Raw genomic sequence first — 71,574 nt, 5'->3', positions numbered from 1 at the left:
ACCTAGAGATGAACTATTTAACAGTTAATTGTTTTACTATTATTGTTATTACTATTATTATTAGTATTTAAAGTTTGTGTACAAAGGTATAGATGGAACAAAGTAATGAATTCACCAAAAAATTCAACTTGACTTTGCATTTAATTGGTTGTCATCACCTAAATATTTTTCCACACATATAGTTGGACGAGTTATTCAGGTAGTCCAGTCCATCTTTATTTATTTTACCGTATTGAATGAAATAGCCAGAAATTAAATTCGAGTTTGCATTAAATTGCCTGTCCCTTGTTGTCAACAATTTACTGTTCTCTGTTCAAATTGAAAACACGTTTTCATATCGTCATTCGAAAGCCCATTTTAATTGCTCTCTCTCTCTGAAAATCATTTGAAAACCCATTTTCATTGCTCTCTCTCTCTCTCTCTCTCTCTCTCTCTCAAAACCATTTGAAAAGCCATTTTCACACCTCTCTCTCTTGCACGCACCATTTTGATCAAAATCATCTCTCCACATGGTTGTTGTGGTAGGGCAAATGTGCTTGGCCTGTGCCCTAACCACTGAGCCAAGAGCCCAATCCCACTGTATACTTATTAGTTGACAACTCTCTCTCTCTCTCTCTAGTTGAAAATCATGTCTAGTTGACAATTCTCCCTCTCTCTCTCTCTCTCTCTCTCTCTTTGAAAATCATGCCAAGTTGACAATTCTCTCTGTGCAGTTGGAAATAGATACATGTAGTTAACAACTCTCCATCTCTCTACAGTTGAAAATCTCTCTCTCATGTATCCACAAATTTGACCCTCTCTCTTAGATCCACACATTTGGCCATCTCTCTCTATGAAAGGAGCTTGGCATAGGGAAGCTTTTGTCCATTGAGTTTTGAGAGAGGATTTTCTCAAACTTGACACTCTTCCCCGTGAATGTAGAGGTGGCAATGGACCCATCAGATCCGGGACCCAACAACCGATCTCAGGTCCGGATATGGGTCCAAATTTTGGATCCGAAAGGTCAGGTCTGGGTTTGGGTCCAGCCGAACCTGACCCGAATAATGTGGGTACTATAGGGTATTCATATACGTTGCCAATTCGTTTATTTCTCAAGAATTCTCAGTTATTACATACAACAAAAAAAAGAAAGAAAAAGGAGGGGGAGGTGGAGGTGGAGGGGGAGGTGGAGGTGGAGGGGGATGGCAATGGATCCGACCAGACCCGGGATCCGATGGGTAGATCCCACCTCTGGTCCGAATATGGACCCGATTGGTTGCCACCCCTACATGAATGGGGCCTTATGTTTCCATGAAAAGCCGTGCACTTTTCAAAAAATTGCATGCTACTCAGTACATCACGTGAATCTACTTCACTTCCACTAGCGAGTAGCAAACATCTTCCTTTTTCTTCACCTCCTCATCCATCACCTCTGCCTAGAACCTGTTCTCATCTTTGGCAACTCCTGACTAACTCTGCTTAAACCCTGTCCTCAAATTTAATATTTTTATCAATATAATGTACTTGGCCTTCACAAGTTACCAAAAAGTGAAGTTCAAAAAATGGTGACAGAGGAACGGAATTGCGATGGCCCATTCTTGTTTACGATGGTAACGGGCGCTATAAACGAAAAAATGATGGGTGGGGTTAAATAGAAAAATGGGTTTAAGATTCATGAAATAAACGTGAAAAAATTTTATTTTAGCTGCCAATCTATTCCAACCCTCCTTTTAAAAAATAAAAAATAAAACAATAGGAAAAAAGCCTTATAACAATGGCAAGATGTTGCCAAAATTATATTCTTTTTTCTTAGTTTTTCTAAAAAATCTGTATTCCTGATAAAGGCCTTTCTCTTTGTTATTTCCACTACAAATGCCCCACCATGATAAATTTTTCAAAACACACCAAAAATATCAACTATTGAACACTACTAACAAATATTCCAACTCATGATCATCCATATTCTTACGGAATTTTTTAAATAAATAAAAATTAGTAAAATGTTAAATATATCTTTAAGGTGTATTTTGATCAATTTTCTTATTTTATTATAAAAAATAAAAACCCATTATAAGAGCATTTTAGCATTTACAGAAGGATGTGGTTTGCATAAGGATGCAACCTTAAACAATCACATTAAAGTGCACCTCAAACTCTATCGTGAGATGGAATTGTGATGTCAAAATTCTTTGGATGGTTTTAGAATCTATTTTTATCTCTAATTATAAAATTCTAAACTCTAGAAGTGGCTCAAATCATGCATATGTATAAATACATGAAAATCTTGAAAATGAACAGTCAAGATAATAACATATAAAAGTAATACTATTTTAGGATGATCATCTCGAAATCTATCAATGTCTATATATCTTGATTTCGAGATGATCAATTTGATGTTTCTCCAACATGAAAACAAACTTTTTCATAGATTTTAGAGGTCCACCTTAATTCTACATTTTAAGGTGTCAACCTTATATAAACTCTTTCCTTTACATAATGGGATTATAATAGCGGCTGTTATTTTGTGCACAGACCGTTCTTTATTCCCCTACGCATTCAACAACAGCCAGGGACCAGTTCCTCTATAACGGCCGTCATTTTAGGTATAGATATCATTTTTTGACCGAAATGACCATTTCCCGCTTTTCAGGTGGACTTACTAAGTCGACTGCAATCACCGTACCTGGTTCAGTTGATCGGATATTGTGCTGACGCCAACCACCGAATTCTGGTTTTTGAATTGATGTCCAACGGTAATTTGAGAGAGCACTTGAATTCCAACGGTCAAGAAGGGAGTCCTGCTTATTTAGATTGGGGCACTAGGCTAAGGATAGCCCTTGATGGGGCCAAGGGCCTTGAATACTTGCATGAGAAGTCCACCCCTGTTATACATAGGGATTTCAAGACCACCAATATCCTTTTGGACCATGACTATAGGGGGAAGATCTCTGATTTTGGCTTGGCAAAGTTTGGGTCCCAGAAGCCCAATGGCCTCGTCTCGACTCGTGTGCTCGGCACCACCGGATATGTTGCCCCAGAGTGAGTTGCTAAGTGCTTGATTTTGGGGCATGCACACACACAAAAGTGATGCTTTGATTTGAATGGTGCATGTGCCATGCAACATGGACATAGTTTTCCATTGATTTTGGGGTATCCATACTGCATCCAAATCTAACACTTTGAAAACTTACGCACTTCCTTTTGACATTTCTAGATGAAATATCACTATAAAAGTGCTCAATTATCACTTAAAATCGCACTTCTCCCTTATCTATGATGTTCAAACATGTTGTGTCACAAAGGCTAATTTTGAGATCGGTGTTTTCGGTCCTCACATCAGTGTTAACCGCTGATGCCATTGCACCACAATGTCTGTATGTTCATGAATGAGCAGAACCAAAGTCTCTTTAAGGGTACCAGTTTCCTTTCGAGTTATAGGGGTATTTTCGTTATTTTGGATATTGTCAAGCATTGCTTGTTTATTTTAGAGATTGGGATGTCTTATTTATTTGAACATAGCATAAAGGGCCACATACTATAACCTAACAAACTCCAAGAAACCATAATCCATGGGTTAACATCATTCAATAAAACAGGGGAACAGCAATCGAGAGAGTGGGGTCCACCTCCCAAACTGTGAACTGCAGTTCTCCATTGCTACGTTAGTTTATGGAATGCTCTTCCCATATTTCACACCTTAAGTGTATGAGACACAGCTAAGCATGGGGTTTGATTGGTTAAGGTGCTGACTATTGCAATATTATGTCTCAGGTCCAAAGCCTACTGTCGAACTATGAGATATAGCTAACAAAAATTGAGTGCTGTAGGTATGCGATGACTGGAAAATTGACGACAAAATCAGATGTTTATAGCTTTGGAGTGGTTCTTTTGGAGCTCATAACTGGGAGGGTCCCAGTTGATATGAAGAGGCCAGCTGATGAGAGTGTGTTGGTTTCATGGGTATGCAAATTACAATTACTTCTAATTTTACAATGTAATATAACATGTCAATTATAGATCTTCAAAAGCAAAAAAAAATATCTTCCTAACTCAAAAGTGATCAGTAGACTCACAGGATCAATCATGTGCTGTTGTAACAGGCTCTCCCTAAGCTGACCAACAGAGAGAAGGTGCAGGAAATGGTGGACCCTGTTCTTGAAGGACAGTATTCATACAAAGAGCTAATACAGGTGACTACCCTTACTCCAACAAACTGAAAATAAGGAGAATAGAACATAAATGTCAAAAATATATCTACATATGCGAGCATTTGTCAATGGAAATACCCCTGGTTCTTTCTCGAGTACTTTATTTTACATCTATTTTTCTTACCGAACAGTATACAACAAGACCCTTCGTCACTAAAAGGTAATAGTTTCACTATATATGACTTTTCTTATTCTTGCTATGTCACTGTGCCCCATAATATGTTTTAAATGAAGGCATGAATGTAGACATGCATACATTTAGGCATATGTGGAGGTAATTAGGCATTCTCGTGGTATTTGTAAATGTATGTACAGATGTATGTATGTGTGTGTATCCATATAGCGATATATGTTGGAAGTGTGGATGGAGCCACTCGCCATACTCATGAGTATACATACATGCATGGGTGGAGTTGCAGATAGCAGCCATTGCAGCCATGTGTGTGCAATCGGAAGCTGATTACCGACCATTGATGACCGATGTGGTGCAATCCCTCATTCCTCTTGTCAAGCAGAAAGCTTCTGCCCTCATTGCCACCACTCCAAAACTTGGGCACCAAATAGTCACCCTCAAGTCCTCTTCCATTGATAGCGAGAGCAGTGGCACTAATAGCCCCCACTTCTAGGGCTTTTTTTTTTCCCTTTGAGAGAGAGAGGAGAGATTGTACAGATCTTGTTCCTGAAAAGAGTGCTGTAATTCTTATTTTCCATGTTATATGAAACTTATGGTGCTTCAATCATCTCTTTTTTTAGTTGGTCTTACTATCCTGATGTCCTCAACCGAAATTTATCATTTGATTTGTAAGAATTTTCATGGTTTATTTATGTACAAAATCTTTTCCTTCGCAGCAAATATCTACAAATTTCAGTGGTTCTGTGTATGCATCGCAAGACTTGGGCCATGGCATGGACCATTGATAAGCCTAAGAAGCACTGGTTCACGGCATGAGAATTTTGCCACTAAGAAAAGGTAAGAATGACAAGTTTAGGAGATGACGCACTTCTTAACATGGAAGAAAACTGTTAAGAGATGAACGAGTGAGACAAAGCAAAACCAGCAAGCTATAAATAAAATAGAAATGATGAATGTACTACAAACCCATTTTGACTGGTATAGGCAAAGAATGGTTCAACACCTCGCTCTCAAACAGCTGAACTCTGTCTGGCCAACTCATCCGATGCCATGCTTATGCCTTCGATTTCTTGATGCATTCTATCACCGGCCATAAATTCACGAACCGTTCCATTGACTTCGATCAAACTACACCCTGGTGTTGTCCTAATTCGTCTCTTTCTCATGAATTTTCTCACTCCTCTTGCATCTTCAGCCATACTAGACGCGGCATAGAGGTTAGAGAGGAGCACATAACGCCCCCCACCATGATCATTAAACTCCATGAGCTTTTTTCCCACTCTCTCTCCCATCTCAAAATTCCCATGAATCCTACATGCCCCTAAAAGGGCACCATACATGACATGATCTGGTTCCATAGGCATCGAATCCATGAGCCTCTTGGCCTCCTCTAACAAACCAGCTCGACCTAAGAGATGTACCATACATGTATAATGATCAAGCTCAGGCTCAATCTGATACTCACTAATCATGGAATCAAAGCATTCCCATCCCTTCTCAACCCAACCCATATGGCTGCATGCACATAGAACAGCAACAAAGGTCACACTATCAGGGGTGATTCCATCTCTCTTCATCTGCTCGAAGGTTTTGAGGGCATCTGTGCCATGACCATGCATGGCCATGCCAAGCACCATTGAAGTGTATGAAAAGACAGTCTTTTGGGGCATTTGGCGGAAGATTTGAATCGCGTTTTCGACGTCGCCACATTTTGAATACATATCAATGAGAGCTGTTTCGAGAATTGGATCGAGCTTGAGATTGTGTTTGTGAATATAAGAGTGAGCCCATCTACCTTCATCAAGAGCTCCTAGCTGAGCACAAGAAGAGAGCACACTAACCATAGTTGCATGGTTAGGCTTCAATTTTGATACTTGCATTTCTTGAAACAAGGATAAGGCCTCTTTGGGCCTTCCACTATGAGAATATGCAGACATCATGGTGGCCCAAGATATAGAGTTTCTCTCATTACATTCATCGAAAAGCTTCCTCGCCTTCTCTATCTGATCAAAACTAGCATACCCTTTAATCATACAATTCCAAGATACAACATTTTTTTCAGGCATTTGATCAAATAACTGGCCTGCAATAATAATTTTGCCATTTCGAATGTACCCATCTATCATCGAATTCCATGAAACAACATCTAAAAATTCAGGAAATTCATTGAACAAGCAACTTGAACTTTCTAATTCACCATTAATGGAATACATAGATATTAAAGAATTGCGAATATAAATATCAGTTTGGAACCCAAACTTGAAGGTTTGACAGTGAGCTTGCCTACCCAAATTCAAAACCAATTCAGAATTCACTGCACAAGCTTGTACTAGAAATGTGAAGGTGAAATTATTGGGAGAAAACCCAGTGTGTAGAAGTTGGATATAGAAGATGAAGGCCTTTTGCGTGGTTTTACCTTGAGCAAAGCCTCTGATCATGGAGTTGCAGAGAAAGAGATTTTCTTTGTTGTTGGATTTGCATAATTTGGAGAAAGCCATCGATGCATAGTCCATATCGCCTGGTTCTTGGCGAGAAGAGATTAAGATTATGGGGCGAGCTATTGCAGGGTGATGGGCTAGGCCATGGGTTATGAGGTGGGCGTGGGCTTGCTTGAGCTGGGCTGAGGTTAAACATTTTTGGAGGAGTGATATGGCGATGTGCTTTGGGTTTCCACCGATCATTAGAGAGACAGATTCATGGGATGCGTCTTTATAGAAGCAGGGACTCAAATTTGCAGAGAGAAGGTTGTTAATATGGGATGGCACTGAGCATCATACTGTACTTGGAAGATGACAAGGGTAGTTTAGTCATATAAAAATTAAAGGAAACCAATTCGTTTACTTCACGCATCACAGAACGGATCTTTGCTAGACGGTTTCAAATGTATGACTAAAATACCCCTTGTTTTCTCCCCAACTCTCATCTCTCTCTCTCGAAATTCAACTGAAATACTCCCTCCCATCTCTCTGAAGAAATCGTGTACTCATGAAAAATGCCACAAGACGCATTTCTCTCCTCAGAGCCTTCACACTATTTCACCAAAAAACCAGACTAATTTCATCGATTTCTCACATTGAGACCACCATGAAACTCTGCAAAAACAAGGCCCAAATCACCCAAACCCATGCCCAATTCATCACAAATGGTCTTGCAAATGATCCTTTTGCACTGAGCAAGTTCATAGAACACTGTGCTTTCTCCATTTGTAACGCACTCCAATACGCCTTTCTGATTTTCTCTCACATCCCACAACCTGACACTTACACCTTCAACACCATCATCAAAGCCTATCTTCACCATAACCTCCCCTCTTCCTCTCTCTACCTTTTCTCTGACATACCCAAGAAAACCCCAATTAAATTCGATAAGTTCACGTTTGTGTACCCCATTAAAGCTTGTTCAATTCTCCAAGCAATCCAAGAAGGTAAACAAATGCATTCAGTTGTTATTAAATCAAACTTTGATTCAAACCCATTTGTTTATAACGGTCTAATTCATATGTATGCTAAATTCAGTGATATTGAGGGTTCTCGTAGGCTTTTTGATTTGGGTTTTGCTCTTAATTTTGTTTCATGGAATATAATGATTGTTGCGTATGTGAGATTGGGCCTTTCTGAGGAGGCACGAGAATTGTTTCATGAAATGCCTGAAAGAGATTGTGTTTCTTGGACAACCATGATCATGGGTTGTGTACAAACTGATCGTTACAGTGATGCATTGGCCTTGTTCAACCAAATGAGGGTTGTTTGTGTCACACCGAATGAGGTCACTCTCTCTAGCATAGTCTCAGCTTTCTCTCACCTCCAAAAAGCCAGAGAAGGCAGGGGAATTCACGCTCTCTCCCTTAAAAGTGGGTTCGAAGGGCGTGTCCTCATCTCCACTAACTTGGTTCACATGTATGCCTTGTCTGAGCATTTGGAAGAAGCTTGTCGGTTATTCGAGGAGATCCTGGAACCAAATATTGTTACGTGGAATGTGATTCTTAATGGGTTTGCAAAATTGGGTTTTCTCAACGAAGCGAAACAAGTGTTCGATAGAATCCCTGAAAGAGATGTGGTCTCTTGGGGTGTAATGATAGATGGGTATTTGTTATCGGGCCAGTTCAATGAAGCCCTGGAGGTCTTTCATGAAATGGGGAGGGCTGGAATGAGGCCCAATGAAGTCCTCTTTTCGAATTTGCTCTCTAGTTGTGGGAATTTAGCAAGGCTCATTGAAGCGAAGCAACTCCATGCTATGCTCACAAAAATTGGACTTGATTCCTTTGTATTTTTGCACACGACGATTATCCATATGTATGCATCTCAACGGCAGATGGCCCTTGCTCGCCTTCAATTTGAGTTGGGTCCAAAGCAAAGCATCTCATCTTGGAATGCTCTTTTAGCAGGATATGTGAAAAATGAAATGCTAGACTATGCTCATCAGATTTTTTATATGATGCCCGAGAGAGATGTGTTCACATGGAGCTCTTTGATTGCAGGTTATTCTCAATTTGGTCCTTTTGAAATGGCACTGAAACTCTTCGAGGATATGAAATCAGAGGGCATTCAACCAAATGAAGTAACAATGGTGAGCGTCCTATCTGCGATAGCTAATTTGGGTGATCTTGAGAGAGGTAGATTGGCTCATGAATACATAAACAAAAATTCAATCTCATTTAATGAGAATCTTGCTGCCGGGCTTATCGACATGTACGCAAAGTGTGGGGACATTATGCATGCATTGGAAGTTTTCTATCAAATTAAAGGCATAAGTCATGATGTCTCACCATGGAATGCTATGATAATGGGATTGGCTATGCATGGCCATGCAGATAGATCCTTAAGCATCTTTTCGGACTTAGAGAAAACTCATCTTAGACCCAACTCAATAACCTTTATCGGGGTCTTGAGTGCATGCAGCCATGCCGGGTTTGTCGATTTGGGGCGTCAAATTTTCTCTCGAATGAGAAGTAAATATGAAATTGAGCCTAATATAAAGCATTACGGGTGCATGGTGGACATCTTTGGTCGAGCAGGGCTCTTGGAGGAGGCCGAAGAGCTCATCAATGGCATGCCTATGGATGCTGATGTTGTGATATGGGGGACCATGTTGGCTTCATGCAGGACTCGTGGAAATGTCAAGATAGGAGAGCGAGTGGCCCAACACTTGGTTGACTTGGAGCCTAACCATGGTGGTGGCCATGTATTGTTGTCAAATATTTATGCAGAGGCAGGAAGATGGTGTGATGCATCCAATATAAGGGAAGCTATGCGGGCAAAGGGCGTGAGGAAATTGACAGGATGTAGCGGTGTGCTGTGATGGGTGCGATTGCATAAATGGGTTGCTTCAATACGGCTCATCTTGTGGCTTGAGCCTTTTGGCCGACCCATTGACTTATTTCTGATCATGGGTCACTTGAATTGGACAAATAAGCTCAGATGAGCTCATTTGTCCATCTGATGCTTACATTCAGTCATGAAATCATTGAAATAACGTGGACCACATAAGCTATCTTGCCATTCCTTAGGCTGAATATATTGGCTTCTTTCGATTGCCTATCTTATGGATATGTGGCTGGCTGATCGGAAGTGGTTAGCTTAGAGTTTTTGTGTAGATTGGTTCAACTTGGCCCAAGCATGTTCCTTTTGGCTTTGATGTGGATGTGGCATGAATAGGCATTTCAGAGCAAGGACTTGTGCTCGGACTAACCAGGGTCCTAAGCCCAAGTGAGCCACAGAATCAGCTGAGCTTGAACCTATCGGCAAAGTTACACAGAGATAAAGACGGGGGAGGGAGATCTTGGAAGATTTCTCGCTATTTTTGGGGCTTTTAATCCGGAACCATACCGAATCCAAATGACCCCCTATTCCGCAACCAAGTCATCAAATTTTGTATCACTTTTGAATCATATGAACTTGGTTGGTCGTTAGCTCATGCTTTGAGCTGTTCGGAATTGGTGAGGCAGATGGGAGTAGCTAGAGCCTCTTATGGGTTCATATACTTGGCTCAGCCTCCAACTTTGAAACAGGCAACCATAGGGAGCCCTACAAAGCAACACGGCCTTCCCATTAGGAGGCACCATTTTCTTGAGCTCATACTGTAAAAAGTCATAATCAGCCCTAAGCTGCGCACCACCTTTCATTGGCAAACCATCAATACTCAAAGAAAGCTTCATTTTTTCCTCACCCTGCAACCGTAAATCAAATTCTATGGATTCCTTTAGTCCCCTGCAATCCGGTTTTCTGCATTTTCGAGAATGACACCGGTGGCACAATTGGGAGAGACCGAGCATAGCGTGAGAAAGGAGAGAGAATAAGCAGTGGGGCATTTTTGGTGAGGAAGGGCAATGTGAGGGAGATGATTTGGAGGAAGAGAGAGAAACATATATAATGAAAAAGTTTAGGTGCACCTCAAAAATCAACTTGAAAAAGTTATTCTACATTTGATGGAGATGTATGAATATGAAAACGGAAAACAAGATTTCTAGTTCTTAAAATAGCATGTATCATTTTCAGAATTTTTGAATTATATATAGATATGTTCAACATCATTTTCGGAGATTTGAGTCTTTTAATTAAGAGTGAAAATATATTTTCATGCCATCAAAATTAAAAGTGAAAATAGATTTTTATGCCATCATAAGATTTTTCGCACCAAAACTGCATCTTTTGGAAAGATTTAGAGATGCGCTCATGCTTATTCAAACTTCACCCAATATAAAACATAGGAACGGAAAGATTTAGAGATGCGCTCTTACTTATTCAAACTTCACCCAATATAAAACATAGGAACCTCAACAAGAAACCTGGAAGTGTTTCATCTATTAGGCCTTGCGGTTAAAACAGCGAGGACAGATAATCGAAACCCTCCCATTTTCTTTTAATGTTTAAAATAAAAAATACAGCCTATATTTTTCTTTTGAAGTTTAAAATAAAAAATAAAACCATTCATTATTAATTCAATGTATTATATATGGGAAAAATTTATATAGAGCTCTAAACAATCAAATTAGAGCTCATCTCAAAAATTTCATTAGAAGAGGTTATTTCAATACCCAAGTATCTTCAAATTGATCATCTCGACATCAACAAGTATCTTCAAATTGATCATCTCAACATCAAGATGCATGTGCATGAGAAAAAAAATGGATTTCAAGTTTTGAAAATAGTACATCTTGTACTGCATTTTTAGAACCATCAATTTTCAAGATTTTGAAGTTTTAAATTTTATAATTGAATATAAAAATATATTTTAAAGCTATCACAAAGATTTTCAGTATTGAAACTATATTTCTCTACACTATTTGAAAGCGACTTTACTTTGATTGTTTAGAACCTCGGCTCTATACAAACCGCAGCGATTACATAATAACTAAATAAATAACCAATTCAGTCATTAATTTATGTAGTATATATTACCGACATGAATAATCTATTCATCTCAAGGACCAAAATGTTCTTGGGCATTCCCAATCCGGATTGGTGATTTTTAAACATGGATGGAAATGTTGATTACTGTGAAGCGTTACAAAGGTAATAGCAACTCCAATATCCTTGATTTTCAAAAATCACGAATACAAACTTCACGCTTTCGAATGCAAAAGATTCAATTAAAAACCAAGATTTTCTAGAGCATAACTCATTATGTAATTCTATGGCAACCCAAATTCACATAAATTACAACTCTTTTCAATAATCGTCGCCCCAGAGACAATGCGTGGCATGAAAACTGCAAAAGAAAATGGAAATAATAAGTAATGGAAAGAAGAGTTAAAAGAGGGAACATCTGACAGCGCAAAAACAATTGGAACTGAACATAAAAGAGGAAACATCAGATGCAGCAAAAAACAATTGGGACTGAACATAAAAAAACATGCAATTATCGGTCTTGTGCTACACTCACAGAGAGAGAGAGTAGTTTCAACATTCAGATAAGTACAGTTCCCAGACAAGTACATGTAAAAATTACATTCATAAACTTATAATGAAACCCAACCATACTGCAAACATGACCATGACAGCTAAAAGGGAGTAGACAGGTGACTTGCTTTAAAGGACTTACAAAATTAACATTACTTTCGAGCAAAACTACAAGCCCCAATTAACACATCTCCGACACCAACACCCGTATGAGAGGGCTTGTCACCCGGGCAATTCTAAGCAATGTGTACCAGAGGTTGTGTTACATAGACACAAATACATGTGCCGATGACTGACACGGGTGTACGAATCCAAAATGCCAATATTGAAATTCACCTTTCAAACAAGGGACGTCTTCACACCATTTGAAAAAGCGGAAGGTGGCATTTCATGTGACATTAAGAACTTCTATCAAAAGAGTTCAAGAAGAAAGGTCAAGAAGTGTCTGGGTTTTGAAATTTGTCAGACACAGATGTCATGACCTCATGACCTTGATGTGTTGAAACGTGCAAAAAAACCAAGGACGTACTAGTCCATGTCACGTAAAATTGTCAAAGTCACTCCACTGCATTCTAACTGGTGGCAGTACCAAAAAACTTTTGCTTTTGTTAATAGCTGCAGCTTTGAAACTAAGTTCAAAAGCAATAAAGATTAATCAAAGAAATGGCAAAACCACCAACTATAAAAATGTCAAGTGGAAACACGCATTTGGAAGTTAAGCCAAAGCCTAGGAAAATCTCTACCTGCATATATGATACAAGAAGCCATTGCTATTTGAATCAGAGGTCGCACTTGGTAATGCACAACTACTTTGGCAAGTCATGTGTCCTTGCAAGTGTAAAGCATGTTAGCGCACCTACTGTACACATTAACAGGTATTCCATCTGAACTAGATCACATCCGATGACCTCTTTTCATAATGTTTCAGGGAACGCAAAAGGTTGCCGATTCCACACACACACACACAGATTTTCAACTGCAATTCAGAATTAATATCTACTTGCTTGATACCCATTCCGAGATGTCCAACTTTCAGAAATGATCTCCACTTGCTTGATACCCATTCCACACGTATCCATCTAATTTTAATGCAGAATGATCAGTATGGGCTTGTTCCCGATAATCGAAACAAAAGTCACACCTGATACCCCATAATCAATTCCGCAGCTGCACCCATGGCCCTGAATCCCCCTCTCTCCAATAGGGCAAGAGCAAGCTCGTTCTCATTCCATAGTCTAAGCCCTCGGCTCAATCTCTTCAAGGTTTCAAGCTCCACTTCAACCACCCATTTTGGCACACAACTTACAACCAAACCCACAAAAGCAGATACATAAGCTCTCGAAGTGGCCCTATCACATCCAACAGAGATCTTTCCATCAAGAATGCCAGCCAAAAACTCCATGTGGCTCCCAATTACTCTCTTTCGCCTCATCAAAACCGATCGAGAATCAATCCCCCAAGTGAAAGCCCCACACAACACAACAAAGTAAGCAAGAGCATAACCCATCAAGAGTCCAGCCTTTCCCTCGCTCTTCTTTTGAACTGAAGGCTCTCCCGACAAGAACCAAGTGGGTAGAGTCTCTTGGAAAAGCATTTGAACCAAACCTGAGCCCCCTGATAGGGAGAGCAATGAAGCCCCCAATGCGGCAGCTTGCTTCACTCTCACCATTGCCATTCCAAAAGAGAGTTGTCCATATCTCATCCCGTACTTGGCCTTGCTCAGCTTAGCCATTCCCTCCCTATCCATACCATTAGTTGCTATATCCTCAACAGAGGATATCACAAGGGATAGTATCTCTTGGGTCACAAACATGATGTCATGGATGGATCGATAAATTCGAAGGTAGAGGATACCGGGAGCCACAGGTGAGAGGCCATTAGGAGAGTGGGATCCAAAGCCATGGCCAAGAAGGCTTCCGACCCCACCGTTGGTTGATAATGGGGCATTAGAGGGGCCTATAGTGGCATAAAAGCAGCTCTTGAGGAGCTGAGAGACAGCATTGTTGCATTGTTGGAAGACTGTTCGTGATGCCGAGAAAGTGAGGAAATCATTCCATCGCTTGACTTTTTGAGTCCAGAGGGCAGCAACAATGGGCATGCTCGGCCATGGGCAGCCAGCGGCAAGGTTCTCGAGTGCAGGACCTGCGAGGTTGAGGAAGCATTCGGAGGCTTTGTCAAGCTTGAAGGTTATGGTGAGGCTCACAAAGGCAGCTAGAGGCAAGGGAAGTGTGGATGAAGAATTGCTACCTGAAATCAAAATCATATTTGTTAATATTAAGCAAATCATGTCAATCCCTATCGGAGCAACCATGGATAAAGAAGACAGTCCCTTGTTGTAGGTTAAACATTTGCATAAGGGAACAAGTTTACCTCAATTAGAAAGAATCTTAAGTTGAGCTAAGAACCAGTAAGAAAAGATTCGGTAAGGAACAAACAGTGAGAAGAGAAGATGTGCTGAAATCAGTGTGCCAGAGTGTGTCTAGGTGCATGCATAATGTTGAGAAAAATGTGTGAGACAGAACAGTTTCAATACAAACAAAATAAAAACATCCATGGAAACCATTCAAGGTTATCTCATTTTGGTGTCAGTCCAATTTACAAGAGAAAAAAACAATGAAACAAAATAAAAGGTTTCCATCATATTCCTTAAAAGATTTTCATTAGTGGATATTCATTATAAAAACATAAAGATGATAACCTGTGAGAGCATACCAGCGACAGGACTTGGAACATCAACACCAGTGGTACCAACAATCTTCTTCAGCTCAGCTTCAACAGTGGACAGGTTCGCAGCAGGGCTAGGCCAATCAGTTCCATTCATAGAAGCAGGCTTCCAAACACCACGCGTCACCTCCGAACAAAAGTAGATCACCATAGTTGCTACGGAAGCTGGAAGGAAGTCAACAATGTCTTTAAGGCCTGCAAATCCAATTAAGCATTAGAGGCTAGAGACCAGTCATATTTGAAATACGTCTCACAAGTATTTTTATATATGGTGGGAAAATTACAAGAACCATCATAATAACCCAATCTTGGAATCAGGACCAGTCATTTTGAAACCAAGGAAAATTGTAATCACTAACCTGTAGCCAATTCACGCGGTGACAAACGTCCATGAGAACAAGCAGTCAGAGCTGCATCGACGACAAACGGAACAGCTTCTAAGATCTCCCAAGCGGGAAGCATTGGCTTTTGTGAGAGATCTTCACCTCCAGGACCCGAAGAACTACTAATACTACTGCTACCAGATGTTACAGGGGTTATAGACTGATTCCCTCCTTTATTTAGTTTTCTGAACACCATGTTTAGAAGTGCATCTACTATCTGATGAACTGGTGTACCACGCACAAGACCAGAAAGAGTTGAAGCTATACAAGCCTGATGCTGCCTATACCAAATCTTCAACTTAGGAAATGAATCCACAAAAATTGGTTGCGTGTTTGGTGGATTTCCTGTAGTTGAGAGCCTTCGAATCCGGAATTGCTCACGTGGATTATTGTTTCTATCTTTGCCAGAGGAAGCCAATTGAGAATTTCGAACAAGGAGGAGATACTCCGGGGTGAGTTGGGATCCAACAGGAGCACCCTTACCCAATGCAGTATGCTCAAGAGGTGGGCGATTGAACCTCCAAAGCCTCAAGAGCAAAATAAATGCAGTTGAGAACACCATATGAACAGAAATTTGTTCACCAGTGCTTAGTCTCCATGTTATAGAAGGCGCACAAGAACCAAAGGCCTCGCATATTGGCATCAATGTACCAGCCAGTTCAGGAACCTAGCAAAAGATGGTCATGAATATGATTAAGCAAGAAGTCCACAACAGTGAATGAGAGAGAGAGAGATTTTAGAAATATCGAATAATTTTGTTAACAAACTAACCGAGAGTTAAGTAATGTATCTAACCAGAGAAGTTTACCCCACGGTGAGAGAGAGAGAGGGAGGGAGGGAGATGTTCAACGGTCTAGAAATATCGAATAACTTTTAAACAAACTATCACAAAATTTTAATGTATTTAACCAGAGAAGCTGAACCCACCATGCCATGTAGTGAGAAAACATGAACACTGTCCACAGAGGCAATTCCAGTAAGCACACAGTACAGCAAAGGACCAGAGGCAATGAGATGACTCTCATTTCCACAGTAATCTGCTGGGGCAGGGGGTGAGAGCAATCTAACAACTAAACGAACAGCATGTTCCTGCAAAAAGTATATAAAGTCACTAAGAGAACTTTTGAACACTAAATACAGAAGGAATGAGGATGAAAGAGGTGAGAAATGCAACAGCCCCATATGACATAACAAAATGTACATTATAATCCAATGGACTATCCATAAAAGAATCAGAGTAACACAGTTCAGAGAAATCATGGACAGAGATGGAAGAGGGACAAACGAGGACTGGACGTGAACCCAATCGCTAGTCTCGGTTTTTATCCATTATCGTCCATGATTGAAATGGAAGGTGACAACCTAATAGACTATGGATTTTTACAAAGTATTTTTCAGAAACATATTCATAGATAAGCTGATCTTCAGTGTAAGATATATTGAATAATTTTCTGTTTCCGAAAAATAGTCATAAAGTACTAATGCTGGTAATTTTATTCCCCATCCCAAACTGTACTAAAATTTTAAGTTTTGAACATTATCTTCAAAAGTTTAAAATATGCAAACCAAATCAAAACCAGTATAATTAGTTTATGACTTTCTGTGTGCCAGAAGAACTCTCCTATTACCTGAATGTTCCAACCACGAATTAAGGAAGCTCCACAAAGAATCATTGCAGCAGATATCCTATCATCGTCCGACCCGCTGATTGCAATGTCAGATATTTTCTCGAGCTCTGCTAAACTTCCATAAAATCCATGAGCAATTCAGTGGGTTTCCCCTGAGTAAATTTGAGAGGAACATCTAAACATATATGAACTTAGAAAAGAACTAAGATATGCACCAAGATGAGAACACTAGGAAGGACATTGCTGTCTTAAGAAAGTAAGTATTCAGTCACTTAAAGAGACACTACATCTCCCCACTTATACTGAAAGATGAAGTTTATAATTGCCTTTCGTTGAATTTACTTGCAAACCTAGAAGTGACCCATCCAGAAAAAGAGAAGCAAACACTTTAACCAAACCTCATATAAAATATCCATCTTGTTTGATAGTTTAGAACAAAAAGCCCGGAAATAATGTAGAAATATACCTTGAAGCAGGAGTGGACACCAAAGCATTCACCATTAACTGGGTTAATGGAGCCCCCTTCATCAAAGCAGACCAACCAGGCATTTGGCCAGGCATAGTATGAGATATTTGATTCATGTGCCCCTTAACATAGCCAGGCCAATAATACACTGATGTGTCTAATAAATTTCTCGCAATGCAAGCCTCCACAATCAGATGCCGCATGTTTCCAGCTGCCAAGTGATTTTTTCAAATTTAGTATCTTTTGTAGACTGAATAAGGGAAGCAGTAACAATAAAAACCATTTATAGCATTAGTCCAAACAAAATTGAAAAAAATAAAGGAATACGAGAAATGGAAAGGCAACATATGCATGGCTGAGCACTACTTGCGGCCAAATCCAGAATTGTCAAATTTTGGCCTCATTTCAAGGTATGTACCATTTTGGAAATAGTTGCAGTCCACATTATCTTAAAGTCACAAATCCTTAATAAAAATCAGAGAACCAAATTTGTATCACTTAGGCCTCAACCATCTCTATAAATGCCCAAAGAACAACAATTACATTAAATGCTCACCCTCTAAAATACATCCTCACTCTCCATCTCCTTTTCTCAAATGAACGAAGTGCTCATGTATTCTATAAATGACCAAATGTAGTTAATCTAAAATAAGAAATCCAAAATTAGCATTAATTAGGCCTCAATCATCTCTATAAATGCCCAACGAACAACAACTACATTAAATGCTCACCCCCTAAAATACATCCTCACTCTCGATCTCCTTCTCTCAAATGAACAAAGTGCTCATGTATTCTATAAATGACCAAAGCGTAGTTAATCTAAAATAAGAAATCCAAAAGTAGCATTAATTATACATAAAAAGACAAACCAAAAATTGCATATCCCAAAAGATGAATCAAGGTTCACTTGGGGAGCATTTGAGGTATTACTTACCACAATTGACTGGCATGTCATTCACGCTAATGCCATCAAAGTACCCACTCCCAACTTTAAGGCCTGATACAAACATCATTGCTTTTGCAGCGGCTTGATTGGCAACACAAACTACAGATTGAGGGGGTGCAAGCAGGCCCTCAAAATCTCCTAGCATTTGCAAGCAAGTGATCAAATCTCTACGGCGCTTCCCAACAACTTTTTCTTTTCTTAGAACATTGGAGTTGGTTTCTACATTTCCATTAAGAAGTTCCTCCTCTTCCTCAATGATGTCAACTATAGCAAGTGTGGTGATTGATAATAAGATGCACAAACGTGCATCAAGGCGAGGAACAGGACCCTCGATAGGATCTCTTTCCTACAAGAAATGGAAAAAGCAATGACAAAAAAAAAATCAAGAAATGTATTCATAAAGATCAAATCAATGCGGTCAATTGAGGTCCCTCCTCCCTCTCCCTCATTGCTTACCCTCTGCACAAGTCGAAGAGCAGCCATCCACAAAACTAAGAATGTCTCATGCCATGTGGCCCCATTGACAGCTTGGAGGGACTTCACCAAATCTGTAAGAGACCATTCAAACCTACCCCATGAGACATTTGCACAGAATTAAACTTTCTCTCGCACTGAATGTCATTCAGAAGTTCCAAACCTTATAAAATAATGAAAGGGAAAGCCGACTGTAATACAAATGATTATGGTCTACCATTGTCAGTTGCAGAACAGTTTCCTCCTAATCAAATACAAGCAAGAGTGTGAATCATCCTGAATGGTTTACCAGCAAGAATTTCAATGGCACATGTAGCTGCAACTTGAGATCCATCCATAGCATCTTCCAAGAATAGATCTATAGGAATCCAAAGTGCAGATCGACTAGCCCCATGGCCATGACCAGAAGATATTAGAGGACCGGAGTCGATAAGTGCAGGGGTTGCCTGGTGTTGACTGGGTTTAAATTCTCTATCAAAGATCCTCTGTGCATATGCAGACAACAGAGAAATAGTCCCAGGTGCTATATTCCTCAATGATGACGTTTTTGACTCTAATAGTTGCAAGCGCTGAATGAAACCTCCCCAATGCATAGGCCTACAACATAAGAAAGAAACTACAATTCAAGAACTTTAACAAGCCAATCAATTCAGATTCTAAAGGTTGATGTTATGTACTTTGCACACGAAATCAATAATAAAACTACAACAAGGATGTATAAGTAAACCGAAGAAGATGGACTGATGACATGGAAATAATAGATAATGAAAATGTTAACCATCATTAAAGCATGCCTACATAAAATAAGATGAAGAACTATACCAAGAAGGAAAGTGCAAAAGGCAAATTATTACATGTTTTGACATGCCAAGCGAAGTAAGCTTGAAGTGAGTCTATGTTGCAAAAACTGTCCAATCAGCTCAATGGTAAGTGATGTATTAAGTTTCCTTAGTTTTTCACAATAATCTCTTCTTCTCCCATCAATGCTTTCTACATCAATCTCCATAATATCTTGTTGCGCAATGGTTGGTGTGAACCTTTTATCTAACTTGAGGTCTAGCAAACCCTCATCTTCCAATATTGCATCAAGCAACAGAGAAACAACCGTGAAAACAAATTCAACTACCACTTCACCTAGTCCCGCAGCTTGAATACCATACGTCTGGGAGAGATGAAGAGCATCATCAACAGATTTTAAGAGCCTGGGTATGGCATAGAAAAGTCAAAGTTGTGTTATTAGTACAAAATAAAGCCACCAAAGCAACAATAACCTGAAAATTTTCCTCTGTGCAATTCATAGAAGTTTGATGCACAATTGTATAGCTAGTATTAAAATTATTTTTAATTTTAATAAATGGGCACTTGATTATCTAGCTTTTTATTATAGAAATAGTTAATTAAAAGCAAAGACAATCCAAAAATAAAAGAAAATACTCATGCAAAAACAAGTACTATATGCACTCCCTAAGACAAAGCAGACACAATTTTGCACTCACTTAAGATAATGGGGACCATTAAATTGAGATGAAAATGAGAAGGAATGCCTCTTGAGGAGTTCAATATACAATCTATACGCCTCAGGATGGAAACATCGGCTGGGTATCACCCTGCAATAATACATAAGCTCTTAGTCCACAAAAACTGTGCAAAATGTTGTTCTCTATAACTGGAAAAGAAAAATAAAGAAAACAATGAGAAAATAATTTGTGTGCTGTTAGTGTTAGCCAAGTAGTGCATTTTTAATATCAGCCATGAACACTATGTTGTGAACGGGAGACATAAAACAAATACAAGTTGGCATTTGAAGAGATAGCTTACGAAGAAACACAAAAATTGGACCACATTCATTAAGGTATAGTCAAAGTCAAACCAATCAAACAGAAACAGAATAACTGGAATCAAGAAGATCTTTTGTCTAACTGAACCAGTATTGGATAATGATAATCAATACCATCCAAATGCACTGGTCATATCAGATCACATAGTACATCAAGGAAATAGAATCTTAAAAATATAAAGAATTAGCCCATTATTTTCTTGGCATGGCTTCTCTCTCTGTCTCTCTATTTCTTTTCTTTCTATTTTTTCTGGTGGAATGCAACCATAGGGCAGCATTTATTATTCTACTTTTCCAATATTCTAGGAACCAATTCACCTAATGGTCATATTTCATAAAGAAATCAAATGATCCCCTTTACTCAAACTCATAACATCAAAACAAGGTAGATATCTATATCAAGTTGGGATTGAATTGGGGCCGCAAATGCTTTTTTTCGTTCTTTTCGGCCAGCTTGGCATACAATGATTCTTTGCTGTCTGAGGCATCAATTTACCTACTAAAATAGCACCCGTTTCCACCCAAGATCCAAGCATCACAATTCCATTTCTGTTTAAATTACAGAGCAAATGAGCTTCAACAATCTTTGGGGGATCCAGAAATCAAAAAGGAGAGCGACAAGAAGTCAATATATCAAAATATATTACAAGAACATCGCAAATACTCTGGCGTCCAATTGAAAGAATATTGAACCATACGTAAAGTCATAAGCAACAGCAATTCAAGAATGATTTTCAAGAATAACAACCCATAAAGCAAAATGAACGCAAGAATTCACTAAACACTAACTACTTACTCAAAAAATAAGAGCAGAGAGTAAACCAACATAATCCAAGCCGATCACAGAGCAAAAATAAAGTTCACTAACCAATCAATGAATCAACAAAGAATTAACATCAATAACTAAATAAACAATCACAAGAAAAGATCATTAACCAATCAACAGAGAATTAACATCAGGTATCGAAATAAACAGTCACAATCAGGGTCAAGCAAATAAAAAGACTAAAATCAACGGGGAGAGAAAGAGAGAGACCTGGAAGAGAGAAGAGAGAGCACAACAATTGGCGGAACAAGCTTTGAAGTGATGGCTTCTTCGAGAAATTTCCAGGCCTGGGGAACATTATTGGACCAGCAAATGTGAGAGACGAGGAGGTGGGCGAGATCAACACTCGGTAGAGAGACTGCAGAGGAGTTTAGGAGCTTGCAGACATGGAGAGCCCACAAGAGAGGAGCCTCCCCCTTCAACTGTGAGCTCTTGGTAACATCAAGTATGCTTTCCCATACATCTTTTGGAGCACCCATCACAGTCCCTGGAGCATATGGTGCTTTGAGCTGGGAATTCTCTCTCCCTCCTCTCTCTCTCTCTCTCTCTCTCTCTCTCTCTCTCTCTCTCTCTCTCTCTAGAAATGGGGTGGTAATGGTGTTATCAAGGATTGTGATTATCAGATGAAGAAAATGAATGTAAAGCTCAACAATTCTAGGGTTTCCAATTGCTGGAAGCCGTCACCTGAATTTGTAGAGAGTGTGTGTGTGAGAATTCAGAGAAATTCTCTCTCTTTCTCTCTCTCTCTCTCTCTAAAAATGAAAGATGGTATGCAAGTGGGTTGCCGGGTGCTGGTTGATTATTTAAATGGAGAAAATTACGGTAATAGCCTCGTGAAATTTGTAAAAGGACAATGTCATCCGTGTCTTTTAGATTGCAATCTTTTGACTTTCTCACTCTTATCCAAAATCCTTCTCGCTCTCTCTCTCATTTGATTCCTTGTCAATTTTAAGGCCCGATTTTTCCCGCCACGAAGCTCCCTCTCTCTTTCCTTCTGCGCCTCTCTTCCTTCATTCTCTCTCTAAAACCTACAGGACCACTCTCTTACTTTTTTTTTTTTTTTCATTCTCTCTCTAAAACCTACCGGACCAACGGACCTGAACCCGGACCCAGTCAAAAAATTAAAAGCGTTGTCTTTAGTTAAATATATTTTATATATTGGGACCCGAAAATTGTTATTGGATCAACAGCCGGACCCGGATAGAGTTCAAGTCTAAGATTTGAACCCGGACGCCACCTGTTGGGTCCAAATTTTAGACCCATATGCAGACTTGGGTCTATCCCTTGGATCCCGGGTCAGGTTTGAGTCCATTGCCACCCCTACTTTTTTGTGGTTTAAACCATGGATTTGTAGGGTGGACCGCCCATTTATGGATTTTGATTTGGATAAGCCAATATGAATCGAGTCAATTGAAAATACAATGAAATAGAAAACCAAAAAATATAAATAAGTTAAAAAAAAAAAACTAAAAACTATGACTCATTTGCCAACAATGTAAACTTCGACTAGGCTTCTCGGTCATGGTCACATGGACAAAACCATTGCTAACCATTTTTTGTAAGGGTGCAGTTTGCCTACGGATGCATCCCTAGGTGTAGAGGTAAGGTGTACATTCAAATTTTATAATGGTATATAATTTTGATGTAAAATGTTTTTAGGATTATCTCAAAATCTATTTTTATATCTAATTGTAAAATTTAAAATTTAAAAAATGATTAAAATCACGTAAATCGATAAACATATGCACATATTGAAAATAGATGGTGTAGATAATATGTTGTAAAATGGACTATTTCTAAGACTTAAAATCTTTTTATTTTTCATAGTTATACATCTCGATGATCAATCAAAAAGTTTTTCAACATTAAAACTACCTTTTCCAATGGATTTTTGAAAAGCATCGGTAGTTCTACATTACAAAGGTAGCATCCTTATATAAACTTTTTCCTTTTGATAAAATGGGGTTTATAGATAATATTAGGGGTGGGTAAGGGATCAGGCTAGGGGTAGCTCTATCCTGAACCTATTATTTGAAGGGCTAGCTTGAGCTCGTTCTGGCTCATATCATGTCAAAGAAATTGTGGCCCACGCCCGGCCATAGTGTCGACAAATCCGAGCCGAGCCAAATATAATAAAAATAAACCAAAAATAATAATATGGAAAAAAGAGCCAGCCTAGGGTCGAGAGGGCCCAGCCTATAGGGGCACTCGTGACATCCTCGGTCAAGTGTGACCAATGCTCTAGTTTTTTAGGGCCAAGCCGAACTAGCCGACCGGCCCATTGCCCTCCTAATGCATATTGGCACAGCTATTGATGATTCCCCAATCTCAATTCTCGATTCGGATTAACAATTTTTTAGTCTCTGCCTTGCCGGGTTAATAGCTATTGATGATTCCCCAATCTCAATGCGTAATTCTCGATTTGGATTAGCAATTTTTATTCTCTGCCTTTACAGCTTAATACATATTAGCACAGCCATTGATGATTCCCCAATCTCAATATGTAATTCTTGATTCGCATTGGCAATTTTTAGACTCTGCCTTCACTTCGCAATTTATTAGGGAAGGAGGAAATTTCCAGCATTCCGAGAGAAGTTTGAACCAAAAAAAATGGCCATTTTAATCTATTAAAAAAATGGTATTTTATGTAAGGAAAATGGTTTGATGGGGCTGCAAGCAAAGCCTCACCTCCATAACTCATCAAAAATTATAATTCAAGTGTTGAAAAACCCTTAAATCGATCATCTCAGTTTGAACATTATGGTTGTACAAAATAAAATTAAGATTTCAAATTCTAAAAATAGTGTATATTTTTCGGTCTTTGCCTTCACTTCGTGATTTATTAAGGAAAGGGGAGATTTCAGGCATTGCAAAAGAAGTTTGGAAAAAAATAGGCGCTTTAATATATATATATATATATATATAAAGTATTTTATGTAAAAAAAATGGTTTGATTGGACAACAACCCTATCAAAATATGTAAAGCCTCACCTCATAAGTCATCAAAAATTACAATTCAAGTGTTGAAAAACCTTAAAATCAACCATCTCAGCTTGAACATTATGGTTGTTCAAAAAAATTAGGATTCGAGTTTTTAAAAATAATATATATTTTTAGTCTCTGCCTTCACTTCGCGATTTATTAGGGAATTGGGAGATTCTGACATTGCAAGATAAGTTTGAAGCAAAATGGGCATTTTAATCTATAAAAAAAATGGTATTTTCTGTAAGAAAAATGATTTGATAGGGATGCAACTTTATCAAAATAAGTACAACCTCACATCATAAATCATTTGCAATTCAAGTGTTGAAAAACCTTTAAATCGATTATCTCAACTTAAATATTATAGTTGTTCAAAAAATTAAGATTTCAAATTCTAAAAATAGTGTACATTGTGACCAAGATCAATACTATTTTTTGAATTTCTAATTTCATGGTCGGTATGAAAAGTTAATTTTAAAGCATTTAATTTCGATGTGAAAATTGTTTTTTCGAACGGGGATTTGAGGTGAAGCTATATTTTGTTTTCATAAAACCAAGGCCTCATAGAAACTAAATGGACGTGTGGTTGAGAGAGTTCGAAAAGGAAAGGGTATTTGGAGTAAAATTGACATTTTATAGAAAAAAAAAAAAAAGAGAGAGAGAGAGAGAGGGGGGAATAGAAACTAAATGGACATGTGGTTGAGAGAGTTCGAAAAGGAAAGGGTATTTGGAGTAAAATTGACATTTTATAGAAAAAAAAAAAAAAAGAAAGAGAGAGTGAGAGAGGGGGGATTTTGTAAAGAGAGAAAGTAGAGAGAGAGAGAGAGAGAAGGAATTTGTTTTGACTGGGCTTGTTGGAGAGTCGTTGTCTGCAACTTGTGGGCCCACTGGTCACAAAAGATGATGTTGTTGGGTAACACTTAGGAAAATGGGAGTAGGTAAACGAACAAGTGAACAACCATGATTTGACACGTTTTCAATCCCTATTTTCTCTTTCTAAATATAAGAATCCTAATTTTCTCTCTCTAAAAGTAAAAATCCCAATTCTTTGTCTCTAAAAGTGAAAATCCCAATTTTTTCTTTCTAAAAATAGGAATCCCAATTTTCTCTCTCTAAAAGTGGGAATCTCTCTCTACGTAATGACATGAAATCACCCTTTCCCATCTCAACATGAAGGCTAACTTAAGATTATTAACCCTCCTCTCTCTCTCTTTGAACATATCTTTCAGCCTTTCTCTCTCTACACTCGTTATGGTCTTTGAGTTTCTCTCTCTATTTAGCAAGCATGATATCGAAAACCTTCTCTTCGGAGGGGTTTTAGTGCCTAAGCTGATGCATTTGTTGAAATGCGGCTCCTCCTTAAATCTTTGTCCATGCTAGAGATGGATCTGAAGTCAGAAGTCGGTGATCTTGATCACAACGATCATCACTGAGAAAGGAAATTATTTTAAATTTTAAATAAGCTTATTTTAAAATCTTTTTTTTTTTTTTATAGGGTGCGGTTTCTGTAAGGTTGCAATCTTAAACAATCCAATTAAGGCGCATTTTAAAACTTTATCATAGCATGTAATTTTGTTGTAAAAAATTCTTAATATTATCTTGAAATTTATTTTTCATACCTAATTAAAAAATTTTAAATTTTAAAAATGGTTAAAATCACATAGATCTATAAATATATGAAAATCTTGAAAATGGATGGTCTAAATAATATGTTGCAAGATACACTATTTTCGGGACTCAAAAACTTTTTTTTTCATATTCATACATCTCGATGTCGAGATGATCAATGAGAGGGTTTTTTCAACGTGAAAACAACATTCCTGATAGATTTTTTAGGTGTGTCTGTGATTCTACGTAGCGGAACTTTTCCTTTCTTTAAAAAGCCTAGTTTTAAAACTCATGTCTCCCAATGAATTGACCTTTGGAAATTGCCAATCCGGATTGGCAAATCAAACCGATTCTCCAATGTGAGAAAATGTCAAAAAATACAAAAAAGTAAAAATGAAAATAAAAATGCAATTTGTGGGAACAAGGGAGCCAAATAAATTTCCACTCCGTATAAGCAACTCCATATCTGAATTGCCAGTTTTTTAAACACTTTTAAAACTTCAGCTGTTAAATTAATACATGAAAGGGAAAATATTATATAAGGGGATAACTTTATAAAATATTGAAGTAATCCAAACTATCCATTTTAGTTCGATGGTGTGAATTTGACTCTACCAAAAAAAAATGCTAAATTTTGATGTTGTATTTTTAAGACATGCTAAAACTACATTATCCAACAAAGCCGATGTGCACAACTCCACAATGTTACTTCTATAATTAAGGTTATCGCTTTATATAAACCTAATATTATCAAAATAACATCAATTTTTTTTAAAAAAAAGATAAAATACAATTATATCATTTCGTATTCAAATATTTTTCTTACTTAAACAATCATTAAAATTCTCTGCATGATCAGTATCTCTTGGTTCATCTCTCTCTTCCTCCAAAGTTTACGTGGCCTTTATGTTTGATCTCCATAGCAATGTCAATTTGATATCAATACTTTGCTTTTTCAACTTTAACCCAATTTAGTTCGTACTTTCACTTCTTTTTTTTTTTTTTTTTTTTAATCATATCGATATTAGATATGTGTCGACACTCAGTATTCAAACATCATACTTTGACTATAGTTGTCAAGGTCTACGTTGTAAAAAGTGAATGTGTAGCCCCGAGTCGAGAACCCATCTGCACTCTGAACCAATGGTTTAAAAACCGGATCGGTGACCCGGATCGGGTTTTTCAAAAATCGATCCGGATCGGCGAATCGGCGATCCGGATCGAAATCTGGTGAATCGGTCAGAATAAAGCTTCAAAAAAATCCGAAAAAAATTATTAAAATTCATTATAAATATTGGTTTTTAGGAATTCAATAAAAAATGAGGGTACTCCATTAAGAATTTTCATGTTTTTGAATGAATATGCGAATATTGATATGTTCTTTCCCTGCATGAACCGCCATTCAGCATTTAATTTACAGTATTTCGTGCTCATCCCTACACTGTTGTTGTTGGGACTCGATATGTGAATAATATGGCTGGGATAGGGTGGCCTCAGAATCATCATCTCTCTCGTTTTCTCTTTGAATAATATGGATTAAAAAAAAAAAAAAACAAATTTTCAAAAAAATCGATCATGGATTAAAAAAAAAATCACAAATTTTCAAAAAATTCTATCATGGATTACAAAAAAAAATTTGATCATGGATTAAACAAAAAAAATCACAAATTTTCAAAAAATTCAATCATGGATTACATAAAATTCGATCATGGATTACATAAAATTCGATCATGGATTACATAAAATTCGATCATGGATTACAAAAAAAAACAAACAAAAAAAACAAAAAATTCAATCGTGGATTACAAAAAAAGAAAAAAATAGTTCGATCATGGATTACAAAAAATTCAATCATGGATTACAAAAAACTCTATCATGGGTTACAAAAAAAGCAAAAAACAAAAAATTCAATCATGGATTAAAAAAAAACAAACAAACATTTCGATCATGGATTACAAAAAAAAAACAAACATTTCGATCATATATTACAAAACATTCGATCATGGATTACAAAAAATTCTATCATGGGTTACAAAAAAAAAAAAAAAAACAAAAAAATCGATCATGGATTACAAGAAAAGAAAACAAACATTTCGATCATGGATTACAAAAAATTCTATTATGGGTTACAAAAAACCAAAAAATTCGATCATGGATTACAAAAAAATCTATCATGGATTACCCAAAAAAAAAAAAAAAAAAAAAATTCCGTACGGAATCGCCGATTCACTGTTCGGACTCGCCGATTCCGTACAGTGAATCGGCGATTCACTGTACAGAATCGTCCGGTTCTCTCTAGAACCGGACGATTTCCGAGTTTTGGGGCGATCCGGTTCCTTTTTCACTATTTCCGAGTCGAACCGGGCGAGTCCGGTTCGACTCGGCGTTTTTTAAAACGCTGCTCTGAACCATGTAAGTAATATTTATTTGTTAAAGACATGGAAATATAACATTATAGAATAAGTGTGTTATTTATGGGGTATTTTCAAAAGGGAATGGGTCAGCTAACGGTCTAGATTTAATCTAGACTGATCTGATAGTTATAATCTCATTTTTTATTTTTATTTTATTTTTTTTTACAAATCAAAATTATTTGAAATTTTAGACGTTCATTCTTCTCATCAAGGCGCACCTAATAAAAATATAAAAAAATAATAATTCATAAAATACAAAGTGACCAAAATACCCTTAAAAAGTTTCGGAGGTATTTGGGTGAATTTATATTTTACGAATTATTTTTTAATATATTTTTATTGGATTTTTCTATTTTTAAATAATAAACGCTCAAAATTTAAAGTGATTTGGATTTGTATAAAAATAAATAAAAATTCAAATACGAAATGAGATTGTGACCATTGAATTGAATTCAGATTCAATCTGGGCCGTTGAATGATACTATAGTTGTCAGCCCGTGGGCTGACATGATCCTTTCCCTTTTCAAAATACATTTAAGGTATTGACTATTTAATAGTTCACTTATATGTCTTGTTTTAATTTCAAAATGGCTATCAAAATACACATGATTTAGAGTTGAAATAGTAGAAAACAGGTAGAACGTTAAATAGTTAAAAAATGATGAGTATTTTTATAGATTTCCTGTTAGTTAATATGAAAAATAGTAAAACATGGTCCTTGAGGTTCCAACTGCAGTCCAACTCATAACCCAGGGGGGTTAGCATGACCATTGCAGAAATCATAATGTCGGGCAAAAAATACTTGATATTTATCATACAAATTATTGTTCTATATCATAATAATATTTATACAGACATGTCATGCCGAATTGACTCATTTGAACAAATACTAGACACGCCTCGTGCATGATAGACACCGGTACTCATATTGGTGTCCATGTAACGTTAGGAATGAATTTTACTTGTTAAAGATGACAAGGCTTTAATGATGTTTCATTTTGTGATAGTCACATTATAAACTAAGACTTTTCTTCATTTAATTGTAAATAATCCTCCTCCCCCCATATTTTTCTTCATTTAATTGTAAATAATCCTCCCCCCATAAATTGACCCTAAAACAAACACATACACACCTACACCAGACATCTACGTGTACACCAAGTTCTTTAAGTTCAATGTTTTGAGACAAATCCGAAGTAATCAATCACTTATCTCAAAAATTTTGGGGGCATTTAATAAATTTTGTCCTTTTCTTTAGAGCATATTATTGCTCCCATAGGAGCATATTATACAGTTACTCCCTCGGGAAGAAGAATTAGGAATTTTTTTATCCAAAATTTTGGGAACCTAAAAATTTACTAGATAATTATGTTAAAAAAAATTAGTTTAAATTTTTTAACACTATATCTCACCCTTCAAAAATTAGACGGTTTCTATCAATTTTGAGGCATTATTTTTATAAACCCATAGAGAATTCCATTAAAAAAACTTCATTGAGTTTAGCTATACGGGTTGAGAAGGTTACATGCCCAAATTTTGGGGTCCTATTGGGTTTTACCCGAGGAAGTAAATGAACAAGATGCTCCCCAGGGAGCATGAAATCTTTTGCCTTTTTTTAAAATGAGAATACGAAATATTTGAGCCTTTCTTTGCACTCTGATTTTTTGGGACCAAAACTAAAATCACTTACCCACAAATTTATTGTCTTAAGGCAATTTTATAACGATGACTTGGGCTTTAATTTCATACTTGGGACTTGATGAGAATGAAACTCCAGTTTTACATTGTGACATCCACCTTCCTAACCACCCATGAATGGACAATATTCTCCTCTCTCATTTCCTCTCTCTACACAACTTGCAAACCCTGTATCTGAACTTGAAAATGGTCCCTGCAGTCACTCTCCCTCTTTAAATCAGACAATGACTCTCTCTCTCTCTTGAAAATGGTCCCTCCAGCCACTCCCCCCCATGAAGTTTCTATATGGAGTAGGTTTTATGAAAACAAAATAAAGTCTCACCTCAAATCCTCATCTGGAAAGCACACAATGAATAGATCTAAAATCAATGTCCAACACTGACTTTCAAATTTGAAACTAAAAAAATGGTTCAGATCTTGTAGATCTACAAAAACTTATTATTAAGGTGAAATGGACGGTCTCGATAAGTTGTTACAATATATTATCTTTTCAGAGCTTAAAATCCTAATTTTTTTCACTACCATAAAACCGAGATGATCGGTCAAAGGTTTTTCGGTGCTCGAATTGTAATTTTTGATATGTTATGAAATGAGGCTTTACTTATTTGGATAGGACGCAACCCTATGAAACCAAACAATTGACATACATGTTTGAAAGTTCTGTCTCTCAAAGTAGGGCTGGTGGACCAGGATCTCTAAAGTCCTTGCCATCAAACTCAATACCTTGCACGCTACGCAAGAGCCCACAAAACAAGATTTGGGAGTTTCAATATGCAAACACCAATCCCCCTTTGGAACATTAAAGGCCAGTTTCGATGAACCAAGGCAGCTGTGTTCTTCTTTATTATAAGGGTGTAGTTGGCATACGGATGCATCCGTAGCTGTAGAGGTAAGGTGCACCTTCAAATTTTATCATGGTATATAATTTTGTTGTAAAATGTTTTTAAGATTATTTCAAAATCTATTTTTATATCTCATTATAAAATTTTAAATTTAAAAAATAGTTAAAATCAAGTAGATCTATAAATATATGAAAATCTTGAAAATGGACAGTGTAGATAATATGTAGTAAAATGTACTATTTTTGAGACTTAAAATCTTTTTATTTTTCATGGTCATACATCTCCATGTCGAGATGATCAATCAAAGGGTTTTTTAACATTAAAATTACCTTTTCCGATGGATTTTTGAGATGCATCCGTAGTTTTACATTATAAGGTTGCATCCTTATATAAACATTTTCCTTATTTTATAAATCATGAAACAAAGGAAAAGCAGGTTGCTCTTAAATGGATTTTGTGGCATTTTTCCTAAAATTGGTTAAAAAACGGCACCGACCAAATTCGTTGCGAAGGAGTTCTATGGCTAGTATGTTACAAAAACAGTGAGTCACGTTTAGTGGTCCATCCAAACGCAACCGTAATGTGTGACCGTGACCAAAGCACGCCAAGCAATAAATAATCAATGGTACCAAACTACAAGGCTATTTTACGCCAAGAATCTTGATTGGTAGGTTTTGAAAGAAAACCCATGCTCATTCTGCTGTTCTTGTTGTCATTAGGTTATTATTAAGGGGAAAAAGGTTTATATAAGGTTGCAATTTTAAAATATAAAATTAAGGTGCACATAACATCAAAACCCTTTAATTGATCATCTCGAAATCAATGTATTAATATGTAAAAAAAAAAAAAAGATTTGGAATCTTAAAAATAATGTATCTTGCAACACATTATGTAGACCGTTCATTTTCAAGATTTTCAAGTATTTATAGATCTATTTGATTTGAAGCATTATTAAAATTTAAGATTTTATAATTAAAGATGAAAATAGATTATCATGCCATCCTAAGAACTTTTGACACCAAAATTATATTTATGAAAAAATTTGGAGGTGCATCTTAATTTGATTGTTTAAAGTTGCAATCTTATATAAACCACACCCTTATTTAGGAAAAAGTTTATATAAGCTATTAACATTATACTATAGTACCAAGGCACAACTCAAAAACTCATTGGAAAAAAATTATTCCGAAGCTGCTATTATTATTGTTACTATTATTTTGTTGATATCATCGTTGTTATTATTATTATTATTGCTGCTACTTTTATTATTAGGTTGTCATCATCATTATCATCATTATTATATTATAGTATTTTATTTTATTTTGTAATGTTATGTTTTAAAGGATCCCCACGTTATAAACCATATTCAATTAAACAGAGATGTGCAACATTATTTGAGGTTACCTAAGATCTTATTTAAAAGTGACACAAAGATCCCATGATTGTGGCCGCATAAATCAGGCGCTCCATTAGTAATCATCAAGATCAAACCAACCATTAAGCCAATGAAAATTTTGGTCCAGTCAAAATCAATCCAATAACTAGCCGAATAAGTTTGACTAATTTTTAGAAAAAAAAGAAAGAAATTCGATATGATAGTACAAAAAAAATAAAATTTTTTTTTTTTTTTTCAACGTTATTTAACCGGTCAAAACGGTTGATCTGACTGACCAAAACATGTCAAACCAATGGTTTAAAAAACGGATCGGTGACCCGGATCGGGCTTCCAAAAAACCGATCCGGATCGGCGAATCGGCGATCCAGATCAAGAATCGGGTGAATCGGTCAGAATAAAGCTTAAAAAAAATTCGAAAAAATTATTAAAATTCATTATAAATATTGTTTTTTAGGAATTCAATAAAAAATGAGGGTACTCCATTAAGAATTTTCATGTTTTTGAATGAATATGCGAATATTGATATGTTCTTTCCCTGCATGAACCGCCATTCAGCATTTAATTTACAGTATTTCGTGCTCATCCCTATACTGTTGCTGTTGGGACTCGATATGTGAATAATATGGCTGGGATAGGGTGGCCTCAGAATCATCATCTCTCTCATTTTCTCTTTGAATAATATGGATTAAAAAAAAAAAAACAAATTTTCAAAAAAATCGATCATGGATTAAAAAAAAAATCACAAATTTTCAAAAAATTCTATCATGGATTACAAAAAAAAATTCGATCATGGATTAAAAAAAAAAAATCACAAATTTTCAAAAAATTCAATCATGGATTACATAAAATTCGATCATGGATTCCATACAATTCGATCATGGATTACAAAAAAAAACAAACAAAAAAAAACAAAAAATTCAATCGTGGATTACAAAAAAAGAAAAAAACAGTTCGATCATGGATTACAAAAAATTCAATCATGGATTACAAAAAACTCTATCATGGGTTACAAAAAAAGCAAAAAACAAAAAATTCAATCATGGATTACAAAAAAAAAAACAAACATTTCGATCATGGATTACAAAAAAAAAACAAACATTTCGATCATGTATTACAAAACATTCGATCATGGATTACAAAAAATTCTATCATGGGTTACAAAAAAAAAAAAAAAAACAAAAAAATCGATCATGGATTACAAGAAAAGAAAACAAACATTTCATTCATGGATTACAAAAAATTCTATTATGGGTTACAAAAAACCAAAAAATTCGATCATGGATTACAAAAAAACAAAAACAATAAAATCATGGATTACAAAAAAATCGATCAAGTATTACAAAAAAATCTATCATGGATTACCAAAAAAAAATAAATAAATAAATAAAATAAAAATAAAAATAAAAAAATAAAAAATAAAAAATAAAAAATTCCGTACGGACTCGCCGATTCACTGTTCGGACTCGCCGATTCCGTACAGTGAATCGGCGATTCACTGTACAGAATCGTCCGGTTCTCTCTAGAACCGGACGATTTCCGATTTTTTAAGCGATCCGGTCCCCTTTTCACTATTTCCGAGTCGAATCGGGCGAGTCCGGTTCGACTCGACGTTTTTTAAAACGCTGTGTCAAACATTAATTTTTGAACGGTTTTCAACCAAAGCACCCCTTGGTGGTTTGACCGGTCACGGTCCAATCTTGATAATTATGGTACAAAGTACCGATCTTGATCAACAATTCGGATGGACTAAATCATCAAAATTAGTCAAAAAGCTATTATAATAATAGTATAGGGCGATTCTAGGAGGAAGGGACTCCGATTGCTCCTACCATTGATTTCAATCCAGTTCAGCAATTCTCAATCCAGATCACTAGATTTTAAAATCCTGGTCCAAACCTCATGGAACGTCTATCCTATTTTTAAAAATAACAATATCCATGAGCTTATTTGCGTCATATCTAGTTGATATTTGGATCAGGAGACTGATAAATTTCGTAAATCTCTAAGTCCCCCTAAAAAATTGTTTCCTTAAGTTGTGTATGAAACCATCTACTAGGGACCACCTAAGTGGCATAAAAAAAATTCCAAGATCTATCAATACAAAAAACTACTAAGACATATGAGCAATTTTCATCATTTTTATCCATTTTCAAGTTGATAATTGTCGCATACAAGGCCACATTACCTAGACGCCAAGAGTAGTTTATCAAATACATGTCTAAATGTCCAGCACTTCAGCCTAGAATTTATATTTATTGCACTCAATATGTGGTTATCATCCCAATTATCAAGCACGGACGGAACAAGTGGTATGATTAGTTGGACCGCTGCCTAATGCCTTAGCCGGTTTAGTCCATAGTAATAACCGATTTTAGTAAAAAGTTTGTTGAAACTAGTGTTTAGCTAGTTTTGATCGATCTAGCAGGTTGGTTTTTACAAGTTCGACCGGCCAAACAAAGTTGGGCAACACCGTTTTTAATATATTACGTACTTTTAAAATGTTATATTTGTATTTTTTTTACATATTAGAATTCAATCAAACATGTTCAATTGGCAGTCAAACCGGTTTTGATTAGACCAATCCCCTCATTAGTTAGATGACCAATTATTATCCGCCAACATTGGTTAGCATAGCAGTAGATCACATGGTTTTCAGCACACTTTGGATTCAAATCCCAGTCTTGAGCTCTGCTACTTTTTAAATTCCCCTCATTTCCGAAGTGTCCCAGTCGAAGTGTCATGATGCAGCGACTAAAATGGAGTGTCCGGGTCATAACAATCCAAGGTTCAAATCCTTGGTTAATTTTTGTGCCAGACAAGGGCTTTCCATGTAATCAAAATCACCTTTCTGCTCACCCTTGCTAATTCAACACCTGAATTGCAAAGGTCGCTTTAAAACCAACCAAAAAATAATGATCAACTCACTGAGTTTCCTCCGAACTCTGCAAAAGAAGATCAAGTTCAGGCACATAACCCTCAACTTTCAACTGTTTCGTGATACCTCGCAACAAATCATATATCTCTTCCGACTGTGGGTGCTTCGAATCCTCCACGACAAACCTATGCACAATGCCACAAATCTCAACCCAACTACATCCAGCCGGCTTCCTCAATCTCTTATCCTTTATAAGCCTCCTCACTCTGGCAACCTCATCCCACATACCAGCACTTGCATATACATTTGATAACAAGATGCAGCTTCCCAAATGTGGGGTTTCTGATAACATAAGAATTTGGCCAATTTCGCTGGCAAATTTGACGTTGCAATGAGTTCTGCATGAACTTAGTAGAGCAGCCCATATAGCCGGGTCAGGTTTAAATGGCATGTCTCGAACAAGCATAAAGGCCTCATCTAGAAAGCCAGCTCGACCTAAAAGATCAACCATGCAAGCATAGTGCTCGGCATTGGGGCTTAAGTTGTACTGGGAAACCATCTCCTGAAAGATATATCGACCCTCATCTACCAAGCCTGAGTGGCTACACCCAGATAACGCCCCGAGAAATGTAACATCATTAGGCCTCACACCAGCTTTCCTCATATTCGTAAACACCACGAGTGCCTCTTTGCCGAGTCCATTCATTGACAGCCCCACGATCATTGCATTCCACGAGACCACATCTCTTTTTGGCATCTTAAAAAAGACCAAACAAGCGCTTTCTATAGACCCACATTTTGCATACATATCGATCAGTGCAGTGCTAAGAATAACATTTGTCTCTAATCCATTTTCGCAGACGTAATTGTGTATTTCTCTTCCAAGCTCAAGAGCCCCTAAGTTGGCGCATGAGGACAGCACTCCCACTAGCGTGACCTCGTTAGGCTCCACATCCTCGCCCCCCATCTCCCGAAACAAGGAGATCGCTTCGTTAGGCAAACCACATTGGCTATATCCTGTGACCATAGCATTCCAAGATACTAAGTTCCTAAAAGGCATCTCATCAAAGACTTTACGAGCCTTTATGATATCTCCGCATTTCGCAAACATATCGATTAGACTAGTGTTCAATACGATGCTCGAAGCCACCTTGTTAATGTCAATTACACAAGAGACCCACCTCCCCGCCTCCAAATCACATAAACTAGAGCATGCAGAAAGAAGACTCACCATGGTGGCAGTGTTGGGATCTGGCCCCTCAACCGATAAAATCATCCTTTTAAAGGTTTCAAGAGCTTCTTTTATGTTTCCAGCCCGACAATAGCCACCAATCAGAGAAGTCCAAGAAATAACATTCCTCTCAGGCATTTCACTGAACAAGTGGGAGGCACACGACAAATCTCCCATCTTCGCATACCCATGAATCATCGAATTGTACGAGACCTGGTCTTTCACAGGCATTTCCTCAAAAACTCGATGAGCATCAACAATGCAATCGCACTTTGAGTACATGTCAACCAGCGCATTCCCGGTGAAAATATCGGAAACTAAGCCAAGCTTCGCAACTTGGGTGTGGACTTGTTGGCCAAGGATGGCAGCCGGGATTCGAGAGCACGCATTCAGGAGGGGAGGGAAGGTGAAATTGGTGGGTTTTACATCATTCTTTAGCATTTGAATGAAGAGAGAGAAAGCATATGGAAGAGGACCATGGGTGGCATAGCTTTTGATCATGAGTGTCCATGAATAATCGTTGTTTTGAGGGATTAGATCGAAGACGATGCTGGAATAGTCTGTACAGTTGAATTGGATGAGTTTTGTAAGGAAGAAATTGTTGAGAGGGATAGAGTGGATGAGGAATTGGGTGTGAATTTGGTGTATTTGTCTGAGAGAAGTGGAGCTTCTTAAAAGACTGAATAAGTAAGGTGGTGTGGCAGCGGTCATTCTAAGACATCCTGCTTTCAAAAACTCTAGAGAGAGAGCGCTTTAACGCTCAAAACCTAGAGAGAGAGAGAGAGAGAGAGAGAGGCACTTCCTCGTCTGGTAGGGGTGGCAACCGAACCGGTCGGGTCGGGCTCAGGTACTCGTATGGAAGCCAAACCCAAATCCAACCTAAAAAATTAAAGTACCTAAATATTTAAATAGAAAGTCATCATGCAACACGTCTACGACGATACAAATGAATAATATTTTCGCCCAAAAGCTCGACGCCGTCCGATTATTTTAGACGGCGTATATAAATTGCATTCAAATAATGTGGAAAACTGTAACGATTTTACAAGAGCCATTGCGCTTTTTCAAACTAATGGCTTTGTGAAGGGAAACGCTATTCATTTTCGTCGATAGGGTTTTTAATACTTTTTCATTTAGATATATTTTATGTATTGAAACTTAAAAAATACTACCACACCTTGATCAAAACCGTGGGTTCCAATTTTTGGACCCATACTCATAGCTCTATACCTCGGATCTCGGGTCAGGTCCAAGTCCATTACCACCGTTCTCGCACGAGTCACGTTTGATATTGAAAAACTCAAAATAAAATTTGTAAAAAATAACAAAAATACCCCTCGTGGTGTGATGTTTAAATATAGGGAAATGATCAATCAAATCGATAAAAAACACTTCAAATGTTATATCGGCAATTTTACCGATTACTGCTCAAAAATCTTTTTGTAGGTCTACAAGATTTTTGTTTAAAAAAAGTCTAATGGATGCCATTTCTGGAAAGGCCTGGTTTTTTTTGTTTTTGTTTTTTTTTTAAAAAAAAAAAAGAAGTAAAGCTTCACCTCAAAACTCAATCTAGAGAACACTCCCTATCCCTATGATAGCTTTCAAATTTTTATTTCACCATCAATTATGAAATTTGTACCTCAAAAAATAATACAGATCTCGCATATCTATGAACAATTGAAAATAGATTATTTGAATGATACATTACAATACATACTATTTTTAGGTTTTGAAAATTCTTTTTTTACATCTATAGTAGTCAAGGTCAAGAACATCAATTTGAAAGTTTTACAACACCAAAACTGCAATTTTACAAGAGATTTGAGATGCAGCTTTATGATTTCTCATGAGGCCGAGGATTCTTTTAACCTTTTCCAAATTTAAATTCCCCTTCTTGTTCCAATTCAAATTCAACAAATACAAGAAAAATGGTTGAGGCAAGGCTTTAAGGGAAAAAATAAAGGCTCGCGTCCAAACTCATCAAAAATTATAGTTTCGTCGACATGGGGAAACCTTCAAATCGATCATCTCAACCTTGATTATTGTAGTTGTGAAAAAATTAGAATTTTAAACCCTAAAAATAATGTACATTGTAATATATTATCCAGACCTTTTATTTTATAGTGTTCATGAATCCATAAAATCTGTACCATTTTTTTAGCTACAAATTTCATAATCGGTGGAAAAATATTTCATAAGGTATTCCCGTGCCCAAAATATTTCCCAACTAGTGAGGCTCTACTTTTTATGCCATTATAGAACTGCAACCAAAATATACTTCCATTAAAAATCTTATTCCAAATTTAGAACCTAGATTAAGCATAGGCGTAATAGACATATGGCTCATTGAAGTGACCTTGGCCAATAGACATAAATACCCTTGGTTGTTCCTTATTCCAAACCCGAATCATACCTTTTTAATGATTTTCCTTATTCCAAACCTAAAACAAACCTCTTTTAGTGAAAATCATGATCTTTGAGTTTAGAACTCATCCAAGCGAGGGTATCGACGTCCTTTGGCTTGAGTGATCAAATTATCAAAAGAGTGCGGTTTGTATAAGGCCGAGGCGCTAAACAATCCAAGTAGGGCGCACCTTCAAATGGTGCCGAAATATGTTGTTTTAATACAAAAATCTTTATGATGGCTTGAAATTTTATTTTCATCTCTAATTATAAAATTGAAGTTAAAAAATAGTATAGACCGAGTAGATCTATGAACACTTGAAAATCTTGATAATTGACAATCAAGATAATACATTTCAAGATGTACTATTTTCAAGACTTGAAATCTATTTTTTCTCATGTCCATACATCTTGAGGTTAAGATGATCGAATCAAGGATTTTTCATCATCAAAATAGCATTAACTAATGAATTTTAAAGGCAAAAAAGTAAACAAACAAATGCAAGCAAAGAGATGATCGAGTCAAGGGTTTTTCATCATCAAAATAACATTAACTACTGAATTTTAGAAGGTAAAAAAGCAAACAAACAAATGCAAACAAAAAAACAGATGCGCAAAAGCACTTCTTTTACACTAGGCTAGCTATTGCTTCTTGCAAGAAAACGGATGCGTGGTAACACAATGGCTTTCGCACTAAGCAAACCATTGCTTGTTGCAAAAAAACGAATACATGCTAATACAACAGCTTTTGCACCTTAATTTGATTGTTTAGGGCCTCACCCTTAAATAAAATTGTAATTCTGTTGTTGTTGACTTTTTTAGCACATCCTTTTCTTTACTTTTTTTTTAGTTTTTTATCGGGTAGGTATATAAACATCTCACAAGGCTGGCCCTATTCAGCTCGGTCTGTCCCTTTTTTCCTTGGATTGTGTTTGGCCCAGTCCATGTAAGGCTAGGCCAAGCTTGTGTCTGCCCTATAGGGACCAAGCGGGCCTAGGACTAAAGCTGGTTAGGCCTGTTGCCAGCCCTATTCCTAGCCACCATATATTTCAAGATCCTAAAAATGGTATGGTCTCTCTATTAGGGTGTGGAGGGGTAAGAATCAAATCCATTTGAACCAACTAGCGTCAAGGTTTGGACTTGTAGGGCCTAGGTCCACTTGACCTAGACAAGATTTGGTTTGGGTCCTTGTCCAGCCCTCACTTAACCAGGCCAGGTCAGGTGTGGTTCAAGGATGACCCAATCTAGAGCATACGTGTGCATTTCTATGGTTTCTTGTGGGTGTCGACATAATAAGAACACAACATATTTAAAAAACCTAGATAGTTCTTTTTAACATTTCTCTTAAAGATCTTCCAAAAAAAAGTACTTAATATCACTTAAAAAATCCCACCAGCCCCTTTTTTTTAAAAAGTCTACCAAAATATCATATCGGAAAGACCAAAGTTAGGATTGGCTTTTGTGACATTTGTACTCATGTTAGATGGCGCACGCGTATCCATGTGTTTGACCAAAATTGTTCCAAGTCCACCATGGACCTTGTTGAGTAGGGGTCAACCGGATCTGAACCCAACTTGTTCACACCCTTGGGTATGGGGTCGCAAAATCCTTTCAAGGATGTTACTAGTGTTGCTTATCACTCAACTAGTACCCACTAAAAAAAACAGGCCAATAACTACAAGAAAAGCTTGTATAAGGTTGCAATCCTCCATATATATATATATATATATATATATATATATATATATATATATATATATATATATATATATATATATATAAAAGGTACACTTCCAAAATCCAATAAAAAGTGTTCCAAAGATAAAAAGTCTTTCAATTGATCATTTCGACATCGAGATATATGGATATAAAATAAAACAAAAATTTTAGATCATAAAAATAGTGCATCTTTTAAAAAGTTATCTTGAACTATCTATTTTCAACATTTTTAAGTATTTATAAATCTGCTTGGTCTGCACTATTTTTGGAATCTAAAATTTCATAAATAGGGTTGCACATGGATTTTCAAGGCATCATTAGATTTCTGACATAAGAACTATATCTTCTGGCAAAATTTAAGTGTCCCTTACTTGTATAGTATAAAGTGAACACCTTATGCAAACCTCACCTTAATCCTAAACTGAAAATGGAAAATGATAGGAATCCCTCACCTTTCCCTCCACCAAAAACAAAAAACAAGCAAAGGAAGAGGTTGGAAAGAGCAAAGTAAAATTATGAGAAATAAGACCACACAACAATACGTTTCATCATTAGACCACTTAGTAAACATGGACTGGGACAATTGTAACTGCAGTTCACAACACTAAATATACTGAACTTTAATGGAAGAGTATCGACTTTTCCTCAGTTGGAACTGAGTTTCTAGCTGTAACCAAGGACCGCAAAACTATGGACAAACCAAAAAAGAATGGGATCTATACATTTTGAACATTTTCTATCTACAAACGCTAGATCTTGCTTCTGAAAAACATAAAACGAAAGGCATATTTGACAAGTCCTTCTATGGGTGAGACTAACTCATATGGAGTGAAGATAAAACCCCAAAAGGTAAATGCAATTACTCTGATACCTTGCGGACTGCGTCCAAGCACCAGCAATAGTAATCTGTTCTCGAAATATCAAGCAATTCATCAGATGTCATGCTTTCCAACTCCTTCTGAGTAAAACCTAAAAAAGGATTGTATGTTGTGCACTCCTCGGCTTTGTGAGGTTGAGAGCGCATTCTTTTATAAAGTCTCATCACAGCCACACAGTCCTCATATGGGTCATGCACACCAGATTGAATCTCGTAACTGTAAACACAATCCAATCCTTAAATACTCTCTCTCTCTCTCTCTCTCTCTCTCTCTCCCACACACATGCACACACGTACACACACAGATATGCATCCATTAACAGGGACTACAGATATTTGCATGAAGGGAATAAGAGATACATACCCTAGATAAGTTTTTGTGAGGTACTTCAGCGAGTGGCTGCTCTTATTTGTCTTCATGAAGGGCAGGTATTCAGCAGAGTCCCTAACCAAAGTCATAAATTGCAAAATAGTAAATCAGAATTTTGCCTTTTTCTTATGGCAATAAGAATCAGCTATTTTGACAGAGCTTAAAATAGAAGGAAGATAGACAACGTGGGTGATGATCAAATCTGCCAACTCATGAGATCATACCTGCGCAAGTGTGAAGGGTAATCCATGTCAAGAGACACGATGTCATAATGTAAACTATGGCCAACAAGGACCCTCGCTTTCCCACCATCCAGCCAAACTCTCCCACTGGACTCCCCATTGAACAATATTTCCTCAATCTCATGTCTTAATTGATTCACGGGCATTGCATCCTTCAAATGTTCTTCCTTTATGCCAGTGATTTCAAATCTAAAATAGATACATTTTCAAAATGCAACATTGTGGTATAAGAAACAATCCAGATCTATCGTGCACAAATTATCACAATTGAACAGAGTGCACAACAGTGTCATCAAGCTAGACCGGACCTGCTGGTTGGACTGCAAACCAATGCCTTAGCTGGTATAGCTCAAAACAAAAACCAACTATAGTAAAAAACCAATCAGAACAACATTTGACCAAGTTTGGCCAGTCAAAGCAGCCAATTTTAACAATTTAAACCGGCTAAACAAGATTGGGCAACTCTTCCGTACATCTTCCATTCTTACTTTTTCTACAGGGTTTGTTAGGCTACACCACATGTGGTGTAGACCCTTAAAATGCTCAACATTTTTAGACATTTAGATACCATTATCCTATAGTATAGTAATTTTTTGTTTAAAGGTATTTTAAGTAATTAGTCAACAATAAACTAAAAATTTCTAATAGAAACAAAAGCATTTATTAACAATAGTGGATAATGGCATCACCGATATGATGTCTGACATCACCCACAAGATGCATGAATTGTTTTTAACTACTAATAGAATGCCATTATTTTCTTATAAAAATATCCATTCCACCCTTCTAAATAACCAAAAATGCCCCTACTTGAAAAATTTTGTATTACAATTCAAAGGTATTTTAGTGTCCAAAATGTTGAGCACTTTAAGGGTATACACCACCAAGTGGTGTAGCCTAACAAAACACTTTTCTATATCTTTTAAAAATCTAGTCCAACTGATTCAATTGGCAGTCCAATCGATTTGACTTGACCAAATAACGTCATTGATGCAATAGAAACAAGTGACAGTATAAAGATTTAAGAGCATGCTATTTGGGAGAACAGTGACGGTGGTTATGATATCAAATTTGGGGAAGGATATATATATATATATATATATATATATATATATATATATATATATATATATATATATATATCCTTTTTAAAAAAAATTATATATATAATTCAACGATAAATAAATACAAATATACATATAATTCGAAGATAAACCTTGATTTCATTTGGCCACTGCCCTTCTGTTATTGTGCTAAAGGAAAGTATAATATTGGACATGGTGAAAAAATGAATTTAGCAACCAGAAGCGATCCTTGACTCTACTCACCATTAGCATTTATGTTACTTCTGCTTCCCCATTTGGCCCCCACAATGTGTTGCGAAAAACAAAAACACATCCTTGGAGCTATAAAAAAAAAATCTTCAAAGGTTATTTTCAAGCACCATGGGACCTCACTGTCCTTATTGGCCCACTTGATAACATGAGGCCATCACCCTTAATAGAGTTGCAGCATCTGATTTGAAATAGTTTTCCCTTTTTCCATGAATATAACCTGGATTGCATGGATAATGATTTTCAAAGGAAAATACCCCACACCTTACGCAAGCCTAAACTAAGATTTTCTAACTCAGGCATGCAAGCAGCATAATCACATCATACAAATCATATAGATGCAGCAAACAAATTATTCTCTACAGACTAACAAAGGACAAAAGATGCTCAACCTGTAATCTGTGACGGGAATTGGAGGTTTGACATAAGAATGGAAGATCATATTCTCATCTTCATCAATGAGGCAAACCCTGGCACAAAGATTAAGCGAACCATCATCTCCACCCCCAACCATTTCACAGTCAATGGCAACTGCTTCACGGCCTCGGATTTCACAGGTTACAGAGTATAAGCCAAAATATGCCTTGTCTCTAATGGGCTTGTTTGAGAGAGACACTCGAGGAATAAGACCCTGAAATGGACCACATTTCTTCAATCAACAGCACAGAAAACCTTCTTTTTTTATAAACAATGGCCTTACAATGATGAAAATTTATAACCTTTCGTCTTTCAATATCAACTTATCTAAGTTTGTACTTAAATAAAAGAGCACAATCTAAGTTTGTAGTTATTTAAATTAAACACAGGGGAGGTAAACTATACAGCAAATAGCAATGGAGTTCCATTGGGGTGGTGATTGTCCAATGCAATGATGGAAATGTATGTAGAGGAATAGTATTACTCCAAAGGTAACTCCTACTGTCTCTCCACAACTGTACAGCATTTCGTTGGACGCTCATTAACCTAATGGTCATTTGCTACACTCATTGAACCAGTAAACTTTCATTACCATCAAGTCCAACATGTTGGGTGATATATGGGTAACAATACATTGGTGATTTTTCTGATATAAGAGCATTATCTATGAATCTCGCCTTCTACGTCCAAATTTTAGCACTCAATACATCCAGAACAGGCCAGGGTCAAAATCCAGGTTTTATGAATTCACGTGATTTTAGACATTGCGTAAACATATTGGAAGCTTCACAAAGTAACATACATGAGGATTTGCAGGTAACATTTGACAAGTTTCCAAATGCTTGCTACGAGCATCAGAACTGCTGAGAATACTCAAGCATAGATGGCAACCACGATCCAGGAAGACCAATGCACAGCCAGACTTCCGAAGAGGGCCTTGACAAAATCAAAGAAATATAATATTCTAAGGAACCAACAGAAAAACCATAAGAGAAACAGTTTTTGGAACCAAAAATTGCTAGCATTATGATACTTGTACTTAACAAACATGCCTTACCTAAGAGATGTTCTCTCAGTGACTCGAATGTTTTGCAATGTTTTTTGCAGACACCACACATAGGTTCATGAACTGAATGGTAAGAGTCCTTCATATGTGCAACTAGATGCTCATGCTTATTATACAGTTTAAAGCATGCTGAACATTTGTGCCTGTCAACAAGCATTATACAAATTATGTTTTGACCAAGAAAACTATAACAAATTTGCACCAGATAATTGAGAAAAAATAACAACTCCATAATTATGACATAAAAAAGCTATCAGGATAAATGTTGTCCACTCTAAGCAATTGATATTTCAGGTACTTTTTAAAATTCTGATAGTCCAGTGGGAAAAAGGTAAAGAGCCAAACAACTCAATACAATCGAACCCATTGTTTCTGTCAATAATTACCCCCACGGCAAAAGATAGAGAATGAATAGTGAAATGAGAGGCATACATAACACAAAACCGCATAAGAGCAATCCAGATCTAATGCTCCCTTCTAAGGACATACTCCATGAATTTCTAACTTGTTCGTCCTGATATGGTGTTTCTCTTACAAAGTCACCTATTTGAATATGTTTGTAGCTGCTTATAAATTACATATCCCATGACTGATTCATTGGCCCAAACTTTCTTGTGCAAAAAATGAAAACAAGAGTCATTAGGTTTTTTGTGTCAGGGCATGGATATCACCCTATTATTAACAAGTATGAATATTAATAGATCAACTCTTTCTGTATTTGTGTCAGACTTGCCAAACACCTTGCTTTTCTAAAACAAATCCCTGTTTCCAAGATATCAATATTTCAAATACCAACATTATGTTTTTATTTTTAGAAAAAGAATACTTGAGATATTCAAAAACTGATATCCTTTGCTAGTTTTATTTTAAAAAAACTACTTGATAACAACATTTGTAACTCATGACATAAACTATCAGTATTTTAAGGAACCGATGTTTTGAGAAAGTCTAAAATAGAAATAACTCTTTAGTGGATGGTAAAATTAGAGATTGCCCCAAACTAAGAGTGAAGGGTTAAAACGATCATCTCCTACAAATTATGATGTCAATACCAAAACTAAAAGTGATGTGTTAAAACCATCATCTCCTAGATCAAAGAATCATGTGTTAAAATCATCAACCTATAAATTATGACGTGGAGACCAAAGCTAGAATTCAGTGTTCAATCTATCATCTTCTAAGGTGATATGACAAAAAGCCTTTGTTAGTTTTTTTACTTTCACTTACCCAAAAAAAAAAGTTTTTTTTTTATTTTCACCGGTGGGTTAGAGCAAGAGACATGATGGTTCTACAGTCAACACCATAACCAATTAAGGTCATTCATGTATCCCAAGAGAATTTAGTTTTGTTCTACACAAGGTTCGAAAAACGCCAATCTGATCCGGATTCAGCTTCCGGATTGAGTATTGGTGAATCCATCCCAAATCTGCTTAAAAAATGGGATCCGGCTGTATTGACATAGGGAATCGGTATGATGATGTCATATATATGACACGTCACTGGATTATGAAGTCATGAACTGGCTCTTATGTCAGCGACTCGTTACAACACCAATTATGACGTGATAGACTGACACATCACCAGTACATTATAACGTCTTAGACTGACATTCACCAATACAGTCTACGGCTTTCTAAATTATAAAAATTTCCTCCATAGGTGATCCCACATTGCTTTTGAAAGTTTGACTCGAGGGCTCATTATTACATGCCCACTTTCCCAAACCTCTAGTCGAGTGAGACACTTGTGATATGCTCCATGAAACTTTATAGCATCTTACCAAAAGGCCCAAAACCAATGGGTTCGATGTGGGATAAATGCCCACCCCCTCCCATTAAATAAAGCCTTGCCCGCCAAAATATAACGCCTCCGCCCACGGTCTCTCTCTCTCTCCCCTGGCATCAATCTTATATTGTAATTAATAATTATACTAATTATATTGATAATTAAATCTTATATTTTGCTTATTAATTTATTTACATTATAAATTATATAATATATTATTTTTGTCATAGTTGTAAATTAGATTTTTAAATTAGATGATATTATAAGACAAATTTCAAATTTATTCTTATGTTGTATAGTAAAATGATTATAAACTATAAACCCAAATTAAATTTGAGTATAAATCCAAATTAAATTTCAAATTTATTCTTATTTACATAGTAAAATGACTATAAAATATAAACCCAATTTCAATGTTTTCAAATTTATTATTATTTGTATAGTAAAATGATTATAAAATATAAACTAATAATTCCAATTTCAATGTATAATATTATAGTTAGTTAGGTTGTGATAATTTTGGACAAGTAAAGAGAATTTAATAAAGACAATTTCTTGATTTAATACTAATTTCAATTTATATGGAAAATTATTTTTTAAATATTATAATATGGAAGTGTTTCCTGATAGTTTTGAATCCTTTGATGCAATATTATAATATTATATTATAACCAATAATTATATAGACATCTAGCCAAGAAAACGTCATCTTAGTATTCACCTATTTTTACAAAGTAACGGAAGTACATAATGCACATAATTTCCTTTAGAAACTAAAAGAACACTATTTTTAAAGATTTATAGTGATTTCTTGAAAAAACTTTGGGACAAAATTTACCGATTCGACCGATTCTCCACCAATCCGACATGCCAATCCACCGATCCAACATGGGTTTTGGGGTGGACAATCCGAGCAACCGGTGTTTTTTTTAAACCTTGGTTATGCATAAGTGTTGGATCGACAACAAGAGGACTAGCTTCTGTATCATCACAGTACAACAGAAAAGAGCAAGCAATAAATATTCAGGTCTCTCCAAAAATAGTTTTATTTAACTATTTCATCAGCCCTGGACACCAGAGCCATACATTTATTATGTTTGCTGCCCTGGACACCAGAGCTTGTTCTAAAATCAAAGTAATGGTATTCATGACAGTCTTCTGATTCGTACACACCAAGTTACTACAATAAAACCCCTAAAGATCTGATACACGGGTCGAAACATCCGCCATGTATGGGAAATTACCAATATGTAATGATAAATTTCAGAGGCCGGACAGTTGTATAAATCATGTCATCATCTACTCTCAATTTCAACTTTAAGGAGCCCATGCATCTTTAGGTAGGATGGGGGCTGGGGGCATCGTGCAATATTTTTTCAACAATGAGAACGGTAAAAATGAAAGAATTTCTTAGGGCACCAACAGGTAAGAGAATTCCTACTCTTGGACAAGCCAGTAACTAAAAATGAGATACCTTATGGAGGGAGAATAACATTTCCGTCTTGGTGTATACATGCACCAGAGAGCCTATAATAGAAGCACTATAAAATGACAGCCTCTCTCCAGGAATGATTCTTTGTGCTCTCCAAACCAAAAGACTACTTCTGAACTGCCCAGGCTTCCAAAGTCTACAGCACTACTGGTAGTTCTGAACTTCTGATAACTAAGCATGGGATTCTTGTGAATGTAACAGATCGTTGTACCATTGGAGAATGTGTGTATTTACAATTGATATTCACAAGATTACAAACATCGAGTATTTTAAATTCAAGCAAAGAATACATGAAATAGATGCATGTAACGCATCATCCCTGCTAATTAACTCTAAACGTTTAATCTTTCTCAGTTGGAGAAATTGTTGTTGCACTTCAAACAGTTTAGTTTCATCAAAGACCAAAGCTGCACATCCCTTAACATCCCCGTTATCACTAATTAGAAAGAAGGAAGCAATCAAAAGGAAAAAGCAACCCGAGGTGAGACTACAATGCAAGGGTCTTCTTCTATTTTTTTATTTGTTCCAATTAAATTACAAGTGAACACACACTTAAACTAATGCATAGGCAATATACATATACAATACAACGAGAATATCTAATCATCTGAGAAATAATAAAAATACAGTGCATCAAATTTTTGAAAAGAAAATGGGAAAAAAAGTAAAAAATCCCAGGAAAACAACTTCTTGCTTGACATCGTAACAACTGGAATTCTGAAAAAACCTTCAAATTCTCATTCAACGCACCAAAAATAACTGGAACGAAAGAAACCCAAAAAACAAATATGTTTAGTTTCCAAAAGTAATTTTTACTTTTTTAAATCAAATAATTTTACTATTAAAATCAAATGATATTGAAAATTTCATTCAATCCTTTAGTTGCTCCCGAATACAAACTTTGAAGAACAAGTTTATTTGAAAACACCCAACCACCTCCAAAGCTTTACCCACCTCCCTTGCAGTTAAAGAGTAAATATTCCCAATAATGTTTCAATAGAATAGTAATTTCCAAACTGATCCGCACATTTATAATGGTGCTAACAATGCTCTATTTGTACAATGACTGGCATATATAGACAAGAAGAAACTTCATGCATTTAAATTATTTCAAATTTTCAACACATCCACCATAAGAACTCATATTCCCCAAAACTAATGGAAAGAGGATAAAACAAAATACCAAAGCCAGATAAACCATATGAGGATGCCCAATATTTCATACAAAAAGCATGAACTTAACCCTCGCTGATGAGAAAAATAAAAAAATAGATCGCATTCTCTTTTGAGCAGTGATTCAGCTGAAGTAAATTCATCAGCGATAATCTCCCAGTCTGTATAAAGAAAAAGCATGAAAACCCAATTTCACAATAAGAAATGGAATGAATAACAAAAAACATTCACAGGGCTCGAAAAATTCCTATGAGATTTAAAGTAACATCTCAAATCAACCGAGATACCCTGCATTACTTACAAAACACAACTCCTGGACACATTCATCGACATGCAATCCAAGCATCAAACCCTTACACCACAAAAACCATCAAATCGACATTCGATAACAAAAACAACTCCAAATCAACTTAAAAGAAACTCACAGATCATCAGTCATCAACAAAAACAACATAGAATCAACTTAAACAGAAGCACAGAAATTTCCACGATACTAAGCTCGATTTCAATCAAAATCCGCCAATGGAAACATGAATGGATACTGAAACACTGCCAAACGCTCAAAAAACCCTCAACGTGTAACAATATATGAAAAAATGACTGATTAATGGAGAACAATACCTTAGGGTTTGTGGAATGTCTGGTCGGGAAGCCATTTTTTCCGAGCAAAAGTGCTTTTCTTTTTCCGTTGAGGGTTTTAGGAAGTTATTTATATACCATAGATCTCAACGTGGCGGGAAAAATCAGCGATGAAAAAAGTTATTTAGGGTTGGGCCCAAATTGGTAATTTTATTTTCAACTTTTATGGATAAAATTTCAAATCACGAAATCACCTCGAAATTTTAAGTGGTTAACTAGTTGATTAAATGCATGGTAATTAAACTTAAATGTTTTTCTATGTACTTAAAAATGTATAGAACTAGAGTCAACAACCCCTCAAAATATAAAAATCAAAGTTACAATGATTTGTAATTGATGTATCTTTTAATGATATTTACATATACAGTCTAACTTAATAGTCTAACTTAATGAGCAAGTACTTTTTAAAAAAGAATTGTGCAGTTTGTATAGAGTCGAGGCTCTAAACAATCAAATTAGAGCCCACCTTCAAATAGTATCGAGAAATATGATTTCAATACTGGAAGTTTTGTGATAGCCTTAAATTATATTTTCATCTTAAATTATAAAATCCAAAGCTTAAAAAATAGTGTAGATCTAAAAATTTGAATCTTAAAATTTGACAGTCACAAAATGCGGATACACTATTTCCTAAACTTGCAATCCATTTTTTTTCTAATGGCTATGCATCTTGATGTCGAGATGATCAATTTCATGATTTTTGGCATCAAAACAACCTCTTCTAGTGAAAGTTTTGAGGTAGGCTCTAATTTTAGTGTTTATAGCCTAAGCTCTACATAAACATTTTCAACAAAATACTTTATATTTAGTATTTCCACCCATCACAACTTATTGGAACATTAACATTTATAATTTGAAGAGTTGTGAATTGTAGATTATCCCAACATTGTAAATTTTAAGTTAGAAAATAGTTTATATAAGGTTGCAACCAGTGGTTTAGAAAATTGATCGGTGCCCCGCATTGGGCACCCAAAAAACCTAGCTGGATCGGTGAATCGACGATCCGAATCGGGAAATCAGCCGAATCGGTCAGATTAAGCCTTAAAAAAATCAAAAAAAATATTAAAATTTATTATAAATGTTGTTTTTTAATAATTCATTAAGGAACAGGAGTATTAGATTATTAACTTTCATTTTATTTCATCAATATGTGAATATTGAGATGTTCGTTCCCTGTCGTCAAATATTTATTAAAATCTAACTAAAGACAATATTATATATTAAAATTAGAATTATTGGTATGTATTTTTGTTTACGATGAAAATCTGTTAGATATTTCGATGAAGATTTCTCGAATTTTAACACCTTAAACTAATTAAAAAGATGTAAATAAAGTGGTAGAGAAAGTGGGACAGATCGAATTCAAATCTGAGGCCAAATTTGTTCGAAAACAAGGAGATCTACTCTTAGATATGTGGCAAAACCAACATGATCCAGAGCATTAAAATACGATTTTTAAGACAAGTTAATAGATAATAAATAAATAAAAGACGCAAAACAGTAAAAAGAATAAGAAAGAGAGAGGAAGAAATAATACGAAACCGGGCCGGATTGCCTGGGATTCTCGCGCCTTCGAGGGCTCGTCCGTATCAGAACCGATCATCTTTGTATCTCTTATTCGGATGTTGAACAGCAGATCTTTAGTGTAAACGGTTAGATCTAGGGTTGTATCCTAATTATAGTTTTGATATGGGGTTTTTGTGTCTTAGGTCTCGGTTTTCTCAGTCTTGGGGGCTAGGACTTCAGGAGGCTAGGGTTTCTATCTTCTCTAGGGTTTTCAATCTAGAGATATTTCTAAAGTTGTCGGTCTTTCTCGGGGTCTGGAGGAGAATTTCCTTAGTTTTCTAAGGGTTTTGTGATCTCCAGAGGTTTAATATGAATTCTGAGATTTTCTCTAATTTTTTAGGATTTTTCCTAAATTTTTAGAAAATTTCTAAGGGTTTTTCCTATTTTTGGTATTTTTTAGTATTTTTTCTAATTTTGAGAATTTCTAAGTTTTTTTGGTTTCTTTTTCTCTCTCATTTTAGGTTAGAGAGAGGGGGTATTTATAATATTCAATTGGTTATTTTTTCTAAATTTTTTGGAGTTTTTTCGAAATTTTTGAATTTATCTTGAAGTTTTAACCTTATCTAATTAAAGAAAACACATTTACTGTGTCATCAGCTGCGTTGAATGCATTATCAGCCCACGTCTGGGCCTGTCGAGCTCGTTACAGCCTGACAGTTGGGTATCACATGGATTAAATTGTTATTTGTTATATCTTTTTATCCATATGTCCGATTCATGCGATTCTTAAACCCTTGGAAAGCTCTTGGGCTCTACTTCAAATTGAGATAGGATTTGGGTGATTTTGGGATAATTAAAGTAGTTCTACTAGGATAATGTGGTCCTAAAGAAAACCATAAAATTTGTCAGATTTAAAATTGGGTGTATACAGTTGCCCCTCTTTGACACTCCCTATCCTTCGAGAGACAAGTGAGTTGCAAAAAAGTAGACGCTTTGGCGTTCCCTGTCCTTCGAGAGGCAGGTGAACGTCAAAGATAAAGCAGACATTTTAAATTTCTTCCTGAGGTCACGTGGTCAGAGGGCACGCCAACTATTCTCCAAGTCATTGCGCTCACCGACCTCACGCACTTATGGCATTTTTCTCCCTAGGGTTTTCGGCGTGAGATGTCGGTGAGTTACACAAGCTTGAAGCTCGAGTTGGATTTTCTAGGCATGTCATTTAACTTCAGGGGTTTTTGTGGTTTGAATTTTTAACCGTGGCATTTTATTTGATCTCCGTAGGGTTTCCTAAGGCTATCTATAGGAAAAAGCTTTCTATAGGAATAGACTTGTCTAGCCGAATCTGAAGTGCGAGACGAGGCAGTAATGCGGCAATTGCAGCAACGCAGCAATTGCGGCAACGCAGTAATCATCATATATGGGTGTCCAAGTTGCTTCGTTTTTTTAAGACTTTTTTTTTTATATAATTTTTTAAAGTAAGGGGAGATTTGAAAGAAAACACGGAGCACAGACAAGTTACGATTTTAACAAAGAAATTCAAGTTTTTTTAAAACACAAGATATATAGTGAAAATTATGAAAAGAGAAAGATATTGTGAAAAATAAGGTTGGTTAGCAGTTTTAACTTATGCAACCATAGAGCCCTCTAAGCAATTTAGCGTCATGCAGCGATGGACCATACACCCAACCCTTTTACGTCAATACGGGGATAGACGGAATCCATCGAACAGGGTGGTTGTGCCCTGGATACACTCGACTTTTTGCGTCATACGGGGTTAGACGGTACTTGCCTCAGCTCGTTTACATTGTGCGAGTTTGACATTTTTCCATTGAACATGGTGGTTGTGCCCTGGATACACTTGACCTTTTGTAGATGGTACCAGCCTCGACTCGTTTACGTCGCATGAGTTTGACGTTTTTTTATTGAAACAGGATGGTTGTGCCCTTGATACATCCAATCTTTCACGTCATACGGGGCTAGATCATACTTGTCTCAACTCTTTTACATCACATGAGTTTGACGTTTTTCCATTGAACATGGTAGTTGTGCCCTGGATACACCCAACCTTCCACGTCATACAAGACTGGGCAGTCCTTATCTCGACTCTTTTACGTCGTACGAGTTTGACGTTTTTCTATTGAAATAGGGTGGTTGTGCCCTGAGTACACCCTACCTTTCACGTCATACGGGTTGGACTATCTTTGTCTCGGCTTTTTTACGTCGCACGAGTTTGACATTTTTTCTATCTCGGCTCTTTAACGTCGCATGAGTTTGACGTTTTTCCTGTCTTTGAAGTTTTTTTTTTTTTTTTTTTTGTCTTGGCTCTTTTATGTTGCATGAGTTTGACGTTTATCATGTCTCGGCTCTTTTACGTTGCACGAGTTTGACGTTTATCCTGTCTTGGCTCTTTTACGTCACACAAGTTTATCATTTTTCAAATTGGACTTTGGGACATCTTATGCACACACGGGGATGAACTTGCCTCATTTCGCCTCAGGGGATCCAGTCCAGAGAATAACACTCCCAGACTAGCCAATATTGTCATTAGCGGGGTTCACCCATCTCATATATGTGGTAGTTGGTAGTTATACTCATACAACAATAGAGTGCCTGACTAGTTTCAAGCCTTGATAACAGGCGTATGAAGTTAGCTTCGAGAACGAAACCAGATCGACTAACAGTTTAACCTCTTGTAGTGATGGATGAAGTCATTTCTAAAAGGGTTTTGAAAATGGAGGGTTTTAACAATCAGATTGAAAAAACGCTTTTAAAATAAACGGACCTTACCGTTTTTCCACCTGTGGCCCCTTTGGTGGTCATTTTCTTTATTTTATTTTACCCAAAGATGATGAAAAGATTTCCGTGTGGGATCATGAGAACTCAAAAGTCTCTAAGTTGTCTTTTTACTTTTGGAGCTTTCATTCTGTGCTTCGCGAGTCCATGAAGAGTTCTCTAAATTATTGTTGAGTCCATGAAGAGTCCATGAAGAGTACTCGAGTGTTTTTGACACCCCATTTTAAATAGCATTATTATAGACAGCCCATTTTAAATCTGACAAATTCTATGGTTTTCTAAACCCTTAAGACCACATTATCCTAGTAGACCCAATTAAATTAACCCAAAACTACCCAAATCCTATCTTAACTTTAAGTAAAGCCCAAAAGCTTTCCAACAGTCTAAGAATCACCTGAATCGGACCTACCGATAAAAAGATATAACAAATGACGAAAACTCCTCCTAAACTACTTGAGTACAAACAAGTACTTGCAAGTTCCAACAATACGGCACAAGCAGCCCCTGAGGACGAAGACTCCTCCTAAACCCTGCAGGTTCCCAACATAACCAACTCAGAAAAATGCGGGAGCGTGATATGAATGGAAAATTGAAATAATTTCGACGAAACCTAAAAGAACATCGGGACCTCTCAAAGATGGAAGCCCAACAAGAATCCAGAGAACTCTTCATGGACCCGCGAAGCACAGGATGAAAGCTCCAAAAGTAAAAAGACAATTTCGAGACTTTTGAGTTCTCATGATCCCATAAGGAAATCCTTTCGTCATCTTTGGGGAAAATATAATAAAGAAAATGACCACCAAAGGGGCCACAAGTTGCAAAACTGTAAGGCCCATCCCTTTTAAAAGCGTTTTTTCAATCTGATTGTTAAAACCCTTCATTTCCAAAACCTTTTTATAAATGACTTCCTCAATCACTACAAGAGGTTAAACTGTTAGTCGATCTGGTCTCGTTCTCGAAGCCAACTTCCTACTCCTGTTATGAAGGTTTGAAACTAGCCAGACACTCCATGATTTTATGAGTATAACTACCGACTACCACATATCGGAGATGGGTGAACCTCTCCAATGACGATATTGACTAGTTTGGGAGTGTTTTTCTCTCTACTGGATCCCCTAAGGTGAAATGAGGCAAGCTCATCCCCGTGTGTGCGTATGATGTCCCAAAGTCCAATTCAGAAAAACGTCAAACTCGTGCGATGTAAAAGAGCCGAGACAAGATAAGCATCAAACTCGTACGACGTTAAAGATTCAAGACAGGAAAAAAAACGTCAAACTCATGCGACGTTTAAAGAGCCAAGACAGGAAAAAAAACATCAAACTCGTGAGACGTTAAAGAGCCGAGACAAGAAAAACGTCAAACTCGTGCGATGTTAAAGAGCTGAGATATGAAAAACGTCAAATTTGTGCGACGTTAAAGAGCCGAGACAAGAAAAACATCAAACTCGTGCGATGTAAAAGAGTCGAGGCAGATATCTTCTACCCATGTATGATGTGAAAGGCCGGGTGTATTAAGGGCACAACCACCCTGTTTCAATGGAAAGATGTCAAACTCGTGCGACGCAAAAGAGCTGAGGCAGGCACTGTCTATCCCCGTATGACGTGAAAGGTCGAGTGCATTCAAGGTACAACCACCCTGCTTAATGGAAAGACGTCAAACTAGTGCGACGTAAAAGAGCAGAGACAGGTATCGTCTATCCCCGTATGATGTGAAAGGTTGGGTGTATCCAGGGCACTACCACCTTGTTTCAATGGAAAAAATGTTAAACTCGTGTGATGCAAAAGAGCTGAGGCAGGTGTCGTCTATCCCCATATGACGTGAAAGGTCAGGTGTATCCAGGGCACAACCACCCTGTTTGATGAAAAAACGTAAAACTCTTACGACGTAAAAGAGCAGAGGCAGGTAACTTCTAGCCTCGTATGACGCAAAGAGGTCAGATGTATCTAGAGCACAACCACCATATTCGATGGATTCTGTCTATCCCTGTATTGATGTAAAAGGGTCGGGTGTATGGTCCATCGCTGCATGATGCAAAATTGCTTAGAGGGCTCTATGGTTGCAGGAATTAAAACTGCTTACCAACCTTGTTTGTTCGAAATATGTTTCTCTTTTCAAAATTTACACTATATGTCTTGTGTTTTAGAAAAACTTTAAATTATTTGTTAAAATCGTAACCTGTCATTGCTTCGGGTTCTATTTCAAATCTCCCCTTACTTTAAAAAACAATTCTAAAAAAGTATTAAAAAAATGGAGGAGCTTGGACACCCGTATATTATGATTACCGCGTTGCTGCCTCGTCTCTCACTTTGGATTCGGCTAGACAAGTCTCTTCCTATAGAAAGCTTTTTCCTATAGACAGCCTTAGGAAACCCTAAGGAGATAAAAGAAAATGCCACGGTTAAAATTCAAACTACAAAAACCCCTGAAGTTAAATGGCATGGCTAGAAAATCCAACTCGAGCTTCAAGGTTGTGTAGCTCACTGACATCTCACGCCGAAAACCCTAGGAAGAAAAATGCCCTAGGTGCGTGAGCTCGGTGAGCACAATGACTTGGAGGATAGCTGGTGTGCCCCTTGACCGCGTGACCTCAGGAAGAAAATTAAAATGTCTGCTTTATCTTTGACGTTCACCTGCCCCTTGAAGGACTGGGAACGCTAAAGTATCTACTTCTTTACCACTCACCTGTACCTTGAAGAACAGGGAGTGCCAAAGAGGGGCAACTGTAGATACCCCATTTTAAATCTGGTAAATTATATGTCTGTCAAATTTTCATCGTAACTAGTTTGGCGCCCACTGTGAGGCTATTTTGAGCTTGATCCAAGCTTCAAAATATGATTTTTATTCACTGTTTTTAGTCATAAAACTAAAAGTCTGCTATGACCAGAATCCAGGGCTTTGGTGCTCCGAAACCTTCCTTTTTTTGGGCGACCTCCCAGTGTCACCCAAATTCAAAGGTCTCAAAAACCTTTGGAACTTTGTGGATCTGTTCTAGAAACTCTTTTGTAATTGCACAAAAACATTCAGATCAAAATAAAAATTTTAAAGTACAAAAAAAATATTTTTTCAGTTCAATCTGCTTTTCTATTTTACTTTATTTTAATTTATTTCATCATAAATATTTATATTTCCTGCTTCTTCCAAGTTTAAAGCAGTCGTCTTTCATCAAGATTGATAAGATAAAAAAAAAAAATTTAAGTTTTTGGGCGACACAGTTGGTGTCGCCCACCCTGCAAAGGCAACACCACTCGTGCCGCTTAAGTGACACTACCCATGTCGCCCAACTGCCAGTGTCCCAGAAAAATTTTAAGACCCCACAAGACCATTACATGGAATTTTTGCTCCCTGTTGACTTATTTTTTACCTAAAATAAAATTTTAAAAAATATATAAAAAATATATTTTGCTTCAATTAGATATGTTCTGTTTCTGCCTTTTTTATTTTATTTTAATTTGTTAATTTTGACTGAAATCATTTTTTTTCTGCTTTCACCATGTTTAGTTTAATTGTGTTTCATCAAAATTATAAATATAAAAAATTTAAATAAATAAAAGATACATTAGGGTTGTTTACCCGTCCAAACCTAGACCTACTCTTGGTCTGAGCTGAGACCCGTGCGCCATCTAGTCTATATCTTAGTCTAGGTTCTAGCATAGGTCTAAGCTTAAGAGTTGCCTCTAGAGCTAGACTAGGCTTACCCTAGTTCAGGGTCTTAACCAAATGCATTGAGTCTATTAAGTCTAGGTTTCAGTCTAGTCTTAGCCTAGGTCTTAGCTAAGGTTTTTGCCTCTAGTGTCAGGCATTCCAGTCTAGTCTTAGCCTGGGTCTTATGCCCTTAGTGTCAGGTTAGGTTTGCCCTAAGTCGTCGAGTTTAGATCTTACCTAAGTCTAGATTTTAGAACCTAGCCAAAAGTAATTGCCTTGTTAGTCACTCAAGGCGGCCATGATGGCTGCTCCACGGCCGACTCTAAGCCTAACCTACCCAAACCTAGGGATCAGTATGCTGCAATCCCTTGGAATTATCGACAGACCTCAGGACGATCCATTATTCAACGCTCAAGTCTTCAATTAGAGGCAAAGTCTCACGCATCCACTCTCAATCCTGAGATTTGTGTGGCCCAAAAAGCCAACTCTGCCCGAAAAACCTTGAATAGTCAGGGAGTCCAAATAAGCGTCGTCCTACAGGGGATTTTAGATAACCAAAGTAGAAGTCGTGTGAGGGAAGAAATTCATGCAACATCTAAGGCCAATTCCCTCTCTCGAATTTTAACACCTTAAACTAATTAAAAAGATGTAAATAAAATGGTAGGGAAAGTGGGACTGATCGAATTTAGATTTGAGGCCAGATTTCCCGAAAAACGAGCAGATCTACTCTTAGATCAGTGGCAGAGCCAGCATGATCCAGAGCATTAAAATAAGATTTTTAAGACAAGTTAACAGATAAAAAATACATAAAAGAAGCAAAACAATAAAAAGGAAAAAAAAAAATAGAGGAAGAAATAATACCAAATCGAGCCGGATGGCTCGGGAATCCAGAGCCTTTGAGGGCTTGCCCATATCAGAATCGGTCCTCTTTGCCTCTGAAATTTCTAATGTTGACCAGCGGATCTCTGGTATAAAGGATTAGATCTAGGATTGTTGTGCTCGAATTCTAGTTTTGATATAGGGTTTTTGTGCCCTAGGTCTAGGTTTTATCAATCTTAAGGGTTAGGACTTCAGGAGGCTAGGTTTTCTATCTTCTATAGGGTTTTTAATTTAGAGATTTTTCTAAAGCTGTCGGTCTTTCTCGAGGTCTAGAAGAGAGTTTTCTTAGTTTTATGAGAGTTTTGTGATCCCCATAGGTTGAATATGAATTATGAGATCTTTTCTAATTTTTTTGGGATTTTTGAAGCTTTTTCCTAATTTTTTAGAAATTTTTTAAGGGTTTTTTCTATTTTTGGTATTTTTGGGTAATTTTACTAATTTCGAAAATTTCTAAGGTTTTTTTGGCCTTTTTTTTTTCTCTCTCATTTGGGGTTAGAGAGAAGGGGTATTTATAAGATTCAATTGGTGAATTTTTCTAATTTTTTTGGAGTTTTTTTTCATAATTTTTGGATTTATATTAAAGTTTTATCATTATCTAATTAAAGAAAATGCGTTTAATGTGTCTCAGATGCGTTGATTGCACCATCAGCCCGCATTTGGGCCTGTCGGGCCCATTACAGCCCGGCCCGAGGCCCAACAATTGGGTCTCACAGGGACTAAATTGTTATTTATTATATCATTTTATCCGTAGGTCTGATTCAAGCGATTCATGGATCGTTGAAAAGCTCTTGGGATCTACTTTCAATTAGGATAGGATTTGGGTAGTTTTGGGGCAATTAAATTGGGTCGACTAGAATAATGTGGTCACAAGGATTTAGAAAATCGTAGAATTTGCCAGATTTAAAATGGGGTGTCTACACTTTTATTATTTATCATCATTTTACTATACAAATAAAAATAAATTTGAAATTTGTCTTATAATATTATCTAATTTAAAAATCTAAAAATTTAATAATAAATTAGGAGAATCGGACAAATCAGCAAATTTTGTCTCAAAATATTTTAAAAAAAATCATTATGAATATTTTAAAATAGTGTTCTTTTAGTTTCTAATAAAAATTAGAAGTGATGCATTATGTATTCTCATTAATTTGTAAAAATAGATAAATATTGTGACACTGTTTTTCTCTCTGGATGTCTGTATAATTATTAGTTATAATATTATAATAAACATGATTTCAAAATTATTAGAAAATGATTCCATTTATTTTCTCTTTTTGGGTAAGTAATTCCATTTCGTAGGATTAAAAAAAATAGAACCCCCTATAAATTTGAATATTATGATATTAAAACAAAAAAAATTTACCCTAAAAAATTAGAAAAAACAAATATAATAAAATTAAAAAAAAAAAAAGTGGCTTGTTCGTTGCTCGACATTGCCACAATCCAATCATGTTTATTTATGTGACAAAAAAAAAAAAAAAATGATATAAAGTAGAAGAACTAGCTAGAGAAAAAATAGCATAAATCTTCCATTGCACTTGAAAAGCAAGCTTAGATAGTCCCACATCAGACCATTAATGGCTAAAACAGCCATATAAAACTTGATCTGTTAGCCCATAGATAAAGTTTTGTGCTCATTATGGAGGTGGCTTGTACTTGTGATAGATGTTTAAGGTTGGTGGTTCGTGGGTATTAGGTACTTGTGGTAAACGTGTTTGAAAAGGAAAATTTTATATTAAAATAATATAAAAAATCCAATCTGATCCGAATTACTTTGTTCGACGATTTTTACTTGTGGTAAACGTGTTTGAAAAGGGAAATTTTATATTAAAATAATATAAAAAATCCAATCCGATCCGAATTACTTTGTTCGACGATTTTTCAAACACTGGTTGCAACCTTAAAATGTAGAATTACAAATGTCCCTAAAAGGTCCATCGGAAAAGGTTGTTTTGATGTTGAAAAAAACCTCTAATTAGCCATCTTGACATCAAGATGTATGAATATAGACAAGAAAAAGAAAAACATTTTGAGTCTCGAAAATAGTAAATATTGCAATATATTATCTAGACCATATATTTTCAAGATTTTCATATGTTTATAGATCTACTTGCTTTTAAACTCTTTTGAAGCTTAAAATTTTATAATTAGATATAAAAATAGATTTTGAGACAATCCTAATAATTTTTTTACCAAAATTATATGTTATGACATAATTTGGAGATACGCCTTAATTGGATTGTTTAAGATTGCAACCTTATAGAAACCACACCCTTTAAGTTATGTTTTTTTTTTGTTTCTCCATCTTTTTTTCTTTTCTCAAAATACCCATTTGTTCGGCGCTATGAGATCTGAAATGTGCTGAAGTTGTTTTGTCAAATAAATATTGTTTGATATGGAAAGTACTTAACATATTCATATCTTTAATAAAATTTAGTACTAAAAGTGCTAAACAAATTTATTATTTTAAATGTTTGGTACTCGATAAATACCAAATTATAGCATTTTGTTTGTGTTTGGTAATGAGAGTACCAAATATTTTTATTTTTATTTTTGTTTTTGTTTAGTACTGTTAATGTCAAAATTAATTAAATGAATGAATGTATTAAGCACAATCAATACTCTTAGTACTAAACAATATCTTTCACAAAAATTAACTTCAGCATTGTCGGGCACCAAGAATAGTAAACTAATTGGAATTTTAGGAAATAATATACACGACATAATTATTAAATGCCCCTAAAAAAATAGATATTTATATTAATTCCCCACAATAAATTAAATTAATGGTTATTTTTAAGGATCATTCCACTTTGGTGTATTTTGAAATATGTTGTTTGACATACCCAAGTGGCTTCCATTTTTTAATAGGTGGGGCATTGTGGCAAGTTACTTAACTATCTCAGCTTACTATAGGTTCAAAACCTAAGACATATTTTCTATTAAAAGGTTTTTCTGGGGTTTTGAATCCAACGCAGATTAAATATATCTATTTTTTTGGTCAAGTGACTAGAATGATTTAAATTCTTAAATACCCTTACTTGTTCTGAGTTCTAAATGTGGAAAGGTATTATTTAGAGTCGGGAACAAGCACATGTATGTACATATTTTCCTTAGAACCGCTTAAATGTAGTCAAATTGCCAAACATAGAACACACATAAAAATAGATAATACACCTTATATAATCTCGTCCACTCTCTCTATAGTGAGAAATACATGTGACCCAGCATAGATACATCATCAAGCTCTAGAATGATTCTTGTAGGAATGGGCTCAAGGCTAAGGCAGTCATGGTTGCAAGGTACCATAATGTGACACCTGACATCTGAAGTTCCATTCCCACAACAGTAAGGGGATCCTTTCACCGCTGAATTATCAAAAAAAGAACAAAAAAGCTCTAGAATGAAGCCCCATGCAATCAAGAAATTCAAATGGCTTTTACCATTTAGCTCACAAATTCAATATTTATCAATTCTTATTATTAGAGATATAATTAATTTATACCTAGAGTATCTTTCATAGACACAAGGGAAAACTTGCAACTATACTTCTACAATTTTACTTGTAGAGGCAAAGTTATAGCAATCTATACCATCCATTTTGTTTGGAACGTGTAGATTTAATATTATCTAATTTTTTACATGGCCTTAGAAGGCATGTCAAATCTGTATTATTTAACTAAAATAGACAACTAAAACATTGCAAATTTGTTTCTACAAGTAAAGTTGCAACTTTATATAAACCACACCCGATATAAAGCACATTGTATAAGTTGGGTTGGTTTACTCAATAAGAGTGGCTAGTTCACTTGCATCAAGCATACTCCATTTGGAGCGGTGTTCGACTGCACGAACCAGCTGTGGAAACCAGTCATGGGCCGGGTCTGGCTAATTGGCCCAACTCAGGCATGTATTGGCTAGGCAAAAAATGTGCTAAAAGAAATAAAAAAAAAAAGAAAATATATGCTCAAAGTAATATTAAACAAATGTAGGAAAAAATTATAAAAATCAATTTGTGACAGGTGATATTTTTGAAAAAATCTCAAAGATATGAAAAATGAAAAAATAAGTATTCATATCCAAAACACTTTTCAAAGCGTTGTCAAAATGATAGAACGTATAAAAAACAGAGAGTTAAAAATAGTTTTTTTTTTAAATTTTATATTTTTTTAAATAAATTTAAATCCTCGAGTTTGACACCTATCTCTGCTCGCCACAACTTACTCAGGCTAGTCAGAGGGCGAGTTTGATTTGACTCGCCCGATTAGTCGAACACTGGTTTGGAGAAGTTTTTTGACTCACCCCTGGCTACTCGGACAAGGCAAGGTGTTCAGTATAATAGGAACAGGTCCCACATATCAGTATTATAGCTTGAATATACTCAATCATTTCCCAATAAGACTCCTTCGAGTATCAATGTATGACTCAAACTCGCGATCTTGCCGAGTCCCGGACACAAGCCGTGCACTCAACACGAGGGATAAATAACCTCACGATGTTCATCATGGGAAAGAAATGAAATCAAGTAACCATAATGCAAGAATTGGGATCTTTATGAATAGATCAGGTAAAATTAGTGAATTATCCTTTGGTCTATAAGTTTAGTAATTGGAAAATTGTTTCATATGGGCTGGACCGCATTTCTACATATACGATCCAAAAAGTGTGAAGCATCCATCTTTAAGATGGATGCAAGTAGGCATTCTATCTAAAAACAATGGACACCAATGGTCCAAATGTTTTCTTATTAGAATTTTTATTTATAGTTTTTTAAATTTATTTATTTATTCATATTCATGATCTCCATGTTAGAGATTACATGTCTTTAAAAATTAAGTCTTAAAATCCATCTCAAAAATAGATTTATTAAGAGGCCCATATTTCTACATATGTGGGCTTGGTTGCATAAAAACTGGGTCCTTAATAATTATATCATGAGGTTCTATTCTCTTAATTTTTATTTTTATTATTTAGGTACTTTAAATATCTAACCGCTTATTATTATTATTATTATTATTATTTTGACATGCAAGGGGTGGTACAGTGCCTAAATATCAAACCTCCTCATTTGTAGGGTGGTACAATGATTGCAACATCGGTCCGCACTATATTTTTGACCCATTATTCTTTAAGGCGGTCGATATTACAAATATGAGACCGCCATTTTATATATTTTTTATATTTTAATGGTATGATATTTCAAAAATCAGATGAAAATACCTAAAACAAATAAAAAATTTCAAAGCGGTATGATATTCAAAATCTCAAATCGGTAAAATATAAAAAACCATGAAAAGGGTGATCCAATGTGTATAATTTCAGACAACCCCAGGGACCATGTTGGGCAAAAATGTAGGGGTGTCTGATGCTGCAATTTGTCAAATTGCCCTAATGTTTGAAACAATGGTTTAAAAAACAGATTGGTGACCCGAATCGGGTTTCTAAAAAACCGATTCGGATCGGCGAATCGGCGATTCGGATCGAGAATTGGGTGAATCGGTCAAAATAAAGCTTAAAAAAAATCCGAAAAAATTATTAAAATTCATTATAAATATTGTTTTTTAGGAGTTCAATAAGAAATGAGGGTACTCCATTAAGAATTTTCATGTTTTTGAATGAATATGCGAATATTGATATGTTCTTTCTCTGCATGAACCGCCATTCAGCATTTAATTTAAATCACACAAAAGGATAAACATAGAATTATTATGGAATAAGTATATCAACATACATGGACTACAATAAAACATAAAATTAGTAACATATGATCTAAAAATAAAATGATAGACGACGTTATTGTTCTTCTTGGTCACGCTGGTGCCATTGATTGAATTCATTTAACAATTCATTGATTCGATCTAAAAACGAATCATCGATATTATCAGGCGTCTGACTATTCCCAAATCCCTGAGTGTTAGTGTTTTGTTGTGTTCCCAATCTAAAATCCCCGAAGATTGTCCATCCTTTATGCTCACCTACATTGTCGTGCTCATCCCTACACTGTTGCTGTTAGGACTCGATATGTGAATAATATGGCTGGGATAGGGTGGCCTCAGAATCATCATCTCTCTCATTTTCTCTTTGAATAATATGGATTAAAAAAAAAAAATAACAAACTTTCAAAAAAATCGATCATGGATTAAAAAAAAAAAATCACAAATTTTCAAAAAATTCTATCATGGATTACCAAAAAAAATTCGATCATGAATTAAAAAAAAAAATCACAAATTTTCAAAAAAGTCTATCATGGATTAAAAAAAAAAATTTGATCATGGATTAAAAAAAAAAAATCACAAATTTTCAAAAAATTCAATCATGGATTACAAAAAATTCGATCATGGATTACATAAATTCGATCATGGATTACATAAAATTCCATCATGGATTACATAAAATTCGATCATGGATTACAAAAAACAACAAACAAAAAAAAACAAAAAATTCAATCGTAGATTACAAAAAAAGAAAAAAACAATTCGATCATGGATTACAAAAAATTAAATCATGGATTACAAAAAACTCTATCATGGGTTACAAAAAAAACAAAAAACAAAAAATTCGATCATGGATTACAAAAAAAAAAACAAACATTTCGATCATGGATTACAAAAAAAAAACAAACATTTCGATCATGTATTACAAAACATTCGATCACGGATTACAAAAAATTCTATCATGGGTTACAAAAAAAAAAAAAAAAACAAAAAATTCGATCATGGATTACAAGAAAAAAAAACAAACATTTCGATCATGGATTACAAAAAATTCGATCATGGATTACAAAAAATTCTATCATGGGTTACAAAAAATTCGATCATGGATTACAAAAAAAAAAAAAAATTCAATCATGGATTACAAAAAAATCGATCAAGTATTACAAAAAAATCTATCATGGATTACAAAAAAAAAAAAAAAACCGTACAGGACTCGCCGATTCCGTACAGTGAATCGGCGAGTCGCTGTACAGAATCGTCTGGTTCTCGCTAGAACCGGACGATTCCCATTTTTTTCGTCGATTCGATCCGTCCATGGCGATTCAATCGGCGTTTTTTTAAACACTGGTTTGAAACATTCAATCGAGGACAAAATTAAAAAAATAACAAAATTGGGAGAGTACGATCTAGTGCTGAAATTATCGAATTTATAAACTAAAGGATAAATTGAATAGGAGTGTGGTTTGTATATGGTTGAGGCCCCAAACAATCAAAGTAAGGTGTACCTTTAAATAGTATGAAAAGATGATTTTTCAATAGCAAAAATATTTGTGATGGCCTGAAAATTTAATTTTATCTCTAATTATAAAATTTAAAGCTTAAAAAATAGTTTAAGTCAAGCAAATCTATAAACACTTGAAATATTGAAAATTGACAGCCCAGATAATACATTGCACGATGTACTAACTCCCAAACTCACAATTCATTATTTCATGTCTATATATCTTGAGTTCAAGGTATTGAACTGAAGGCCTTTTTAGCATCGGAATACCCTCATCTAGTGTGATACGCCTTAATTTAATTGTTTAGAGCCTAATTTAATTGTTTAGGGCCTCCACTTTATATGATCTTGTTCCATTCAATAATTTGCCCCAATATGTATACGAAAATACCTCTCCCCAAAAGCGGTTGTATACCTGTTTTGATAAAAGAGTATACGACCTCTTTTATTACAAAGAGTATACGGCCTCTTTTATTACAAAGAGTATACGGCCGTATACTCTCCGTCTATCTTATGTTTACTGGTTGAAGAGTTCCTCTAAGAAAATGGTTTATAGGGCTTCAACTCTGTCAAAACAAGTAAACCTCTTCTAACTTCGAAAATTACAATTCAAACATTGGAAAACTTTTTTAACAATCATCTCGGCTTGAGCATTATGGTTGTCAAAAAAGTTAGGATTTCAAACTCTAAAAATAATGTATATCATAATAAATTATGTAGACCGTTCATTTCACCATAAAAATAAGTGTTCATAGATCCACAAATTCTATATTATTTTTTGAGTTTAAATTTTTATTGTTGGAGTTGAAAATTGATTTTAGAGTAATACCGAAAATTTCTACTACCGAAAGTGCATTTCAAATGAGGATTTAAGAGGAAGCTTTATTTTGTTCCCACGCCTTATAGAAACTTCATCCTTTTTAACACTTTCGAGTGGTTAAAAGTTAAAACAATCCCCCATCTTAAGGTATGATGTAACTCGCAGGACAGTCCTTCCTTTCAACTCTCTCTCTCTTTCTACTCATCTCTTGCTCTCTCTCTCTACTTCTCTTGTTCTCTCTCCTCTTATTTTCTCTCTCTACGTTTCTTGTTCTCTCTCCTCTTATTTTCTCTCTCTACGTTTGATAAGCAATGTGTACAAAAGAGTACACACATGCACATGCTCCACAATCATAGTACACGGTGATTGTACAACTCGGTGGTCGGCGGTGGATGTTTGTGGTCAGTTGTCCTCTCTCTCTCTCAAAAAGCATGCACACTGTAGTTCAAGGACAAACCGTCCACAAATGTGTTTCTCTCTCTAAAGTTACACACAGTGCTGCACTCACTAAACCGACAAAGTGATGCTCTACAAATCAAAACGGTCTCTCTGTCTCCTTCTCTCTCTAAATTCCAAAACTATCGCTCTCCGCCTCCCTCTCCCACTCTTTCCAGAACTTGTCACTGCAAATTCCAAAACTTATCTTTCTTCCTCACGCCTCCCTCTCTCTCTCTCTCCATGCAATTCCAAAGTGCTATGTTTCTCCTTTTCCTGAAATTACTTTTTCCACTCCCCAAAACCTCTTTCTCCACAAATTCTAAAACCATTCTCTCTCTTCCCCCTCTCTTTCCAAATCAGTGTGCCTGTCCAACTCGGAATCGGCCAGTCAAATTGGAACCGGATATTTGCAAGTTTTGGTGCGGTTGAAATGTAGCCATCATGCTCTTTTCTCTCGAGAATTTATTTTTATATAATAGTACAAAAGCTATATTATATAATATTTGTGAAATCCCATATGGTTGACATGAAACAATGCCATATACTAAGATCCATTTTAAAATTTTCTGTAGGATATTGCACTGGAGGGAAAACCAAGAGGGAAAATCTAATTATGTATTTGGATTATCTGTAAGAACTATTTTTCTATATTATACGTGTATAAAATTATTTAATTTCCAAATATCTTCCATCAAATTGACAAGTTTAAGCTCATTATATAGGATTAATAATTTGGTGACAACTTATTAATCTTAATTAACTGTATTTAAAGGAATTAAGACATGAGTTATACTTGGATCTCAACTTTTATAGACCATGAATGTGAGAGTTACAAACCAAATGGTTATATGAAAAGAGGTTAACACTCAAGTAAAGAGAGACAAAGAAAGATGAAGATGAGACATCCATGATGAATCACCCTCAAGTAAAGAGAGACAAAGAAGGATGAAAATGAGACATCCATGGTGAATGTGATTCATCAACGAGGATTCTCAAGGTAGTTTATCACTGGATAGTTTGGTTTATAGGTTTTAGTATGAAACCTTAAGTCTTTAGTGTGATTTAAGAATAGATCTGCGTAAGTTGTTTATCAATTTTATTTGTTTATTTGTTGTTTTTGTTTTTATTGGGACTAATATGGTAGTCTAGTTAGATATATTTTAAAAAGAGTGATCTAGTTATGGATCTTAAATTTTTTTTGAAATGCTCCATTTGTAGGTGGAAATTATAAAGAAGGTCGATCAACCCATTTTTTTTCAAAATTGCCTTTCAATCCGAAGACATCCTCGAATCGAAATTTAATTTTTTATTTATTTTTTTAGTTTATTTTATTAGTAGGGCACTGCCCTACTAAAAATAAATAAAATTAAAATTTAGATAAAAGATTCCATCTTTAGACTAAAAGGCAATTTTAAAAAAAATAAAAGCGAACTTTTTTTTTTTTTTTTGTAATTTTTACTTATAAATGAAATATTTTATATATTTTTTTAAAAAAATTGGGTCTATTGGTAAATCACTCTTAAAAAAGACACCTAAAGGTTGAACCGGTTTACCGATTATGAAGACCAAGCCCTTGGCCATTGAATTTTTCAAATGGTTCAAACCTCATTCACTACCCCTCTAGATTCCAAAACTACTCTTTCCCTCTCTTTATGCAACACTACAATGCAACATGGCTGCATTAATTCGTTGAGGTGTTGCAGGACCACTTTTACATTTCAACATGCATGCGTAAACCCGATGAGGTGTTGCAGGACCACTTCTACATTTCTACATCCCTGCGTAAACTCGATGAGGTGTTGCAGGACCACTTTAAAGAGTGTTGTGTAGTGGTAAAATTGCAACACAAACGCAAACGCCGACATCCACCCGTTTCAACGAATACAACACAGCCACGCAACTAACGCAAAGCGCATGCACAGCCCAAGCGATCCAAACTGGAATGTGCTCTCTCTCTCTCTCTCTCTCTATCTCTCTCTATATATATATATCTAGAGAGAGAGACTACGAAAGACAACGGCCGATCATAACGTTATTGAGAATAGAGCCAGTCCAGTATATATTGTATCGAACCGATATCATTTAAAAAAAATAAATTGAAAGCAGGTGTGAGAAATATGTGTTATATAAGGGGGTCTTTTTATCTTAAAATTATCATTAGGTCCAAATGCTCTCTTTTATTAGGCCTTACGGAAAAATAAATAAACTCTACAACAAAACTCACTTAAAATTACAAATTCCAGTATCAACAAACATTCAAATCAATCATATCAACCTTGACCAATATGATTGTGAAAAAATAAAGATTTCAAAATCTAAAAATATTATATAATAACAGATGATCCATTTTCAAGTGTCCATGAATCCACAACGTCTATACTATTTTTTGAGCTACAAGTGAAAATATATTTTAGAGCCAGAGTGTTATCCGGACAAGATTTTAAGATGAAACATTACAGTTTATCATATGACCTAGGCCTTACACAAACCACATAGTTTTTCATTTTATGTAATTTTTAGGACAGTCCCATGTCCTGGAAAAAACGAAAAAAAAAGAGAGAAAGAAAAAGAGTGGTCTATGCAAGATATCATTCAATGAAGGAAAAAAGGAGAGAAAAACAAAAAAGATCAATGTCAACTTTTCTGAAAAAAAGAAAAGAAACGAAAAAAAAAAAGCTCAGATTTATTCCTCAATAGGAGAGCGTCCAAGGTTCAATCCAAATATCTGTCACACACTCACTTTCTCACTAGTGTGAAAGAGTTGCATCCATGGGCCTCCTCTCTCTCTCTCTTACAGAGGGGAAAAGTGGAATCTATTGACCTCTCTCTATTGGGAAAAAGTTGCATCCATCAATAAGGGAAAAGTCGAACCCATCGACCTTCTCTCTAGCACACACATCTGTGCTCTTTCTCTCTCACAAAAAGAGTTGCATCCATCGGCCTTCTCTCTCTCTCTCTCTCTAGAGGCTCTCTAAGATCGGTTCGGACATGTGAGCAATTGGTGGAGCTCAAACGGTGCAAGAACCAGAAATGAGAGGGCAAAAATGTACAAGTCTGTTCTTGTAAGGCCCGTTTGGGAACATGGATTTGGCTCTCCGAGAGAAGCTTATCCAGGTTTTTCGGCCCTCCTTTGTTTTTGGATAGCAACAAGCTGCGTGGATTGAAGAATCCCATCGAACAGCCGATTTACGTTTTCCCGTCAAAATTGTGGACCAGCGTACGTAAAATCAAACTGGAACAGTTAACCGGACATGGGCCTGGAAGCAGTTTAACCCGTCTAACTGGTAAACTGGCTTATTCTCTAACCGAACAAGTCCCAGGCAGTAAAAAAAGTATTGAAAAAATTATAAAAAAATCTACTAAAATATGAAAAACATATAAAGAATGATTAAAACCAAACACATTCAAATGAAGTTGAAAATTAATGAAAAAAATAGATTTTAACCCATTATATATTTTCAAGGCTTATTTTTTAAATTTTCTAAAAAGATGGGAAAATATAAAGCTGATTATTAATGAACAAAACAATTTTTAATCTTTACCATAGTGTAAAGAATATTTAAAAATACATTACAAATCAAATTCCTTATTTTTGATAATTTATGTACAATTTTTTGAAATTTTTTTAAATACTATTTGATCACCGTAACCGTTCAAAATCGGAACAGGCCACCGATCTAACCGGGCAGTTAGTTGGTGGTTATATCGGGTTATTTTGCTAACAATATTGTCCATAGCTTTATTCCACGAAAAACCGTGGAATTAGCGAATTCTAAGTTTTTTTGGATAACAAAATCCGTGCCCAGGACCGAAATGTTTCTTCCCATTTAGGTTTTTCACTCCATTTTGACGTTACGGATTAAAAGCTCACATCTTCAGAGAGAAATCCTAGCATTGTGCCTCTTTCCTGCTTGTGAGAAGCTCTCTGTCCTTCCTGAAACCCTAGCATGGCGTTGCTCTCTGTCCTGATGAATTTTTGTTGAAGAAGAAATCAAATGATCTCAACTGATGAATTTGCAAGGTCGAAGGATGGCCTTAAAGTTCATTTATTTTAGTTTCTTTTTATCTCCCTTCTGAAGTAGTTCTATTTTTATATGTAGGAATTTTTTGTATTGGGCTACCATTATTATTTGTTTATTTCTACGAAATTTGGATGCCTTCCTCAGAAGAGTAGTGTTCACCAAATATTGGCATTTGACTGGTGAAAATTGGA

The 71,574-nt window shown here is 35.9% G+C and overlaps 6 protein-coding genes across 13 annotated transcripts in view; 2 read left to right on the top strand and 4 right to left on the bottom strand.

Annotated features, from left to right (window-relative positions):
• The window catches only part of LOC18440593 (putative serine/threonine-protein kinase PBL7), a 6,684-nt gene extending 1,757 nt beyond the window's left edge, over nt 1-4,927 (top strand). The window contains exons 3-6 of one of the 3 annotated variants that reach the window (XM_006850731.4): nt 2,630-3,018; nt 3,807-3,939; nt 4,080-4,169; nt 4,607-4,927. In XM_006850731.4, the coding sequence (XP_006850794.2) occupies nt 2,630-3,018; nt 3,807-3,939; nt 4,080-4,169; nt 4,607-4,813 (819 nt within the window). In that variant the 3' untranslated portion in view covers nt 4,814-4,927. Of the gene's footprint in view, nt 1-2,629; nt 3,019-3,806; nt 3,940-4,079; nt 4,170-4,318; nt 4,480-4,606 lie in introns of those variants that run through there. The other 2 variants (XM_020671192.2, XM_088850543.1) reach the window with 2 other exon arrangements.
• Nucleotides 1,069-7,068, bottom strand: LOC105421156 (pentatricopeptide repeat-containing protein At5g66520). Of its 2 annotated transcripts, none has more exons than XM_011627529.3 (2): nt 5,287-7,068; nt 1,069-1,465 (listed from the first exon to the last, which is right to left on the bottom strand). In XM_011627529.3, the coding sequence occupies exon 1, from the start codon at nt 6,999-7,001 to the stop codon at nt 5,331-5,333; it is 1,671 nt and encodes a 556-aa protein (XP_011625831.2). In that variant the 5' UTR covers nt 7,002-7,068; the 3' UTR covers nt 1,069-1,465; nt 5,287-5,330. The 2 variants fall into 2 exon arrangements, with proteins under 2 accessions (XP_011625831.2, XP_020526850.1); XM_020671191.2 differs by having other exon boundaries at nt 5,324-7,068.
• Nucleotides 7,069-7,164: 96 nt separating this feature from the next.
• MEF18 (mitochondrial editing factor 18) lies at nt 7,165-10,849 on the top strand. Of its 2 annotated transcripts, XM_088850536.1 has the most exons (2): nt 7,165-7,744; nt 8,798-10,849. In XM_088850536.1, exons 1-2 carry the CDS (start codon nt 7,306-7,308, stop codon nt 9,616-9,618), a joined length of 1,260 nt encoding a protein of 419 aa, XP_088706662.1. In that variant the 5' UTR covers nt 7,165-7,305; the 3' UTR covers nt 9,619-10,849. The 2 variants fall into 2 exon arrangements, with proteins under 2 accessions (XP_088706662.1, XP_011625832.2); XM_011627530.3 differs by having other exon boundaries at nt 7,306-10,849.
• A 935-nt stretch (nt 10,850-11,784) lies between these two features.
• LOC18440596 (mediator of RNA polymerase II transcription subunit 33A) lies at nt 11,785-22,274 on the bottom strand. 3 transcript variants are annotated; one of them, XM_088850511.1, is made up of 13 exons: nt 21,713-22,274; nt 20,336-20,446; nt 19,694-20,041; nt 19,129-19,436; nt 18,822-18,913; nt 18,354-18,711; nt 17,420-17,630; nt 16,954-17,068; nt 16,253-16,414; nt 15,302-15,992; nt 14,931-15,137; nt 12,962-14,465; nt 11,785-12,027 (listed from the first exon to the last, which is right to left on the bottom strand). In XM_088850511.1, exons 1-12 carry the CDS (start codon nt 21,979-21,981, stop codon nt 13,354-13,356), a joined length of 3,984 nt encoding a protein of 1,327 aa, XP_088706637.1. In that variant the 5' UTR covers nt 21,982-22,274; the 3' UTR covers nt 11,785-12,027; nt 12,962-13,353. The 3 variants fall into 3 exon arrangements, with proteins under 3 accessions (XP_088706637.1, XP_088706645.1, XP_088706653.1); XM_088850519.1 differs by having other exon boundaries at nt 16,954-17,063; XM_088850527.1 differs by having other exon boundaries at nt 16,954-17,060.
• Nucleotides 22,275-35,008: 12,734 nt separating this feature from the next.
• On the bottom strand, nt 35,009-37,653 carry LOC18440597 (pentatricopeptide repeat-containing protein At1g08070, chloroplastic). The gene has a single exon (XM_011627531.3). The coding sequence runs from the start codon at nt 37,257-37,259 to the stop codon at nt 35,364-35,366; it is 1,896 nt and encodes a 631-aa protein (XP_011625833.2). The 5' UTR covers nt 37,260-37,653; the 3' UTR covers nt 35,009-35,363.
• Nucleotides 37,654-41,163: 3,510 nt separating this feature from the next.
• Nucleotides 41,164-50,195, bottom strand: LOC18440598 (uncharacterized). Of its 2 annotated transcripts, XM_006850736.4 has the most exons (7): nt 50,048-50,195; nt 44,968-45,119; nt 44,713-44,846; nt 43,886-44,124; nt 42,142-42,348; nt 41,912-41,992; nt 41,164-41,764 (listed from the first exon to the last, which is right to left on the bottom strand). In XM_006850736.4, exons 1-7 carry the CDS (start codon nt 50,080-50,082, stop codon nt 41,530-41,532), a joined length of 1,083 nt encoding a protein of 360 aa, XP_006850799.2. In that variant the 5' UTR covers nt 50,083-50,195; the 3' UTR covers nt 41,164-41,529. The 2 variants fall into 2 exon arrangements, with proteins under 2 accessions (XP_006850799.2, XP_088706603.1); XM_088850477.1 differs by lacking the exons at nt 41,164-41,764; nt 41,912-41,992; nt 42,142-42,348 and adding an exon at nt 43,471-43,713 and having other exon boundaries at nt 50,048-50,167.
• Nucleotides 50,196-71,574: the final 21,379 nt, after the last annotated feature.

This window comes from Amborella trichopoda, chromosome 1, assembly GCF_054954075.1.
Source record: "Amborella trichopoda isolate Santa Cruz 75 chromosome 1, AtrichopodaSantaCruz75HAP2 v2.0, whole genome shotgun sequence".
NCBI lineage: Eukaryota > Viridiplantae > Streptophyta > Magnoliopsida > Amborellales > Amborellaceae > Amborella > Amborella trichopoda.
This window is presented reverse-complemented; position numbering and strand designations above follow the sequence as displayed.

Coding starts and splice junctions, on each gene's coding strand:
- LOC18440596 (XM_088850511.1), bottom strand. CDS start 21,981: ATGGGTGCTCCAAAAGATGTATGGGAAAGCATACTTGATGTTACCAAG. Junction 20,447..21,712: donor CTCTCTCTTCTCTCTTCCAG/GTCTCTCTCTTT, acceptor GTATTATTGCAG/GGTGATACCCAGCCGATGTT. Junction 20,042..20,335: donor AATGGTCCCCATTATCTTAA/GTGAGTGCAAAA, acceptor TGCCATACCCAG/GCTCTTAAAATCTGTTGATG.
- MEF18 (XM_011627530.3), top strand. CDS start 7,306: ATGAAAAATGCCACAAGACGCATTTCTCTCCTCAGAGCCTTCACACTA.
- LOC105421156 (XM_011627529.3), bottom strand. CDS start 7,001: ATGATCGGTGGAAACCCAAAGCACATCGCCATATCACTCCTCCAAAAA.
- LOC18440597 (XM_011627531.3), bottom strand. CDS start 37,259: ATGACCGCTGCCACACCACCTTACTTATTCAGTCTTTTAAGAAGCTCC.
- LOC18440598 (XM_006850736.4), bottom strand. CDS start 50,082: ATGGCTTCCCGACCAGACATTCCACAAACCCTAAG. Junction 45,120..50,047: donor GACATTCCACAAACCCTAAG/GTATTGTTCTCC, acceptor GCTTGTTGACAG/GCACAAATGTTCAGCATGCT. Junction 41,765..41,911: donor CTCACAAAAACTTATCTAGG/GTATGTATCTCT, acceptor TTGTGTTTACAG/TTACGAGATTCAATCTGGTG.